Genomic DNA, 72,089 nt, shown 5'->3' with positions numbered 1-72,089 from the left:
CCTGCATGCTGAATGTGCCATTCTGCACCTTCTGTAACAGCTGCATAGGGGTTGCAGTCAAATTCTTGCAGTCAGAAGAGTTTCTTATTAGTTTTGATGCAACTTGCTCACTTTTTCACCCTGTTCCTGATTCTTGACTTGCACACAATGAAATAGGAGGGGCCTTAGGCACTTAAAATAAAAAAAAAAAAAAAAAAAAAAACAGCCCTCAATAAATCCCCTTAAGGGCCCATTTTAATTCTGCTTATGCTCTTGATGTGCAAGTTCTTACCCTGCTATTCCCCTAGAAGCAGTTTATTTCTGTCTGCCAGCCCTGCCAAAGTGACAAAATCCCCTTTCCCACCCACCATGTAATTGCTCTGTTGATGCCCTTCCCACACATGCCTGTAGAGAGAAAGCTCTCACTTTATTTGCACTGCTGAAGTGAATAACATCCCTTTCTTCCCTCCATGTGGCTTTCAAGCAGCCCCAGTGCCATTAGTTATTTCTATTCTGGAGCAGCACCCCATCTGAGAAGGGAGCATGTTCCAAGGGAAGGGAAGCCAAGGCCTGATCTGCCAGCTCTCATGTGCCCACAGCTCCTGGAGCTGAGGAATTTGGGGCTTGTCAGAAAGGCAGAAGCAAGCATTACAAATAGGGTATATTCAGAAAAAGGGAGCAAAAAGAGAAAATCAAAGGCTGCATTTTAAAATTGCTTTTTTTTTTCTTTTTCCTTACAGCAAAGGCTATGGGATGAAGTAGCTCCCTCTGTCCTGTGCTTGCACAGGGCCACATTGGTAATTTCAAACTATCCATTAGAATTGGGGTTTTTTAACTTTCTCAGTGCCTCTCACTCTCAGCCTTCTTCATGTAAACTTCTATTGTATGCAGAAAACAAAAGTAGTTCTAGAATCAGTCTAAAGTTATGTTTTTCTTTTAATTCCTTTTGGGTTTATTTATCCTTCTACTCTAAAGGGGCACCAGAGATTAATTTCCCCACCTCATTCCAGCTGCCTGGTGTATGATTACAGAAAACCACACCACCACTACTAACTAAATCATCAGAAATAATTTCTTCAGCTTGCCTAAGGAAACTGACCCCAAACTCTTGTTAAAACATCAAAATTTACTGAAGCATGGTTATGTGGATACAAGAAATAGACTCTCAGAGCCACTCACCTCTAAGGCAAACAATGTTCAATAAATTTATTTCTTAATAAAATTTTAAAATATAATAACATGGCCTGAGATAGAACAAATTTTTGCTTTAGACATGCCAAGTTTTTTCACCTAGTTTTGCTCCTCTGTGGTTTGGCAATCTAAGATTGGTAAATAACCATAGTTATATTGTTAAATAATAGCAGAGCATGGCTGTAACACATTGTGCAGTCAGCATCTCATTATGAGCAGCTTCACAATTTTGCAATGTGACAACTCTCTTTGCAGGGACAAAGTCCTCAACAATGGTCTAAATCACACATTTGCTCTTCCTCTGAGCACTGGTGGTTGTCAAAACCTGTTGCACTCTAGCAGGGGAGCCTTTTAGACCTGTTCCAGGGCTGGCTTCATGCAGACAAAACACATTAAAGGCCACTCAAGTGCCACATGTGAGGGATCACAGCAAGCTGCTCGTGCCCAGGCCATCCCAAGCAGCCGTGCTCAGCTCTCCTCCTCCTCTGCCAGGCTCAGCAAACAGCAGGGCCTGGCTGCAATCAGCCTCTATTCCTTCCTTGGAATGTGTTCAGGATATCAGAGAGGGCGTGAGCAACAATAATGCACACACCAAAGTTGGGGGAAAGTGGGAAGAGTCTCATTTTAGTAAGAGCATATTGGACTAACCTGTCCCTCTCTGGGTATCCAGGCTTTTCTCTGTGCTGCTTTACCACTTCCCTCTGCTCTAGTTACTTCCTCTAAGCAGACTAACATTTATTTGAACTTCTCTTTGTTTAGAATGAATGTTTAGAATGAATTTTTGAAGCAGCCAAAGTATCTGTGGAGGAGCTGTGTTGATTCCCATTCTCTCCCTGGGCTAACTCATGGAAATCTGTTCTGGGGGAGAACCTAATCATGCAACTCTTCTGATGGTGCTGTGCCCTTTTAGGCTTGGCCTTAGTCCTTCACTCTGCTTTTTTATCCCCAACAGGACCTTCTGTCTCCAGTTCAGGTATTATCATATCTTCATAGCTGCTCCTGATTACAACATTTTATAATCAGCTCTAAATTTTTCCACAGCAGCATGGATTCGTTAATGGCAGCTTGCAAATAACAGCTTTTGTCATAAAGCCCTGCATTAAAATTTTATCTTTATGGAAATATTTATATTTGGGTTTGGATAAACAGAAACCAGTTCTGCTGTGAGTACAAATCAGTGCTCCTGCTGTGCAAACTGAGGGGTTGAAAAACGTGAGTGAAGATGAGACTCTGCAGTATGCTCCCCAAAGATCTGCAGAATGCCCCCAACCCTCTGATTTATTCCTAGACAGTGATTCCAGAGCTGAAATAAAACCATGTTCCTCAGAGTGACTTTTGACTGGTTCCAAGGTGATATTTCCACCAGCAGTGATTTATTTTTCTCAGCAGTCCCACTGATCCAGCCCTTCTGAGCAACTCAAGAGAGGAAAATTGGGCTCACCCTCACTTTGCCAATTGGGTTTTGCAGTGTTACAGCACTTATGGAGACTCAGCACATCCAGACATGTCTTTTTTCACTGTAAGAGGACTCAGACCTGAGTGCCCTTCCCTCAGCACCAAGGCACAGCCCAGTGGTGGCACAGTGGTGGCATGGTGGCACAGCCCAGTGGTGGCACGGTGCCCCTACAGGTGTGGGAATGCTCTCCTGTGTGCCATAAGAGCTGTGAGTGAAGGTGGCAGCTCTTCTGAAAAGCCAAGGACTGAATTGAGCTGGGAGAAGAGGAGAAAGAGGGTGCATAAGCAAGAAACACATAATCCATGAGAGAGTATTTGGTCCTGGGGAATGAACTTTGGATTTTACACAGATAAAATGCAGAAAGAGCTGTATTTTATGCTGGAACTCAGCATCTTTTAAGCAAAATGCCACAAGCACACAACTGGCAATGGTCTCCCTCCCTCTCCCCCACTAAATAAATCTCTCCTGTGCCATGGTACAGCTACCCAAAGGGAGGTTGGAAAATGCAGCCCCATCCTGGCAGCACAGGCCCACACCTTGAGAGGAGAGGGGAGGAAACAGGTCCAGGGCTCCTCCTCTCTGGCCAAATGTCCTAACAGCATGCCCCTGACAGGACCAGAAAATCCCCAGTTTAGAAAAGAACTTAAAGGAAAGGCTTCCACCATATTTACCCCAATTGGTCAGCATTCCCAACGTTTTTAGAGGGATTTTTAGATCCCTCTAGGCTAAGCTAATGTATTGTTTGGAGATCTTGATCAGGCTTAGGCATAAAGAGAGGCAAAGGGCTGCTCAGCCATTTCAAGGCTGGGAGCTGATGGGTGTGCATTAAAATCCATCCTGAGGGTTTTGGGAAGCACAGAAGGGGAAAGCTACCCACAAAAGATTAAGAGTCTCAAGCTGGAGGTCCAAATAAACTCAGAAGTGCTCAGAAGGACTGCAGTTTAGGACATGACATTTAATGGAAATAAAGCTTTGGCATCCCAGTTCTTTTTCTGTCATCCCCTTTGGGGGCTGACACGCATCCCTGAGCGGAACCTCCTCCAGCTGACAAGGTCCCCGAGTTTTTATCCACACTGCCTTTGCTCCCCTCCTGTTTGAACCCACCCTAGGTGGGATGAAAGACGAGCACACATCTCTCAGACAGAGGCATTTCACTTTTGGCTGTGTGACACAGGAGGAGGGACGTCCCCAACCTCCCAACTCCTCGCCTGCACTGGCGCTTCCTTCGCGGCTGACATTTCTCCTTCTGCCAAGGCAAATCAAGCCCCTCTCTCCCCCACAGCCATCCTGAAAGCTGCCTCCACAACCAGTCCAAGGCTCCCCAGCCCGTGCCAGCTCTCTGCACGTGTCAGGGTGGTTGGTGGGGAGGAGAAGGGCCTGGTGGAACACACCTGCTTCGCTTTGCTTTGCTGGGCAAGAGCCTGCTCTCATTTACGAGCCAGGCACGAGGCTTGGGAAGGCACAGGAACGATTCTAACTCTATGTGCAGGAGCAAAATGCATCCCCCTCTGCTCGTGCAAAATGGAACCCCTTCCTTTTGCCTTTAGGGTATGCTGCCATTGGCTCCAAACTCGCTCTGTTGTGATTTACATCACAGTTCTGCAGGGTAAAATTTGGCTCGTGGTGCCCTGCACTAATTTAGGAGGAAAAGAGGGGCCTCACTCATGAAATATTTCAGGTATAATCAGGAAATTGTGGTTACAGATGCAATCCAGGAGCGTTTTGGGTTGGTAACCAAGGCAACACTTCTTGCTTCAAGACACACTTTTCTGTTGATAATCTATTGTAATGCCAGTAATTGCAGCTGACAAGGCTCTGTTTGTTGTGAGAGATAATTAGCACTTGAAATAAAGTAACAGATTTAAATAAATTGGGGGGAACTCAGTGGTGTGACCTGATCACTTCAGAAACAAACAAGAGCTTTGGGGGGCTCCACACTGTGTGATGCTGGTGGTGGCCTCCATGGAGACTGAACAATACCAACATTTATTAGCAGTTGTTTAATTGGGAATTACAGTTGCTTTCATGATGAAAACGATTTTTCTCTTTCTCATCCAGGTTGTATTTACATTATAAAACATGTTTGAAAAAAATGCACACAAACACCCCTACCTACCTAACCAAATGAAACTACTGATGTTTTCCTGCGCTTGCTGTTTTGCCTAGAATTTGATTTAGAGCCAATGTTTTAAAATAAATGGTTTCTTTGACAGTTTAAAGAGTTTAAAGACCCCATGGTGATTCTGCCCAAGGGTGTGGAGGGAGCATTGTTCATTCAGGTGTGTCCCTAGGGTCAGCTTCAGTTTGCTGCCACTTTGTTCATGGCTTGGATTGTTAACATGGCCCCTGTTGTCATTTTGGTGTTGCATCCAGAGCTGACCAAGGCTGTTGCCTGGTGTCAGTGGGATCCCCTGTCCTGCAGAGGGTGTGTTAGGCAGGGGGTGAAAGCTGCAGCAATCCCTTAGGCTGCACTAGGAAAGCCAGCCTAGATGTTATATTTTCCTTTCTGTAATTGTGAGACACAGCTCCTTGGCTCAGTGGATAGCAAGAAGAGGAATACAGTGCTAATAAACTTTCCTGCCACGGGGAATGGAAGTGTTTTACATAAACTTGTAGCTGCTGAAATGATGATGCCTCTGTGATGCAGTGACACAAATGTGCCTGCATGCAGCCAAAACTAACCTGGTTATGTGATCCCCTTTTCCACAGTGCCTGAGCATCATTTCCACAGATAAAGAGAAAATGAGATTTCCTAACAATATGAAATCAGCTTGTTTACAAGACAGGAATGAAGGCTCAGGCTGCACAGCCTTACCCAGGCTCCCAGGCAGACACCAGGCAGGTTTACTGCCAGGGTGGGGAGGCTCTGGCAGGGGTTGCCCAGAGAAGCTGTGGATGTCCCATCCCTGGAAGTGTTCAAGGCCAGGCTGGATGGGGCTTTTGAGCAGCCTGATCTATTGAGAGGTGTCCATGCCCATGGCAGGGGGGTTGGAACTGGATGACTTTAAGGTCCCTCCCAAACCAAACCAGTCTGTGATCAGTGAATGTCCCACAAGGTCAGCAGGAGCAGCTGAACCTGGAGGCCACATTTGTCTTCTGAAATCCAGGCTGGAATGATTCATCTCCTTCACGGGATCTCACCAAAACTGTGAAACCTTCTGGCCAGAACATGATATCATATCTAGTGTCAAAACAGAGGCTGTCATACAAATAAATTCATCTCGGGGCTGGTCAGAAGGCAAAATCAGTCCCCTCTTGAGATTTAGTCATGTAAGATAATAAATGCTTAACTCTGGCTTGTAATATCATTTCTTTTTCTACTACTTCATGACAAAGACAACATCTCTGTTATCCTCAAGACAACAGCTGCATTATTCCTTCAGCAAGCATTAATCAACATTTCACATCAGAATCACACATCTATTGTACATTACTATTCACAGCCCATGTCAGGCAGGATAGTGATATCCTCAGGGGTCCAAAACTGCATTATTGCTTTCTTTCTAAAAGTGAGGTCTGTGGTTAAAGATGCCTGAACTGAGCTTCCTGCTCTTTGCTAGCCTCTGCTGAAGTTACAAACGTGGCTAGCAGAGGAAACCACACTGAAGCCCGAGGGATTTTCTGCTTCCAAGGTGGTCAGGCTCACCCACAGGAGCTTCCCCACTCCCAATTTTCCATACAAGCTCTCCAGAAGCAATCAGAGAAAGGTGCTATGGTAAAACTACAAGCTCAGCCCATGAATTGCAGTCATCTTCTTTCTTTAGTAATCAGGAACTGAGTTCCTCCAGGCAATGATTCTGCTTTCTAAATGCTCTGAAACATGCAAAAACGTTGCACTTATAAGTTATTTAAAAACCCACAAGAAATAATGAACTGCAGGAGTTCCCCAGGAATTCAAAATTGCTTACAATCTGTGGTGTATGCAGGACCTTACCACAAATCCCATCCCAGCCCTGGGTCTAAGTAGCTCATAAAAACGGCCTGTTTATTTTCCAAAACGATCTGCATAAAAAAGATTAAGCTTATTTATTGTAAGAATTAACATCTTGCTGAAGCAGTAATGACTATATCATGGAGGAATGCTTTTCCCTGGATGCCTCCCTCGGCAGTGCTGTGCAAGGAGACCTGCATTTATGGTCTCCTGGAATGAAGTTAATGCTCATAAGGCTCCTCTCTTGTACACCCACAGCTAAATCCTGGGATTTAGCAGATGGTGTGTGTGTGCTTCCTAATGCAGTGCCTTGTATGTGTGTAGTTGTCATAATTAAATAATAACTCCCAACACCAGCTCGTGTAAGGGGAGAGCCAGGGCCACATTTCCCCTCAGAGGGAAGCCATCCAACCCAGCCTGTGGGCAGGTGGAGGAGGAAGGAAATAAGGAAATAACACCCACAGCACCCCATCCCCTCTGCTCAGGGGGAAAACAAGTCCTGCTGGATGTGGCCAGTCTGTTTTCAAAGGTAAATAAAAACCTCTCTGCCCCCAAACTGGCAGAAAATGGGGCCCCAAAACATCTGAGGTTAAGTAATTTATTATTTTGGGATAGGAGTCTGACCTTATATATTTGGGATTTTCCCTGCTTTTCATGGTCATCCTCTTGATGGAGGAATTGGGGACATCTGCAGGAGAAGTGCCTGTGACATGAGGCAATTTAGAGTTATCATCTTCTTAAGATAAATGCAACAGCTGCTTGTTATATTCCTTTATGGATGGGAGACAGAATGATAGGTCTCTGCAGATATTCATTCTTTCCTTGGCTTAGGGAGAGAATTAAGTTGTTGATTACGCCCAGCAAGAAACATCACTGTTCAAACTGAGGACAAATGTGGCTTATTTTAAGGGTAGCAGTTTAACAATTCCACTATTATCCTTCACTTTGCTGTAAAAAAATCCTTTTGCCAAGGGTACTATAAATGACTTGAACAGATGAAAGGCATTTAGCCTTTATTTCAGACTGAGAATTAGAATGTGAAATCCAGAAAAGCATCTTTCATATTTGAGTGTGCAAGTTAAACAGGAAGAAGCTGGAGCTATTTACCTCTTTTGTGTGCAGAAATACAAGGAGTCTTTGGCTCCTGGTTGCTGTGGGCAGGCAGGGCTCTGTCCCCAGATCTGCCTCCTGCTTCTCCTGCCCCAGCCAGCCACACTTCCCAAAAAACAGGCTATTTCTTGGGAGTGGAGGGGCCTTGGACAACATCTCCCTGCATCTTCCTCTTCTTTAAGATGGGACAGTAACACTTGGTTTTTCATTCTCTTCTCTTTCAGCTTCAGGTAGCTGAGAATTAAAAACAAAGCCTGTTTTAGACTTTGCAAAGGGCCTCCACCTCTTAAACAAATCACTCCTCCTCTAGCTTCAGGATGCTAATATCCTTTTTTTGGCTTGAAAAATGGAAGACATAATTTTCTGGAACACATGGGTGACTAACTCAGTATTTTATTTCATGCTATGATCATTTTGCTTTACGTTTGTGAGGAAAAAAGAAAAATTCCACCTTTAAATTTCACATCACATCCTCTAATTAAAAGGCAAGGTGAGCTATTGCCACAGGAAGCTCATAAAGACAACAAACTCACTTTTAATTTTTTTTTTTCCCAAAGTTTACATTATCATAAATATTCATGCCATACTCCCTTCACAGTGTAACTGCTAGAGAACACACTGTAATCTGTTTAAAAAGAACATGAATCAGACTGATAAAAATAATTGGTTGGATTTTTCTTTTAATTTTTTTAATGTTTTAAATAAAGCTGTCAAAGGTTCCTGTGGTAATGAAGAGCTTTGTTGTTATGACAACTACCTATTCCTTTTCCTTTGAAGAAGTCTGCAATTTGATAGGTAAAAGAATCAGGAATAATTAAAAAAAAAAAAAAAGTAAGTGATGAAAAACATCTGTTAGGACAAATCCCCACCCAAAATCTTAGCAATCATGTAATTAGTGAAGTGACAAGCTTCAGGTGGAGCGTGTTCACATCAGCAAGCACAGGGGTGCTCAGCAGCTGCTGGGGGTTCAGTAACCCCTGTCAGAGAGCTCCTCTCTTTGTCACGTGTTATTCATGGGACTCCCTTCCTCTCCAAAATCTATTGCTATCAAAAAAAAAGGGCCTTTTCAGAAGTTAGTTCTGCTTCTTCTGACAACTCATTCTGCTGATCTGTCTCAGAAGCAGCCCTGGTTTGACACAGGGCCCCCGAGCTTTCTCCTGCAGCACAGCCCCTCTCCCTGCAGCTGTGGCATGGAAAGGGACAGCAAGGAAGGAAGGAAGGAAGGAAGGGGGACCTTGGGAAGAGCCCTCTGGAGAGGGTGAGGCAGTGCCCAGAGCAGGGGCCATGGCCAGGGGGGGCTCCCCATGGTTCTGCTGATCCTGTGGGTCAGCAGCTGGGGCATGAGCAGGCAGCCACACTCACACAGGGGGGTGACAGCCACAGTGGGGGTGGTGACAGCCACAGTGGGGTGGTGACAGCCACACTCACACAGAGGGGTGACAGCCACAGTGGGGTGGTGACAGCCACAGTGGGGTGGTGACAGACACACTCACACAGAGGGGTGACAGCCACAGTGAGGGTGGTGACAGCCACACTCACACAGAGGGGTGACAGCCACAGTGAGGGTGGTGACAGCCACAGTGGGGTGGTGACAGGCACACTCACACAGAGGGGTGACAGCCACAGTGAAGATGGTGACAGCCACAGTGAGGGTGGTGACAGCCACACTCACACAGGGGGGTGGTAGCCACAGTGGGGTGGTGACACACAGGGGTGGTGGTGACATTCACACAGGGGTGGTGACACTCATACAGTGGTGGTGGTGGCCACAGACACACAGTGGTGGTGACAGCCACATATACACACAGTAGTGGTGGTGACACTGACACAGTGGTGTTGGTGACACATGGTGGTGGTGATGACAATCACACACTGGTGGTGGTGGTGACAGTCACACACAGTGATGGTCATGACAGCCACACACACACAATGGTGGTGGTGACACTCACACAGTGGCAGTGGTGACACACAGTGGTGGTGACACACAGTGGTGGTGGTGTCTACACACACAGTAGTGGTGACAGCCACACACAGACAGTGGTGGGTGACACACAGAGTGGTTGTCGTGACAGTCACATACACACACACACAGTGGTGGTGATGACAGTCACACACTGCTGGTGGTGGTGACAGTCACACACACACAGTGGTGTTGGGGACACACAGTGGTGTTGGTGACACACAGTGGTGTTGGTGACACACTGTGGTGATCGTGACAGTCACACACACACTGTGGTGGTGACACTCACACAGTGCTGGTGACACTCACACAGTGCTGGTGACATTCACACAGTGCTGGTGACACTCACACAGTGCTGGTGACACACAGTGGTGGTGGTGACACTCACACAGTGTTGGTGACACTCACACACACCACAGTCCTTGAGACACATCCATCAAAATTGTTTCTGCTGCCTGGGATTTCTCTGAGACACCAGGGGAAAACACACCACCAGAACTGCTGGAAACTTGGGACAGTTTTCCCCAAAGTGATTTTTTTCCCCTCCCTGTTGACATCCCCTGGGCTGTCCTTCCCAGGAGACATGTGACTGTCAGATTTTAGTCATTTCTTATGGATGATAATTAGTCTGCTCCACTTTGCAAACTGTGAGGCTTCACCCCGTGGATGTGATGTGACAGAAGGGAGATACAAACACACACTCCTGGCTCTGGAGTGCTAATAAACCAAGAGTTTGGCAATAAGTTAGAATGATACATGCTGCTTGGAGGCTGGAATGGGGAGTGCCAACATTCCTGCTGTGCTTCTGCCTTCATGAGAAATGGGACACTTTGCAGTAATTTCAGTCTCTTTGCATGCCAGCTCGGATTGCCAGGCACACCATGGTCTCGTTTTGCTGTTCTTTGCAGCACGCTCTGCTCTCCATTTCTCCATCCTCTTGGAAATAATCCAGGACTTTGAAGCAGCTAAATTTTAACCACTGTCTTGCCTTGCCTCTTTCATTGAAGAACCTGCATCTTTCATGTTGTCCCTTCTTAATACCTCTGTACTCCTCATTTATTCAGCCAAGATGCTCCTTCTGAAAGTGCAAATTTCAACATTCCTGTCAGGAAAGGTTCTTGATTGCTGCCCTTTTCTAAGCAGAGAGATTTCAGACATTTGAGAGAAGACAATCATGCTAAGTAATGGCAGGATTTGGAAATAAAAGCATTATTTCAGATAGTACAACTGTAGACTTTTCTGAAGGTGCTGTAGGAGTCTATGTTAGCTTAAAAAACACCAGAAAACCGTCCTGAATATTCTTCTTTAGGCCACAAACGGCTGGAATTCCCTCGTTAAGGACATCTGAATTGCCAGGCAGGACACTAGGTGGTGCTAGGACAGTGGTTTGTCAGGAAATCAAGTAGGAAAATTCTGGGTGGAAGAGCACAGTAGGTTGCAAATGGTTACTTGCCAAAGAAGCATTTGCTCTGGTACAGCTAATCCATTACAACGTGTCTGTTAGGCTAACCCACCTGACTGGACACCATTAGCTGGCAGCAGGAACACCTAATGCTGCCTTTTGCCAACCTTGTTTCCTGTGCATCTGCAAGCTGTCAGAGGCACAGCGCCCCTTTCACAAATCTGTCATTCTTCCCCTCCTTCTCCCATCTCCTCCTGGGAGGAACACAGCCTGGCTGCCTCTGGAATGATGAGAGAAAGAGGATCAGGAAGTTTTCCTGGGCTGGCCATGATGCTCAGCTGGGAGGGAGGCAAGTGAGCAGGGTTACTACATGGTCACCTCCTCACCTTGTGGCTCATCCCATGCAGCTGGATGTGTCTGGGAGCTAATTTTGTTTTAAATCAACAATTTCCCACCATGTTCCAGAGTTAGTTTTTTTTCAGCTGGGCTGGGTCCCCCACCCAATCCTGCACAGGGTGAACCCCACTTACTGCAAGTGGCCAGGAACGTGCAGCCAAAGCCACCTTGGCAATCTCTCCTGGTAAAGAAGGTTTTTGGGACCTTCTTTTTGGGCTGGAAGGGATCCTCAGAAGCCAAATAGTCCAGCCATGGGCAGGCACATCTTCAGCCAGATCAGGTTGCTCAGAGCCATGTCTGACCTGACCCTGAATGTTCCCAGGTTTGCTGGGGGTGGGCAGGACTCAGCTCTGCTCCCTGCTCTGCTGAGCAGCAGCCCCAGTGCAGGGCAGCAAGGCTCAGTGCCCCACAAGCTCCCCACTGCCCTGGGAGCCCTGATTCCTTCACAGAGCTGGCACACAGCCTCCTGCACCTGCAGGAGGGGGTTTGGTGCCCCAGAGCAGCTGCCACACCCCACAGACCCTGGCAGGGTGTGAAGGAACCCCACCAAGTCAGACTGAGGAGAGCTGGGCTCCCAGAGGTGTGAGTGGATCTGGTGACAAGAGGGATAAATAGCACTTAGAAACCAATTAGTGGGAAAGGCTTGCTTCCTCTGATGTGGTTTTGACACCCAGCCAGAGTGTTTCTCCTCACTTAAATGGGTGACAGACCCCTCATCACACGTCTGCTTACCCCTCTCCCCCAGCCTCCAGGCAAACTTCACCCCCTTGTTTACAGACACCAAATTAGATTAATTCCCTGGGGTCAGGCAGGTGCAAACTGGACTTAGCTTGGCTGTGTAATAAATATAGGCAGAGATGAAGAAGAGTTTGAAAGAATGAATCGTGTAGGCTTAATGGATTGGCTGAAAAATTCAGGCAGCAAATTGTTTTTCATGTTTGAAGTTACTTCCAAACGACAACAATTAGGTTGTCTCTGCTTCAGCCTAAATCCTTTTACCCAAAACATTGTGAAAGTAAATGGGCTCCTACATTTGGTGCCTTCTATTTTCAGAGTCTGTCTGGAAAATCAGGACCAGTTTAAGGCAAATTTTATAAAACAAACCCAAAACACCATCAAAAAAGTGAAGAAAGCCTTAAAGAATAAAATGCAATTTCAGAATAACAAAGAGCCCCCAGCAAGTAAACACTCTTGTGAGAAGGGGAGTAAACCTAGAGCTGATACCTGGCTTAGGGTACCAGTCCAAGGCCCATTCCCATTAACCAGAAATGCACTACAAAGAAAGGAGCTTGTTTTGTTTTTTGGGTTTTTTTAAATGACAAAGCACCACTTCATAGCAAGCAGAAAGGTTTGGGTAAGAATGCTCCCATTTCTGTATTTATCTGGAATGAAATATCAAGTTTGGAGCAAGTAAGCAAAGCCTTGAAAGCACATTTCTAGCTAAGTGTACGAGGGTTGTAAACATAAGATTGCTCTGGACACACACTGGAGTCCAAGATTTTCCTCAAAACCTTTCCTTCTTCTAAGTAGCCTACAGATAGGCTACCCAAAACATTTCCTAAGTAGTCTTGGGGCAGAGTGGAGAGGCCTGAAAGCTCAGAATTGCAGAATAACGCTGTCAGACAGGAAAGGCAAACCACAAATGTAGCATTTGGACCTTTTTTGTGCTTTGTGTTATTCACAGCATGACACCCATCCCATCCTCATCCATCAGGTACCTGTGGCAAGGCAAACATCCTGCAGCAGATGGGGCAGGTTCTTGGCATCAGGCTGAGTCCATCCTGTCCCAGTTAACCAGTAACTGAGTGTGGGGTGGGTGCTTGCAGTGGCTCTGGGAGCAGCTTTCTATGGATTCTCTGCCTTTCCCCATTCCACTCTTGCTCTGTATTCAGGGACCTTTCAAGACAAGAGTTTATACACATTAAAAGTGAATTAAAAAGGAAAAAAAACAACAAAAACCCAACAGTGACTTTGTGGCTATTTTATTATCCAAACGAGCAGTCCCTGATGGCCATCTTGTTAATGCACACTTATAAAACATATCACCCCTGCTTGGTGGGTGTAAAATTAACCCAGAGATTTGTGGGTTCTGGCAGTTGCTTCTTGCTCAGCAGTGCTCATGCATCTTGTCACAAATATAAAATGTAGATTTTTTTTTCCTTTTTTTAATAAATATATAAATATTTCCAGCTTGGCAAAGTGATTAAAGGCAGAGTATATCCATCTTCAACTATCCAAAGGTATAAAAATGAAAAAGGGAAAATATTAGCAATAATTCACCAGGTCAGAAGAGCCAGATATGATTATAGTTTTTAGCATTTGGGAAAAAAAAAGTGTCTAGCTTGGAAAGTACTGGTCATCTGTGACTTCAGGAACATGCACTGTCCTCTTGGACCAGGGTGCTCCAAGTGCCCTTATGAGGTGGAAAATGTGGGAAATGAATTTGTAGAGAATTCTCAAAGCCTGACAGAAGGCTCACACAGTGTGTGCATCTGTATGCAAACCTTGAGATGAGAAATGCTGACTTAGAAATGCCCTGGAATAGGACAGACACCGTTGAGAGAGAAAGGGGAACTAGAAACAAGTTTCAAAGGATGGTTTTGTAAATAAGACTGGATACTTTGGAGAAATAGAACTGTGAAAGATGCATTTAGTGGGACCCATGAGGGGTAATTTTAGATAATTGGCTTTAAGGCATTTACAGCATGGTGTGGCCAAGGCTGATAGGCCAAGAAACACTTACAGTGTATTGGAATTAGGAAATAATTGGCTTCTGATTGTGATGGTGTGAATTACAGCATCTGTACTGTCTCGCCCTTCTCATGAGACTGAAAATAGAATAAAAGTTTTTAAAACACCTCTCAGTTGCCCCATCTCTGGCTCAGAAAAGGGCTCAATCCAACAGACACGACCCATGGGGCAGCTGCCCCTTCCCTGCTGCCCAGCCCTGTCCCTTGGCTGGGAGGCTCCCAGTGCTCCTGAGGCCACTCTTGCACAGTCCCAGATTCCAGGGGCTTCCCAAAGTGCTGCAGAAGTCCTGATGGCTTCCTGCTGCTCTCCAGGAGAATGTGCTGCAGGACCTCCCAAACCTGATGGAGGAGAGCAGCCCTTGAGTACAACACACACCCAGGAGCAGGCTGGTGCTTCTGGCTGGGTGAAAGTGCTGCTGTGAGCACAGAATTGCTGTATAATCCCTCAAATTAATCCAAGAGAGAGAGAGAACAAAGAGAATGTCACAAAACATTAATGATGTTTGAAGTCCTTTTGGTCATAACCAGTGAAATCAATGCAATCATCAGCTGTGGCTGGTGAACATCAGCGTGGAGTTGCTGAGCAAAACTCCAGGGCACAAGGTGTGGGCCCTGAGGCTCCAAAAGAGTCACTGAAAATGAACTTACTGCTGATAACCAGCCTTCTGTGTGCATTTACTGCAACACATGTGCTTGCAGCAGGTGACCCTGGCCTCGGCAGGGAGGGAAAATTGCATCCCTGAACAACTCCTTGGAGAGCCTCTCTTAAATGCCTGCAATTCCTGCTTGTTCTCTGCCTCCCTCTCAGTGAAAGAGCACAACTGTGCTGTCATTCCAGGGGATATTTATCAGACAATGGACAGCAAATCACTTTCATTACAGCAACCAAAGGCAGAGCCTGGAATGATGCAAAGATCTTTCAAGTTTACCGGCAGCACTTCCAGGGGAAGAGAAAGCGAGTGTGAGCTCAGTTTTGTTCTTCTCATCCTGTCATCCCTCAACATCCAAGGGCTTCAAGCTTGCTGCAGTCGGACTGTTGAGGACCCCCACGGATTAACACGAAGCCAGAGATGATCAGACAGCAGCCACAGAAGCAGCTGCTTAAAGGATCTTTTCATTTCACCGTGAGGGTGACAGACCCAATGTGCTAATTGAAACAATGCCCGTGTCTGCTCCTGCCTTTTCAAACCACTAAAGCTTCATTTCCCACACAGGCACAACAGAAAATAAACACAATAAACCAAAAATAAAGTCCTCTTCAAAAGGCTAGCAGTGACCTCATTCAGACACACTGGTTTTCATGAAAGGTAAATATGGCAGGCAAAGTGGTGATGTGAGAGGTTTGTTCCTGGGAAGTGGGGAAGGGGGGAAGAAAAATCATCACAGGGTTTGTCTTTCCACCAGGCTGATTTCCTTTAGCAGCCTGAATAAGCAATAGGCCACTAGCTGGCTGTGGTGAATTTGTCCCATGTTTGCAAGATCAGTCAGTGAGCAAAGCTGTTTTCAGTTAATAAATATTTGATTTACAAGGTACAGTAAGTAATAAAAAGGGAAGGGAGTTTAGCTGCTGGGAGATTTGTTTAGCACTTTAGTGGGGATAACTAACAACCAGCTTTGGTTGTTTTTTTCTCCTTCACATGGCCAATAGGCAACCAACTTTATCAGTCTTGCTGCATTGCAACTGGTAGTGAGCAGAACTAACACACTGAGCAAAACAAGTGGACTGGGACATCCACCGTGCCTTGACAGAAAAACAGCTGAAGGGAACACTCCTAGATTCTCCTTTCTTCTTCTCTGCAAGTAACCTGTGATAAATATTGCATTTCTCAGTATCATTGGGAAAAATCAAAACTGTTTGATCCTTTCCATATGATATAGGTAGCTATATATGTGAGGGAGAAGGATATAAAGTAGCAGGTACAGAACAGCCAGCAGCGTTTTATCAAAGGAGAAAAGACCCCAGAAGACACCAATCAGCCAGCTACACAGTCCTGGGTATTTTGGATAGAGCTGGAAAACAAAGTGGGCACACACACAGAAAACAAGGAAAATAAAAACCATATTGTGAAAGGGCTGTGTTTAAAAAAGAACCCCAAACCAGCTACGACAGAAGAAGCAGCATTTATATATTTTATTTTTTCACATTTTAATTTCTTCCTAGAAAGAAAGAAGAGAGGTGGGGATGTGGTTAATGTGGGCAGGGCAGGGCAGGAGCACGGGGAGGCCTGGGGGGCAGTGCTGGGAGCAGGTGAGCTCTGCATGCTGCAGGAGCAGTTCTGTTCTCAGTGCCTGGTGCACAGAGCCCTGCTCCCTCCCGAGTGACAGTGGGCACATCACTGAGTCTGTCAGATCTCCAGCTCCCCCAGCTGCAAACACTGCCTCTCCTACCCACTGCTCAGGCACATCAGCCTGTTTTGTGCAGGCTCTGAAAGGGAATTTTCAGTTGAGCTGCAGTAACTGAAGAAGTGCAGAATATTGTTGTCAGGGTTGTGGCTGTTCATTGCAGATCAAGGGCTCCAGCAAGGAGTAACAGCCTCCTTCTAGAGGCTCAGAACAGCAGAAAGGGATCCACACAGCCTCACCAGAAATGCCATCAGCTGCTGATTTCTAGGATGCTGTCAGGAGTTTCTTCCCAGTGTTGTATTTGTGGGGTGCCCCGTGGCAGGAAGGAATGGTGAATCTGACTGCATGTTCTCAGAAGGCTAATTTATTATTTTAGGATACTATATTATTTTAAAGAATGCTATACTAAACTATACTAAAGAATACAGAAAGGATGCTTACAAAAGGCTAAAAAGATAATAATGAAAACTCGTGACTCTTTCCAGAGCCTTGACCCTGACTGGCCAATAAGTCAAAATAATTCACACAAAACCAATGAAACAATCACCTGTGGGTAAACAATGTCCAACCACATTCCAAAGCAGCAAAACAGAGGAGAAGCAAATCAGATAATTATTGTTTTCTTTTTTCTCTGAGGCTTCTCAGCTTCCCAGGAGAGAAATCCTGAGCAAAGGGATTTTTCCAGAAAATATGACTGTGACATTCCCAGTAACTACCAGCCAGGACAGAACAAAGCCAAAAATTTTCTCTGTCAAGCAAAAAATTCCTGGGAGTTCTAACTTCTCACTCTACCCAACTTTACACTGTTTTGTTCTGCTTTCCATTTGACCCCAGAGATATTCCAGGTGTTTGCCTAGCAAGAACAGAAAGCCCTGCCTGCAGGGGAGGGAGAGAGCACAGGTCTTTCAAAGCAGGAAAATCAGCCCTTTTGCCATTCCCTACCACACGGAGGGAGGACAGCAAAAAGCACCCCTGGACACCCCCAGGCTGCTGGGGAGGACACTGGAGCTCTGGCAGGGGCTGAATTCCCAGCTGAGTGACCCAGGGTCCCTCCCAGCCCTGGGGGAGAGAGAGTCCGTGTTCACTTTTCTGCCAGCACAGAAAATCTGCCTCTAAATTCTGTCCCACGCTTCAGGAAAACTTCATGCCAGGAGTTTCATCAAAGCATATGCTTCTGCAAAAGAGCTTTAATGAATCAATGTTTCCTGACAAAAACCTGCTTTTGCCAGAAATCCCGTCCAGCTCCCCTATTCAGTTATCTATCTCTAAAGACCACAGTCCTCCATCTGCAAAACAAGGATAAGGATTTTACTTTATTTTTATGAAGCACATTAGGATCTAGGGGTGAGCAGCTCACAAAATAAAGAGCTGTTAAAAAACTGGTGCTTTCACAAACGGATCTGAGAGCTGCCTCACTCCAGTAGTGGACAATGGTATTCAAATGGGCCAGGCAAAGCAGCAATTTTGGCATGAACAAACCCACGTTACATTATTTTAAGATATGCAGTCATTCCCCTACAATTGGAGTCCAAGGGTGATGCTTTGGGGGAAGGAGGGAGCAGGGGGATGCTGCATTTCTTTCACATGTGCTTTACTTTTTAATAGCTGTTGGGATACCTGTTCAACTGAACTGCAGTAGCTGTTTATTGCAATAACAGCAACCTTACAAAACTGATCAGCTCCATTTTCAGAAACAGGCTGTGCCTCTGTTTGTTTTCCTGTAGAGGAGGGACGTGTCCCAGAGGATCTCCCTTTGGGAACCCCTGTCTCAGCACGAAATGAGTAACAGGATTTATGTAGACACTGCCAGCTTCTCTCCCTCCTCAGACAGAAAATGGCTTTATCTAGTCAGGTAATGTCACAATAAAGTGGTACAGTAGAAATTTCATCACTGAATGGTCTAAAAGAGACAGATCACCCAATCTGTATTTCCACAGGCGAACAACATGCTGCTCTCAACTGGCAGCAAGCAGCAAAGAGAGAGGGGAAAAAACCCCACACAACCACAATACCAAACTCCTGATGCTAAAAACCAGATTTTAAGACAAATATTTTCATGAGGGCATTTTTATTATAGCATTATTAAAGTTGGATAAACGGGAATGAGGACAATGCAATGTGCTGATCAGATTTAGAGAATCTATTGGACTTGCTTTTGGTGAGATTTTCAAAACAATTCTTGATTTATCATCAGTTAAACCACGCAGGGTTTGAGTTCAGAGGACAGGGCTGGCCAGCCCCAGCTAACAGCATTCAGTAGGATGCCAGCACCTCTCCAGCACACCTGCACCCATCCCACCTTTCCTCTCCAGCTCAGACTGGGGCTTGTCCCACTGTATTTGCACATGCAGAGATTATTAATAGCTAATTTTTTTTTAATTAAAAAGGAAAATGTAGCCAAGTGAGGTTTTTTGCTATACTACTTGCTTTAATCATATTTTTCCTGAGGCAGAGCCTGGTGGTGGGTACCAAGCTCCCTGCCCAGGCAGTGTCCAGCAGTGTCACTCATGGTCACCACTTGCACCTAACCTGGAACATCTCTCTCATCTCTGAGTCTAAATAAAACACTGCCACTTTGATGTCTTCATGTTTTTGAATACCTGAGTACAAAACATTAAAAAAAACCCCAAAACCAACCTGCAGCCACATTAAGTACACAATGCTGTTGTCACATCAGTGTCCTGAAGCCCCACTCATGATTTCAGCTTAACAAGGTTTCTCAGCCTAAGGAAAGCCCCAGTGGATGTGGTTTTAGAGAAAAGAGCACCATGTAGGATGCAGCAGGTCTGAGCCACTTCTGCTCTGTCAAGAAAAGACCAATTAGTGTCCCAGAAAATAAGTTCCTTCCAAAAAATCCAGAATTTTCCTGCAGCTCATAGCAGTGACCCTGAACCACCCCAGCAGTGCCACAGAGGGATGGGGCTGCAGGAACTGGTGATGGGATTTAGGAAATGAAGGGAAAGGAGGGATGTCACCCCCTGCAGAGATTTTTACTTGTTCTCAGAGGTGTGAGTGTTTACAAGCTCCCTGCCCTCAAAGGTAAAAGCAGATATAAAACAAAACTGTGTAACTCACTACTGTCTCAACTGGTTTAGGCAGCTGTTATTGCTGATGATATTTTTGCATTTCAACATTCATGAATAAATTCCTTCATCTTAAACCTTATAAACATATAAGTTCATGAAAGAAACCCACATGACTCCTTTTATTTTTAGGAGACCAAATAAAATATTTATATCCCTCTGTGTCCCAAATATCAATTACTTCCTTCACCAAGAAAAACCAAAAGCATACATGCAATGTGATTAAAAATTTACCCTACCACAAAACAATATGCAATTAACTCCTACATTTCCAGCTTTCCTTGACAGACATGTGCTGCACACATGCACATCCATCCTGTTTAAACCCCACACACCATCAATTCAGCCTTTCAGAGCTGACAGGTGAGTAAAAAATACAGCTATTGTCAGACAATGCATCCACATGATCTCCTGACAGCTACAAGCTCACACAGCAGCTACCACTGGAAGAAGTCAGCATCCACTAGTGTGTGTTGGGTACCTGCCTGATTTTCCTAGGTCATGGGATTCCTAAAGTACTTTAGTTTCAGAATTAATTTTTAGAGGAATTCAGACGACCACAGATTCTGAAATGTCCATCTGTTTTCTTCTTTCTTGTGACAGCTTCCCTCTTCCAAAAAAGAATATCCAGCAAAACCCCTCAAAACTTTCTTCCAGTAAAACTTTCCATTTTTTTTCTCTTCTTTTGGAAGAAAGAACATGAAATTCAATGGCAACATTTGCTTTCATCATTGCAGTTTACATGTGAGAGATGAAGAAATTAAAATTTTACTTAGAAATGGTTTTTAAATGCCTCTGTAATAATCTTACAATAACAGCCATGAAAATCAGTGGTATTAAAAAAAAACTGCATTAAAAACCACCTAGTTAAAAAACCCAGTCTAACCAAAAAATCCAACCAGAAAATCAATGCTCACAAAGCAGAAGCAGCACTGAAAAATTGCTGTTGTTTGGGGTTTTTTTTTAATCCTACATCATCCTCAAAATGTTTCTTTTTAGAAAGTGACCTCAATCTCTCTAAAAATTAACTTCAGTGATATTTTAACATTCAGATCTTAGGAGTCAAGAAAGACAGAAATGAAAAATGAAATATGCACAGAAATGCCATTTAAGAAGACAGGATCCTGCAGCAAAATACAACAGCTAGCCAAAATTTGATTTCCAGCCCAGAAAGCTAAAGGGTTATTTCACTTATTTTTTAAAATTAAATAGCTCTGCTACAATCAACTGGTCACACTTAAATCAGAACAAACCAGTGTAGATCTTCTGGTGTGGAAAACGTTTTAGAGATTTTTCTTTGTACCAATAGGAAAGGGACCCTACTGCATTCATGTGAGACATATTATAAGAGCTACACATTTTTGTCTTCAGAAAGTGCTCCAAATTCCTAAAAGTAAAGATTTTGTTAGTTTTGGGTTTTTTTTTCAGATACTTAGTGGCATCCCTTCACTAAGCAGAGCCTCCAGGAAAGCCTCCATGCTGCTTCTGTCACTTCTGCTGCCCCCTAAGATGTAATTTTTGCAGTTAATGAGGGCTCAGACCAACATTAGAGGAACCATGGGGTTTCTCAAGCAGAGGAAAGCAAGAAAAACAAAGGGAAAAGGAGAAAAAAGTTTCTGAGAAAGGAACTCTCCACATCTATCTGTTGATCTGCATCCCTGCAGCCACCCACACCATCAGGGTGGATTTAGTTCCTTAGCTGTGGATCTGCTGTGCCATCATCTCCAAGATGAGAGGACCTGCCTGACCTGCTGGATTCTCCCCCTGCAATGGAGAAAAGAAGCCTTAAAAAGCAGATCAAGGCTCACAGCAGAACAGCACTATGGATAAAACTGAGCTACTGAAGGGAGGAGTAAGTAAAACTTCTCCACTTCTCATGGGAGGTTGATTATATTCCTCTTGTATTCAGCTTTGGAAGATGGCAAGGCTGTCTCCACTTCCCTATTTCTGGCTTCCTCCAGCCTCTGCTAATATAAAATAGAAGGACTTCCCATCTGGATGGGTCTTGTGACAAGCAATAACAACATATGACTCGATGATTTCCAGCAGGAGCATGGAAGAATGCACAGTGGAGAAATGTATCCTCGAATTCAGTATTTTGGAACTTTTTTCCATTCTCATTCTATGAAAAATTCATTTGTGCTATTAAAAACTGTCATGGCGGGGACCCAAAAACCCAAGCCAATTTCATAATGGAAGGCAATTAAGTTGATTGCTGAATGATAAACACCACCTCTTTCTTCAATGGGATACTGGGTTTGAGTAAGCAAACTGCTTTTCTGTTCATGATTTTAAGAGAATGCATCACAAATCTCTCTCTCTCAAAAGTTCAATGGGAAGCAAACATTGATTAGAGTGTTCTTTAAAATCTCAGCCAATTAAAGAGCTTCCACACCAATGCTGGAGGCAGAAAAAAGGCAAAGTTACTCTCATGCAAAAGTATTGGGATTAGAAAAAGTACCTCTATGAATCCTGACCTGTATTTTTGCTTTCCAAGTGTCTATTAATTTTAAAAATGTCTTCCTCTGGAATTTGTAGGTTAAGACTGGAATGGAGTTACTACAAAAAATATAATTATTATATAATTACAAAAGATATAATTATTATATATTTATGCTTAAATGGCAAAGTTTATTTCTTTAGCAGGAGCACAAATGTGCAAGAGAAGCTGTTTGATTTATTCCCTTGGTCCAGCCTATGTGAACTGTATACATTAAGATCCTTTATTCTGAAAACCAAACCAACCCCCATCAAGAACTGACTCTGCCACCCTAGGAGTTAATACAGAACACAGATAAATTCAGTGCTAGGCAAACCTGAAAAGGAGAATACCAGATTAAATCTGCAGTAGAGATCAGTTTTGAAAATAAAATCAGGTAAGAGTTGGGGGCAGTAATTATTATTTGCAGATTCCTAGACTTCAGGATTTTTTTTTTTTAATGTTGTAAAATCATCAATGACAAAATGCCAGAGCTTACTTTGGTTTGATCATAAAAATCTAAATTTAGGCCCTATCTTCTGTAAACCATACACATGATAGGTAAAATGTAGGAAATGGAAAAAACCCAAACCTGATAACAATGATAAACAAAATCTTATAGCAATTTTAGGATTTTATATGATTGAAAAATTCAATAGATCATGCCATACTATGGAAAAGACCTCTTAGACCATCAAGTTCAACCTTCAGGCACACCCTGATGCTCATAAATGACCAAGTCAAGCCAGGCAGCAGAATAAAACCAGGTTTTAAACCCCAAACAAGGGTCCAGTGCAGTCATTTTTCTCATGATCTAAACCAGACAGCATTCAGCACCAGCTGAGAGGAAACTCAGATCACATGGAATGATGTTATCAAATGGCATCAGCTGGAGAAGAGTTTTTATTGGTTGGGGTACGTGATATTTCCCTCTTGTTTCTCAGAATTCTGATTTTATTGTTTCATAAGGCACAGACAAGTTCCTGAGGTCAGACACTCTCCATCTGTTGCATTTGAGCAATACACAGAGAAGCCAACCCTGGAATCTTTGGGCACACTGAGGAAAGCAGCAGTGACACCAAAAAAAGGTAAATATTCTTAGCAAGCTGCTCCTCCCTTCAACTCTCTTCTGCACAGGTGAGGCGAAGTGTTGATTAAAAATAATACTTTTTTTTTTTTTAAAAAAAGCATTTTACAGTTCCATTGGGAAAATCCAATGGTTTTGATGCTTTGCAGTGTCAAGAGACAGGAGAAGCTCATTGAATTATGTATTTAAAAAGAGACTAAATAAGAAATATTTTGTGAAGCCATAAATGTGGCTGGGACATGGAAAACAGTAAACAGTGCAAGCTGCAGTAACCACTCTCAGAAAAGCCACAGTGTGCAGAAATACTGGATGATTAAACACAGCAGATTGAAGGGAAGGTATTCCAGGCCAGGAGTCCCAAAGCCTACATGAGGATAGGAACATTTTTAAAGCAATCTGAAAATGTTTTTATGGGGAATGCTGGCTTTTCATGTGCTCTCAGTCAGGGTCTGGGTGTTCAAGGTGATTCAGCAGAGCTTGATTTTCACGGGGTACTGGGGACTCCTTCAGATCTCACCTCCCAAAGGGCTGCCCAAAGGGGCATTTTGGGCAGCCCAAAAGGGGCATTTTGGGCACTCAAAAAGGGGCATTTTGGGCAGCACAAAAGGGCATTTTGGGCAGCCCAAAGGGCCATTTAGGGCACTCCAAAAGGGGCATTTTGGGCAGTCCAAAAGGGGCATTTTGGGCAGCCCAAAGGGGCATTTTGGGCAGCCCAAAGGGCCATTTAGGGCACTCCAAAAGGGGCATTTAGGGCAGTCCAAAAGGGGCATTTTGGGCACTCCAAAAGGGGCATTTAGGGCACTCCAAAAGGGGCATTTAGGGCAGCCCAAAGGGGCATTTTGGGCAGCACAAAGGGGCATTTTGACTGGAAGGTCCTGCCAGAGCCATGGGAGTGATCCTGGACCTTCCCCTCTCATTGAAGCTGTCGACTGGCTGTGGTGAATTTGAGGAAGATCAGTACCTTCAGCAGCTCAACTCAAACTTTGAGATCTCTCTTTCAAAAAACATGCTTCAATTGCATTCATTTCGACCAACTGCAATCCTCTGCAAGCTGCAGCTCATTAAGTTCCTACTTAAGCAAAGACTGGGCTTAAGTAGTTTGTGAAGATCTTAAAAGACATACAGTCTGATAATTAAAAAAAAAAAAAGTGTGGCAGCCTGACATGACTCAGCAGTCAAACATTTTCATTCAGAGCCATTTAGCATTAAAATTCAAACAGACTCAGGTGCCATTAGTTATTTATGAGGGAAAGAATCTCAATTAAGTATCCTTGATTTGTTCAGAATTCAAGTTACAACGAAGCTTTTATTTCCTTTTAATTGTAAGCAAACAGTGTTATTAGTGCTCAAGGCAGACAAAACAGCAGTATTATCCTTATTCATTCACCATTATTACTAAAAAGTAACAAGAAAAGGCAAAGAAGCCCCCCAACCTCAATCTCTTCCTCCACCCCTCAAGATATCCTTTCTAATCCTATAAAAGCATCTGTCTTTGATTTCAAGTGGAGTACCTGCTGTGCAGGATGCAATGCCAACCCAATTTGCCTGCAACAAAACCAAATGGGTTGAAATGAACTCTGCATTTTGAAGATGTTTTTGTTTAATCATCACCGCCACTCCTCTCTAATGAATACATTAATCAAGGAAAACTTGGAGCGCAAACGGAAAGGCTCATCTCCAGAAATGAAAAAACAAACATTAAAAAATAAATTAAAATCCTAATCTCCATCAGATCTGCCACCATTGTCAAATTCTGCCTCACTTCTCTTTGGCAGGGCTGGAAATGCATCTTCCTGAGGGTTGCTGGTCTTGGGTTTTGTGTTGCTGAAATGGTTCCCAAGGTATTAAGGAGCCTTTTATCCCAGCCCTGCGATCGAGGAAGAAGTCAGGATTCCTCAGCTCTGGCTTTTAAGGTCGTTTATTTTCTCTTATCTCTATCATTCTTTCTCTGATCCACTGAGATCTGTCCAGCAGGTCGGGTTGTGGCACACTGACCATCCTTGGGGCAGTGTTAATTTTTTACACTAAGAACTACGTGTACTTTATTAACAATAATTTCCCAATCCCTATCACCTGTGTTAGACAGTCTGTCTCTGTTCTAAACCAATCCAGAAGTGCCACCATCACAGCAGAAGATGGAGAACAAGAAGAAGAAGAAGGACAGGACACGCCCACATTCCTCCATCTTGCCTCTTGAACCCCCATTCTAAATCCCCAAAATTCTACTTTTTCACCCTGTGATAAATTCACTGTCATTCTACTCAAACCCTTGTGGCTTGTAAATCTTCACACAAAGTTGGGAATTGTTTCCATGGGTTGAAATCAAAGGCACAGGTGGTTTTGATTCCGTGCCAAGGTTTCTGAGCCCCCTGCCAGGGTCTTGAATTCTCCAGGGCAGCCAGAGGAATGTCCTGGGTGCTGGGAGATGTGGAGCAGGAGCAGGAGCAGCAGGAAGTGGAGGAGGAGGCAGGTGAGCAGCCAGCGCTCCGCTTGCAGCTGATTAATGGGCTGCTGCTCAGGATGTGCAGCCCTGAGCTTTCCTGACACCCCCCCAGATGTCCAGAATCCCACTTGGTTTTAAGGAAATGATAACAGCCCCCACTGCAGTGTCAGCAGCATGGAAAGGCCACGTGCATCATGTTTATTCTGAGCTGTGAAATGAATTTCTGTCAAAACTCGGAACAATTCGCCTTTTCCACCAGCCAGTGAGAGGCACAGGGCTTTGGCCTGAAGACAGAGTGGTTTTTAAAAATTAGGCTTTGTAAATGCTCATTTCTGACATAAATTCAGTCCCACCCATTATTTAGCTTATGATGTTCATCCGTGTTTTTGAAGTAGGTGTTGAAGATGAATTTGCATGGGAAAATACCAGCAGGGAAGAGGAGGAAAGGAGAGAACACCAGAGAACCAGAGAACACTGGCTTTTCTAGTCTGGTATTTACACCAGCTCCATCACCCAGGAAAAATTAAGGATTTGTTGAAATTTAACCATCGTGGTACACTGTAAAAAGCCAGTTATTTCACAAATAAAGTGGAGGTAATTCAATATAATTTGCTTGAATGTCAAATGCATTTTAGGTATTTTTTTTTTCCTTTCTGTGAGTTTGCCTTGTTGAAGTTGTCATACTCTTCCACAGAGGTAAAATTTAAAATCCATTACTTCTTTCTTGCTTCATTTGTGCTTCACATTTTTTTCCAAATGATTGAAGCATTTTGGCTGGTCACTGCCACCATGGCACCACATGCAAACCAGGGGAAAAGAATTGCTCTACCAAAGTTGCAGTGTTCCCTCAAAAGGCTTTGTTCCAGAGCTAGATCTTTTCCAGGAGGAATTATCACACTGCACTCCATTAAAAGATCATAAAACTTTTAAAGGCATTTTATGATTAGGCTAGTGACCTTTACTGGAGTTTCTCACATGGCTTCCACAAGTTTTATCTCAACATGGAAATGGTAAACAGCAGATAAACAATCATATTGTTTAAATGAATTTGTAATTTGACAACAAAATAAAGGCAGTCTTTCTTCTGTCAGATGGGCTAAGAGAAATGTAGTCATGTTACACAAAATTATAATAAATGAACTTTAAAATAAGTTAAGATTTTTATGTGCTCTCTCAATTCCTGGAGGGTTCATACCCTTTTTTAATATTTCTGAAAAAAATGAGGGAGCAGATTTGACCACACTGATGCAGAACAAAAAGACATTTTGCTGTTCTGATGCTGAGGTCAACTTGTGCCATTTTTGGAGTAACCAAGAGAGAAAAGGACAGTTTGATCTTCTGCATGGCTATACAACAAAATAAATATATGTATATACAATTATTTTAAATAGATTCCACTTAATTTAACAAATTAAATATATATATATATACACATTTAGTACAGATTTAGCAGGACAGGATAAGAAGCATCTCCCATCCTCTGATGGAAAGGTCTGGAAATCACAGTTATGCTATATTGTGACAACCACAGAACAGGTCTATTTTTATTTGTATATTTAAAAAAATCTATCTTGTTCAGAATCATTCCAGAAAAAAAAAAAAAACAGTCAGGAAAATGGGAGGCTCTGCTTCCACAACGAGCAGGGACTGAATCTGATCACTGCCAAGTTCAGAAAAGGGAAGGAGACAGCTCCTCTCAGCCTCATTACAGACGCCAGATGAACCAAGGTGCACATGCATTATGCATGAGGTAATTTGAAAAAGTTGTATAAAAAGTTCAAGTTGTGATTATTTGTCATCACTTAAAAAAAAAAAAAAATCCCTGTCACCACTAGCAATAACATTTATTTACCAGTTATTCCAGTGTTGTGCAGTCAAAAGAATAGCTCGTATTTTCTTTACTCTTTCTTCCAAATCCTCAATTTGAAAAGCAATTAAAAGATATCCCCAGATATTTGTCTGTGAGAGACTCAACTTCCCGATTTCTGTCGCTGATAGATACGGAGCAACATCACATAAGGGGAAGAAAAAGACGAGAGAAAACAAGTCATCCCAACCTTCTGTCAGACACTTTACAGCATAATGAGCTATGATGAAAAACAAGTCAAACGCTGGGAAAACAAGAAAGCTTGGAAATTTGATCTCCCTGACGGGATCGGGAGTAATTAATTGTAACCCGTGTGACCACTGGATGTCCCCACTGTTCCTGGAATGCTGCAATTCCCGGGCAGCTCCAAACCAGGGGAGCTGGCAGAGGGTGTGCAAGGACACACGGACACGGGGACAGGGGCACGATGATGATTCCTCCAGGTTCCAGCTGGATTCCTACAGAAATCCAATTCCCAAAGCACACGTGGGAGCAGGGCACACTCAGAAACACTCTTTGAATTCAGCTTCCACCAGGTTCACTCGGTGTCTGCTGGATGGTTAATAATGCAGCACTGAGTGGGGCTGGGTGACAGATCCTCAGAGGGAGCCTGGAAAGCAGAATTATTTCCGAGGAGATGTGAAGGAAGCCTGGATTAGAGCATGGGGCAGACAAAAAAGACCCTTGTGCCATAACAGGTGAGAGAAAAGGTGAGCAGGAGCAAGGATGCCAGCACAGGGCTGCTGAGAGCTGCCTGTCAAAAGCAGCCAAAAGAGCTGAAAAAACAAGGAGAACATCTGTAACACCCTGGGGTGCTCTTCATATCAAAGCTTTGAGGGCTTTGGTGGATGAAAGCTGGAGAAGGCAAAGGAAAACAAAAACAAACCCCAAAATACCCAGGAAGACTCCTTGTACACATCCTTCTTTGGAGGTCAGGCCATGAAAGGTTTAAGTTCATGTGAAGCTGTAGAAGCCAAGGTGTTAGCATCCACTCATTTTTATTTATTTCCAAATGTGACAAAAAGCTAGACCTGGCTCTTCCATCAGAGAAGACCCAAGTGCCTTGCTTACTGTGATGAAAAGGAAAGATCTTGTTGTGTTTTTAAAGGAAGGAACTTCCCACAAATAAATTCTAAAGTTAACTTCAAATCAACCACGTGTCTATTTTGTGGACTTTGAAAACTCCAGCTCCAGTAGCTTATGACTTATTTCATTGTTGTAATGAGAGGTTGCACCACAGAAAACACCAGATCTGTCCCCACCTCCTGTCATTAGCACAGCTCCCTGACTTTAGGTGTTGAACTACAAAGCTCTGGGAAGGGCAGCTGTGGCTCAGACAAAATAATATTTGAAAAGTGTGCACTCTGTGAAGGTGAAGTGCAGGATTATTCTCCCTCCTCCATCCAAAATCCCCTTCCTACTACTTGTAGAAACCTGATCAGGAAAGTGTCTGGTTTCACCTTGGGCTTCAAAAAGCAAGGCAGAAAAACCCCACCAGGAAAAGTACTGGCAGAAAGATATTAAAACCAAATGCAAACTGCAAACAAGCACCTGAATTGAACATTAAACTTGATCATACCAAACTGGTAATTAGGATTTTGTTTAGCTGTTGTTTGTATTCTGATTGGTTACAGGAGCTATTGGGACAGCAGAAACACAGAAGTAAAAGGATCTCTTTAACCTGGGTTCCTCAAAGGCTTTACTTAGAAGGCTTTTGTGTTTTGTCCTTTATTTCCCCCCTCCCAGTAAAAGGATGACTGGTCTGACACACTGGGGATATTCTTTTGTTCAGATTTCAGGTGTTCACAAAACAGAGCTGCTCTGAAAAGGCAGGGGTTTTTAGGGGAGAGCCCCGGGGGAGCAAAGTACATGAATATATTTGAATAATAAACTAATTTGAGGATTTAATGGTTTGCAATTAAATTAATTAGGCACTCAGGCTTACTGGACAGTGTCTTCAAGCTTGTTCCACTTGTTTTGAAGTGATGCATATGTACAAATGTGCCAGAAAACCTCCACAGCTTTTATTCCCTCCCCTTGATTTCATTTGTACTTTCATAGTGCAGACACTTCATACGGAGAATAAAATGGATAAAGTGATTTGCTGAGATTTCACAATAATGACAGTAAAAAATGTTGTTACCTGTTAGGCTGACTTCTGGTAGTCACCACTCTCTTTTGCAGCATGTTGTCTGACAGACAGAATTCATTGTGTACACTTCAGCCTCCCAAAAAGTGGAGTTACTATCAGGGCTCTTCATCCAAAGATCTGAGATTGCTTAAAAATGTCAGGGATGCTTTATGACAGCTGCTCAGATTCTGAGCAGTTTCTTTACAGCTTTTGGCTCTCAGAGAGGATAAGTAACATATCTAATCCTGAGACCTGATTACTTTTCCAGGTGTGAAAGGGAGACTGTGCACTCTCATTTTCAGACTCACTGTTGGAAAGCTGGCACCTCCTCACTCTCCAAACATCACAGCTCCACTTGACTCCAAGTTCAAGTCAAGTCAGAGGGCCCAGCACTCCTCAGTGCTCAGGTTTTTGCATCTTCATCAAGTGCTACAATTGCATAAGCCTTAACTATGGCTAACTTGTAAATTTAGGATAAAATAGTAGCAAAAGTTTAATTGCAACAAATAGTTAAAATCCCTTGAGCCAAATATTTTGGACACAGAAGTTCAGGATCCCATTTGGTCTCTTGGGCCTACAGCCCAGAGAAGGAAGAGTTAAATTACACTCAAGTAAGGAAAACAGGGATTATTGAGGCATTGCTGAGGATCCTCTCCAGTGCCTCCACAGCAAAGGTTTTGCCCATGCAAGCCAAAGACAATTGAATTAAAAGACAAAAGTATTAAAAGACACCCACAAAAGAAAAATAAAGACAAAATTTTGGCCAAGTTTAGTCATACCTTTATTCTGTGGCATTTTTTCCTTATCAGTCATTAATTTAGCAATGAAAAATTTGATGAGTTGCTGCATTGATCTCTGATGAATGTTTTAGCTAATCATCTGTGATTATATATAATTTGTGTCTCAAATGTTGTCCATCCTCAAACACACCCTGCCTTCCTAGAGCCCTGATAAACCAGAACAAGGCTGCCCAGTAAATCCTGTCTTGCACTAAGGAGTCTCACAAATTCAGTTTTGATTTTTGTAAACAGATTGCTCCTTGAGTTGTTATTATTAGTGTGAGCTGGACAGCTTGAATTAGAGAATAATTTATTCCCTGTGCATTTCTAATTACAGCAGAGAGGTTCACTCACTGACACACTTGTCCGTCTTGTTCTTTCCTGTCTTTCAGGCATGGCTGATTGCAGCTAAATAGACAGACCAGCACAAACTGCACGAGAAACACAACTCTGTCAAAAAAGGACTGAAGTGTTACCATTAATTATTCTGGACCATGTGCTCATTTACAACAGATCTAACACGAGAAATATTCTCAGAGGTGTCAAACAGCCTCAGTTTCATAGGTGCATGGGGGTGGCACTGACTCAATGTTTGACTGACTGGTAGCATGTGACCTGCCAGAGACCCTTGAAGCTTGGGGATTTCATGTGCAATTTGTGTTTCAGCATTCAATAGATAATTTAAATTGGGCCACTCTCTCTGAGAATTTCTGAAGGATCTACATGCCTGAGCCTGTGTCAGAACTGCACAAATAACTAAAAAAACCCAACAACCCCCCCCTGGAAAAGCAAACAAACAAACAAACCCTCCCCAAAACACTTATGAACATCTGTGCAAGTGATTGTTTGGAACTCACTGCATCTTAAAAAGGCTTGAAGAAAGTGAAAATGCCATTTACTAAAGAATGTTGAAAGGTAGGAGTAACAGTCACTGGGTGCATAGGAAGAGAGCTTGAAAACACTGAGGGAAAAGAACAAACCCCAAATCACCTTGCTTTAGTTAACCCTTGCTACAACAGAGGCTCTTGTTTTAAAGAATTGAACAGAGAATGGTTCATTGCAGCCATTAATCAGATGAACAAACTTGCAAAGGCAAGAATCAATTGCCTGCCAATTCACACTTGAACTGCCAGGAGCAGCAGCCCTGGATTTACTAAGTTATACCCTTCAGCTACTTAATCCAGAACTACAAAAGCAGCATTTTCTTGTAATTTTTTTGGAATAATAATAAACAAACAGATACTTTAGGTGTGCCCTTACTGCCACTGTATTTAGATTTTTTAACACCTGTGCAATCTAACAGACAAGACCTTCCTCCACTCTCACATATTCTCATAAACATGAATTTCCTCTCCCAAGGAGCAGCAATCAAAAGCTTCAGGGAATAAAGTAACACCATTTTCAAATGGCTAATAATCACCTCCTTCCCCTCTTCACACAGTTTGTTGTTCTCTATTCTTGAAGCTGTTTGCTTATTTTTGCAAGGCCTGCATAATTTCTGTACTTGTATTCTTGCAATGAAATTTCTTCCTTAAAGTCACAGACATTCCCTAGTTCTTTTCTACAGAATATGTAAGGCTGTATATTATTTTTGCTGTTAAGGTTTTACACAATATTCTCACCTTTAAAGTCTAGTTTACAAACAGCTTAAGTTTAAAGAGCATTTCCATTAAATGACAGCTCTTTAGAACCAGTGACACAGCTTCTTGAGGGGGTTATCATCTGTCAGCATGATGTTAAAATCTCTCAGGTTTTTCCCCTGAATACTTTAAAAGGGAACAATTTCAAGACAACAGCAAAACTCTGTGAACTAAGGTGAAGAAATTCAGAATTGCTTGTAATGCTGGATTTGCTTTCAAGCAACATCCTCTTGCAACCTTTGGTTTACTATTCAGCATTAGTTTTGAATTAACAGTTTTGCTTGTTATCAAAGATTGCTCCCTCCTGCCAGCTAAACAGGCATCACAGCCAGTGACCATGCAAAAAATGAAACTGAGAGAACTCACTGTGCCTTTTTAGTGAGTGCTACTGTGACTACCACCCCCAACCTCATGGCAAGCTTGCTTCTGAAGTTCACACAACATGACAATAAAAGCATTTGGGATCTGCTTTCAAAAGATGCTTTTTGCCAGGCTACAAAGCAGGTAGGACAAACATCCACTGCTTTAAGGTTTGTTTTCCTGTTGATGTCCCCACTGATTCCTCCTAGGTGATTGGGTTTTTCGGATTGTTTGCTAAGAGTTTCAGCTTTCAAAACATTTCTTCTGATCCCAAAGGAAAGAGAGTATATATTTTTAAATAAAAAAAGGAGAATCTGGAAAATATGCATCAGCTGCATTCAGCTCCAACTGGTCAGCACACTCTGCTGGGTATTCAAAAGGAAAATTCAGTTTCAAAACCTCTGCTCAAAGCTAAGCTGGGACAGTACAACCACTTCAACAGGAGTTTCCCACATTAACAGGAAAGGGGGTCAACCCACAAAAATGCAAAGCTAATATCTGCAATATTTCCTAGACTTAAGCATTTTCTCAGAAGCAAGACAGGAATGAGAGCACTTTGGCTCTTCATAACGTGGTGATGGTAAGGTTGTGGACTACCCCCACGTCAGTTGTATATATACATACTCCTATTCCTTTATTTCAGCTAAGGACAACAAACAAACAAAAAATTCAGCCTCAAAATAAAATAAATAAACAAAATCAAAGTAGGAAAAGGTGTTGGTCATATAGTATTTTTAAAAAAGCTTCTGCCAATTTTATTTTTGAAATAAAAAACAAATCTGTAGACTGTATTTACAACTTGGTAGTTTTAGGGTGCAATATCCAGTACTGTAGAGATGAAATATCTCTAAAACACTGAAAAATCCCCATCAGAGCAGTTTCTTTCACTCTTATTACTACTGAGTATTAGAATTGATTAACTTTAAAGAGCCTTCACCAATACTAGCAGTTTTCATAAGGTTTGGATGTCAACCTTCTCTGATTCATGAAATCTATATTTAAAGTTACAGACAGAGATGGAAATTAGAATAATTTAAAGTACTACATCACCAGAATACAACTTCTGTGGTGACACTTCCTAGAGACCAGGTAGATAGAAAGGAAAAGGTAATTTTTATTCTATTCAGAACAGAGAAGTCATGAGGGGACTTGTGAATTTCCTTTTCTTTTTCATATGAAAATTTAAAAAAAAAGCAGACTTTCAAAACATCCTCTGGAAGGCAGCTGCATTTGCCCTTGCCAAGACAAATCTAATACATGTTACAGCAAACAGACTCCAAGCTTAAGTTAAAAGCTTCAGTTCTGCTCTGCAGTTCTACTCTGTAATGCCACAAGGAAGGGATTCTCCTACCTGACCTTTCCAACTCACAGCTCCCACAGGAACTGAACAAGGCTGGTTTTCATGTCTAGTGGATCATGCACCTCTTTCCTCCATCCCTGGCAGAAAACAAGGGATTCAAGGAAATTTACAAGAATTTTCAAGATGCTTCAAGCATTTTCAAGTAGCTTCCACTAAAAGAGGGGAAAAGAAGTCTAGCATAGAACAAGACATCTCAGTTTAGTGCTGTAAAATTTCCTCCAGGGTACTTTGATCAGACATTCTCAGAGCTCTTTACAAAAAAAAAAAAATTAAAAATTATAAATGTTGTTCTTTCTTTCCTACTCCAGGGAAACTGATTGAAACAAATGAAGTAACTTGCACAAGGATATTCAAAGCCTGTGTAATTGTCTGATCTGGGTTCTACCTTCTGACTACCACTGCTGAGCCTTAACAGCTCCCTCTTTCCTCCACAGAGCTGCAGGCTTCAGCAAACAAAGCATTCCTTAGAGCTAATTGGTATTACACAGAAACTCAACTGCTCTTATTTACAAAACTGCAGATTTATGTCAAGCAAAGCCAATTATGCTTAATGTTTAAACTATTGCAGGTGCTCAGTGACATTGTGCTAGGCAGTAGAAGGGAAATTGCTCTTTTAATGCATCTTGTTCCAACTGGGAGCATGTGTTTTATAATCAGTGCAAACTTAACAGATGGAGATCTTAATCCTCTCCATCAAGTTTTCTTCAGCACCCCCACCCTCCCCCCAAAAAAACCAAAAATGGTGTCCCATGCATTTAGACTGAACTGAGGTGCTCTATGAATTGTCTGGGACAGAACTTGCATTTTTTTTTTTTGTGTGTGTCCATGAATACAGTACAAAACACACATTTAAGCATTAAAAAACACCCCCAAAATGTACCAGCAGAAATCAGAAATCCTTCTGGCTATGCAAGGCCAGTGATGACCTCTGATGAGCCCTCAGTTAAAACCAGAGCTGCACAAAAGCAACTTCTTCCCAAGTCAAGTTTCAATCTGGAGTCCTTCCTACTAATTACAAGGGGAAATTACAGTTAGAAAATTAATTACAGTTGGAAAATTAAGGCAGCCATCAAACAGAAGACTGAACTGGGATGTTTCTGGCCACTCCTCATCTCATCTAGGAGGCAATTTTCCCCACAATATATTTCAGAACTATAATCCTCCCTTTATGGTGAGGATTAAGACACGAGGATCCTAAATTTACTTTGTGCAAAGCAATCCAGAATGGCAACAGGTGACCTCAAACCCAAGCAGTCAGATCTGAGTGCTTGGTGAAAACTGCCACAGATCAGCAAAAGGCTGGACAAAAGCAGGCTCTCCTAACATTTTCCAGCTGTTTATTGCATCATTTTGTATGCACACACACATCCTTATTTTTTTCTGTCCTCCAATTTTTTTTTTTTTCCATGTAAAAGCCACTAAATTTTTCAGAAGTGGAAAGCAGCTTCCTTCAAAGACCAAACCTTGAGAGTCTTTTATATTGATTTCACTGTGTGCTGGCACAAGATTTATATAATTTAGGCAGTGCACAAAGGATTCCATCAGCTTTGAATGGAGTCCTGGATGCTGCAGCTCAAGAAAAATTCCTGCCTGTTGGTTTTGAGTGCTAAATTGCTCTGTCATAACAGAGAGACTGATTGATTGATTGATAGATTTTTGCATGTAGATTCCTCTGCTCCACCAACTGAACTAAGGCCAAATTCAGCATCCAGTGCCCCCTTTTCTTCTGCCATCCATCTGAAAGGCCAAACTCTTTATTAAATCCAATAGAAAAAGCATTTCTCCTGTCTGTGTGAGTATAGCCAATATTCAACTCTTCATCCCAAAGCCCATTCTAAGGAATTCCTGTCCAGGGAGTTAACTAATCCTCTTTTTCTTGCAGAATTACCTTCATCAGACAATTCACCTCAAATGGCTGCATTCTCTTGTCTGCTGTCATCTATTCTCATGTTTCAATTTCTGAGGAGAAAAAAAGATAGTGGTCTTGGGAAGTTTGAGGCCATTCAGCCTGAGAATGCAGCAGACAAAACATTTTACCTTAAAATAGGGTTAAGTTTCTTGTTCTTGGTGTAAATGTTCCAAACTGCTGTTACTTTTGCAGTTAAAAAAAAAAAAATAACATTAGTAATTAAAACTTCTACAGTCCAATCATATTAATCTGGCCAAAATTTAAATTTTACCCTTCAACCACAGAGTTCTATTGTGTAGAACTCTTAAATACACTGAGAGTAATCACATCCCTCCTGTCAGCAGACTCCAAGCATTTTTGAAGCTTTTCTATGCAAGGACAAAGGTCAAGCATTCAAGAATTTCTCAGGGAAGAAACTGATATTTTTCATGGCTTAAACCTGGGTCTGTTGCAGTACAAACATGATTTAGAAAATAGTACCTTATAAGCAAATAACTGTCAGGTGTCATGGATAAATTTACCCAAATGTGTGGAAATTAGCCTGTCTCACTTTCCAGTGCCCTCAGAGAAGAGATCCCTCAGCCTTTGGCTGCCTCTCCTCTCACAGCCCCAGCTCATGCAGCCACTTTTGGAGAAATAATCTGTCCCTTGCTGGGAAGGAGTGCAATCACTTCATTTTTCTCCCAATGCCCACCTTAAAGTTACAGCATCAAGTGTGGTTCATGGTGCAGAAGAGAGTTCAGATTTTCTTTTACCAACTCTTGCACAATTTCAGCTCACAAACTGTCACTTCAGTCAATTCCACCCTTTCCAAGTAGCTTCTGCTGTGGGAGAGGATTCCTCATACCTGGGAAGCATTCTGACTTCACTGGCCCTTCTGTTTTGAACATCTTGATATCAAAGGGCTCCTTCAGGTTTTTTTGGGGTTGATTTTTCTTTATCACATAAGGACCTCACTTCTCTCATCACTCTTTTAAGTTCTATGCCTTTAAATAGAAATGTTAAGGGTTGGATTAAGTCTCACAATAACAAAATCAGCCAATTTTGGAAGTGTTTAACTTTGCAGATCTTCAAACTGGAAAGCATTTTACTAAAAATTATTTCCCCACATCTCCAGCTGCATCTACCCTTTCCCAATCTTCTTTTCCTAATTCCCTTCACCCCCTTCAGCTGGGCTGCAATTAGTCATTTTGGTGCTAATATATTCCAGTCTGCCATTCTCTTATTTGCAGCTTTCTCCATATCATCCTTGAGGAATGACAAATCTCACAGTGCTGCTGCCAAGTGAGACTGGATGCCCCAGCATCAATGTTTCATGGCACACCTCATGGACTCATGGCTGGGATCTGGTTTCTAGCTTTATTTTCTGTAGAGCTCAAAGCAATTTGCAAAGAATGTTTGTGTCCATTTCCCTGCCAGGGAAACTAAAGCAGCAAGAGCCAAGAGCAGTGCACAGGACTCCCACCATTGCAAACATCAACCAGCCAATAGCAGATTTCAAAATCACTTATAAATTATACTGCCACAAAGTAATTTGCTAAACAAACAAATTAGCATGTTTATTAATTTTTGACCACTCCTAAATACAAATAGATGTGGATACCTATTTCCATTTAAAGATTAAAAGCCTCTCTCCATCAGCTGTGGCAAGCAGTGACCTCTCCTTGGCCTCCATGTGAATGATGAGAGTGCAGCCTCCTTCAAGGCCAAATCCTATGAAGAATGCTATGTTGTTAACTTCTAAATACCATTATTATTCACCAGATAATTCATAAATACCAGAACATAGTTCCACTTAAGTGCTGGGTAATTTATCCTTAGAGGCTGGTGCATAAAACCCCTCCCAAAATTTAGGGTTGAAATTTTATCAGGGTGAAATTCTATCAGGTTTTTTCCAAAGGAGACAAAATGGGAGAACTTTCCAGGACAGAATTATAATGCTTGGTGGCTTTTTCATGCTTCAGAAGTCTTTCTCCAGGAAGGCTCCCTCTGAACCCATTGGTGCAATCCTCATGCAGATTGTTATATCTGGGGAGATGATACAGAAAGAAAATAACAAAATCATCCTCCAAGGTATTAGCTACACCCATTGTTTATATATAATACATAAATACTTTTAATATAATATATAAATACTCTTTATGTAATATATAAATACTTTTTATATAATATATAAATACTTGTATAATACTTTTTAAGTTATAGTGACTTCCAAGTCCTGGACTTCAAGGCAACCAAAAAACAGGAAAATGCAAATATGCATTTTCCTAGAGCCTTTCAGAACTTCAGGATGAGAAGTATCAAACTGGGTGCAGATGTTAATAATACCTGTACTATGTCCTTTAAAAAGAAATTAATAATTAACATGGTTTGTTCCCTCAGAGAAATTTTAGTTATTTTTTCTTATTCCAAGTATTAAAGTCTGTTTTCCCCCCCTGCCTAGACCAGTCTGTATCTGAATAGTCTTCACTTTTTTCCTCCCTGCTCAGAGAATTCTGATTCTTCAAAAAAAAAAAAAAGAAATAATTACAATTGATTTCAAACCCCATATTTCTAGTAAGTCAAAACTTGTATTATTGAAAACTGAGATACCTTGATTCTGAAGTGAAATGCTGATTTGAAATAAGCTTTTTTAAATGTTGGGTTTTTTTTTTTAGAAAGCTTGGAGGTCAAAAAATTTCTTCATAAAAATGTTAAGCTGTGGCAGAATTTTTTTTTATTTTAAACCAATTTTACATTAACATTTTGACAACTAAACCTCTTAGTTTTAAGCAGTCAATGCCACACATGAAAATTTCAATTTACAGGAGAATAAAATCCCATATGAGGAATACAAAGTACACTCAGGAGAAATGTTTTTAGTTATGGCCCAGTTCATATTTAAAAGAAAAGAATCACACTGGAATAATCAAGAAGATGAAACTTTGGTTGGTTGGCAAACCAACTGCAAAGCTGGTGCTATAAGTAGTAGAAAAAAACAACAATTTTTGGCAAAAGTTCTAGAAGTGCACTGCCCTTGGAGGTTTTCCATTGCTGTCATCCTCACATCCCTGCTTCACCAAGGCTCCTGCAGAATTCCCACAGAGCTGCCTCCCAGAGCCCAAGAGCCACTTTCACATGGCCCTGCCCCTCTTGGTGGCACTTTCACATGGCCCTGCCCCCCTTGGTGGCACTGGCTGCTGCCCTCCCTCTTCTTTATAATGCTGACAACAGAAAATTAACTAATTTATAGTGCTGACAACAGAAAATCACCTGGGATTAAATCCCCAGAATTGTGAGTTCCTTGTGTTTTACAGGCAAAATCCAGGGATTAAACCCAGCCTCTACAGGTGGCATAAAGTTTTCTTGTCTCCAGGAGCTAGTTGCTTTCCTCCCATGCACAGTAAAGCACCAGAAAATATCTGGGGGTTGTTCTGTTGCAGCTGCTGCACACAAGCAGCACTGCAGCTTTTTCAGCACCCCTGTGTCCCACACTAAAGGTGTGAGCTCCCTGGGAGAGCAGCAGGGCTCTCTAGAATTGGGTACAAACCAAGGCCAGTGGAGGTCAGTTCCATGGCCAGTACAGCTTTTGTTCCCATCTCAACTCCCTGCCCAAAACAATTAACACCCTTGCAGAAAGAATGTGATGAAAGAAAGAATAGGATGCTCTTCTTTCTTTAGGGCTTTTTGTGTTAATCAGACCATTTAACTATTTCAGGTTAATTACATCAGTGTGGTTTAGGTTTTTTTTTTTTACTTCTCCACGTGTGAACTCTCACTACCAATTCTTTATTACACACAAGTTCACAGATTCTTTTAGAATTTCTACCTGCACCTACAAACAAAACACCAAATTTTCATTTTCTCACACGTACCTGTGTGCAATGGCCCAGAACCCCAGGGTGTTCACCACCATTAAGGAAGCCAAGAAGAAGAAGAACCTCTCCAATTTCCCTTCATGCAGCAAGTGGGGGAACCAGCTGCCTGGTGAAGGAGACATTTGCAGCAGGATTAGTTTGCCTTGCAGCAGATGTGGCTCGTGGGGAGGACATGAGGATAAATCAGGGTGAGACACAACCCCCACAGGTGCTCTGACCCCTCTGTAGCTGTTTTCACTCTCACAGCATCCACAGGGGTTTTTGGGTACTCCTGCTTTGCAGACAGGCAATAGAGCTCTAAAGGGACTAAAAAACTTCCCTAATAAATCTGAATTGTAGTGGAGAACCTAATCCTGCACAGCCACTGCTGTCATGACTGGGCCATCTTCCACCTGCAGCATCCTGTGCACACAGCTAAACCCAAGGCAGCTGTGAAAATCTTAGGAAGAATTAAGGTGGGCTGTAGAAATCCTTACTTGTACCTCTCATGCTTATAATAGTCTCTTTTTAATACAAAGAGTCAAAAAATATTTTTAAAATTCAAAGTATTAAAAGCATTCACTTGGATGGTGCTCCATGACCAAGATGCCACCTGTCCTTTTACCTTGCCTTTCTTTACAGCTGCCTTTGCCCTGAGCCTGTAAGGTGTCCTTTTCTTTCATTCAGTGTTTATTTACATAAACCAGACCCTTTTCAGCCAAGGCTTTTGGAGCAGTGTCTGGGCCATTTTGGCTCTCCTTTCAGCAGAGGACAGTACCACCTACATGCACACAGAGATTTCCCTGCCTGTGCATTCCTGTGCACTCCAGTTTGGGGCTGTGTTGCTTTCAGTGTTCACTGCAACCAGTCTGCAAACAAGCTGGCAAATAACTGAGTAACTCTAGAAATCAAAATGGTTGAAAACAAAACCAGCCCCAGTCAGTCTGCAACTGAAGGCAATCAGTACCAGAATCAACTACAGCAAAACCATCAGACCAAGGTGAAACAAAAAGTTCCAGTGGAAACTGAAGTTACAGAATATCTGAGACCAATACAGTGCTGTAATGACCATGGACATCATTTGGGAATACAGGATATTTATTGCCTTTTGAGGAAGGCACACAGACTGTCCTCATCAGCAGTTACTGGAGAAATGCAGAGTGTGAAAGTGCTGGTGCTGAGAATGTGATGCCCACACTCTCTACAGCTCAGGGGGGTTCACATCAGAACAGTTCCCATTAACAGCTGGAACATATCAGACATGAGCTTATTTTTTTTGTTGCTTAGTTCCCTTAAAAAAAACAAAAACAGTTGCTCCAAGATCATTCTGAGATGCAAATCAGATTATTGGGACATTTAGATGAAAAGCATATCCTGATCTGAACTACACCTGCACCAGTGTGCCCAAAGTCACCTTTCCCCTGCATCAAAGTCTGGTATCAAATCCTGCCCATCTCAGGAATGTGACTATTCACCCCTTGAATGAGCTAATGGGGGAAGAGGGAAAACCAGACTTCTTACCACAGCTATTGTTAAATCCTGATGGCCTTAACAGAACTTTTGGCCACTTATGCCACTTTTACACATTGATTGCCATCGTTAGATTGTAAATATTTTTCTAATTAGAGACAAAGAGCAGTTCCAAAGCATGGGAGAGACACCAGCCAAAAGATTACACCCTCTCAAACACACATTCATATATTTACATTTTTCTCTTCCCTTCATATCTTAGAGTTATAAACACATTTCTTTTCAGAGCTGTTGCCTTTAGCTCTCCTGGGACTGAGAGAGAACAAGTGCCATCAGTTCTCCTGGGCTCCTGCACAGTTGTCTCCATGCCATGTTACATTTTTGCTCATCACAGAGCAGCACCACCACACCTCTGCCTGCTCCCTTCCTTTGGCAGCATCATCCCAGAGCCACTTTTGAAAACCTATCATCCAACACTGCAAGCTGACTGAGCTCCTAGGTGCTGTAACTTCATTTTAGTAGCTGATAAACTTTTACTGTCATAATTCACAATCAGGTGGTTTTTCATTTGGCATCCCCCAGGGGCAATGGAAGGCAGAGCCAGAGCACGTGGATGTGCTGAAAGAGAAATCATGAGTGGGGGTCTGAGCTGCAGCTTGCCAAAGCAGAGCTCACACTGCCTGCTGGGTTATCCACCTTGGCTAAGCTCACTGCAGGAGCTTCCTCATGGAATGGCATTTCCAGTGGAACCTGAACAGAAAATATACTTAAAAAGTTGATAAAAACAGTTTTGCAGTTTCTGAGTTTCAGAGGTCCATTTGCACCATTCTCTGTGTTGTAAAGGCACCAGAGAAAAGCACTGAACTGGGGCTGCTGGGTTCTGTGAGGGCAGGATGGCAGCCTGGCCAGCAGGTCTGCATTCCACTCCCACTTCTCCATGGCCTGGGTCAAAGATCCTTGCTCTGTCTCCTCCCTGATTCTTTTAGGAGTTTCCAGTGTTTAAACAGTGAGGCCAGGACAATGACAGAGAGCCTTGGGAAAATCCAAATTATCAACAGCACAGGCAGGGAGAAAAATCAGGCAGGATGTGGTGAGGCTCCAGCTGCCATAGAGCAATTATTCTCTAGCTTCCAGAACACAACTTCTCTCTAGCTTCCTGCTCTGTCCAAAGAGGTGGGATCAAGGCTTTCTTTTCCTATCAGGCAACAGGGCTTTTTGTCCCTTCTTCTACAGAGGAACAAGGCAGCAGTCCTAAAGATATCTAGACTAAAATACTTCCAGTACACATTTTCATTACCAGATGCAGAAAAAAATTAATAAAGCCCTTTCCTACTTACAGCCAAATGTAATTACTTCTCACTCTTTCTTTCATTACTTTTCCTTTTTTTTTCTCCTCATGAAAGAGGGGACAAACCTGGACTGCATTTACATCTGCTTATACTCACTTTAAAGAGAATCCTCTTCTCTGCTTGCAGGAAGTCTTGAGAGAAAAGTCATCAGTGCTAGAACTTCACCCACGAGTTTCAGGCACCAAAACTCCCTTCAGATGCTCTCACCCCTGACCCCACAAACAGCTCCCACAAGCTCTCTGCACCCTCCCCTGACTGCCTTTGGGGTTCATACTCTCAGGGTTTCACTCAGCCATCAACATCAGCGACTCCCTGGGCCAGTTTTTGGTTTTGCTGGAATTAGGCACCCTGGGCACCGCTGTGATTGAAGAGTCCAGCACTTCCCCATCCTTGCCTCAGCATGCAACATGCTAACAATTCACTTTTCCCCAAAAGATACTGCCTTTGGGCTCTGTGCATCTTCTTCTTTTCTGTGGAGATTGCCAACAGAAGTGGCAATTACAAGGTTGGTTTGTCACACAGATAATTGCTCACTGGGAATTAACTTTCTGCAACAAGCTCCTGATTTCCATTTTTATTCCAACAATAGAAATACTTAGTGGCATGAATCACCACAAAGAAACAAGTTTCCTTTAGGTGCACTATTTTAAATAGATTTTCTCTACTGGTTAGAAGTGAATTGCTTATGTGTTTTATGGCAAATTTAGAACAAGTCAGAAAATGAAGCCTAGGCAGAGTCTGTTCCTCAAGTCTGCTCTGCAATCATGGAAATAAAGCACCTGATAAACTTTCACTGACAATTGGGAGTCCTATCAATTTTGCATCAAAAATCACTCAGTCCAAGAAGAAGGAATAATTTACAATACCAAGAGGAAACAACTGATCCTACCAAAGCTGGCAGAGGTGGAGGTGAAGCAGTGATTAGGAGGTGGACAAAAAATTTCCTGGGCTGTTTCTGGTGGGTGACTGACAGCAAGGAGCTGCTGGCAATACCAGCCATTGAACAAAACCTCAAAAAGACCAGTCTTTGACAAATATCAGTGCACACAACATTGCTGCTCTGGTGGCACCCTCAGAGAGCTCAAGGGAAAGGTGCACAGGGAGGCATCCAGGATTTGATTATGGGGAAAACCTTGAAGAAAAAACAAATGCCCGAAGTTACTCTATCCTGCACCATTGCTGCATTTTTGGAGCTATCCTGTAACCTATGCTATGATTATAAAAATAATTAATTCATATTTTAACAAGGTTTATATTGCCTTCCTTCATTTCATCAACTTAGTGGGCATATATTTAGTGTTTGATCATATCCAAATTAAAGTCTCACTCTGCCTCTAATCCCTATTAGCTAAGTAGGCACCAGTGGCCACCACCATCTGGACTGCAAGAAATATCCTTTAGCTTTATCATCTTTGGTATTTAGAATCCCACAAGACTAAAATGATAAAAAGAACCAAAAAACTCAAACTCAAACCACAAGCCCCCCTCCATGATTCTCTAAATACAAGCAGGAAAACTGTCTGGGACAGCTTCCTTCCTCTGACCTTTTTTTATTTTTATTTCTTTCTTACATATTTATATTAATATTTTTAGAGAAATATATTCTGAAATGATTGGCATAAGAGGACAGGTTTTGTCTTGCATCTTCTTCCGTTAAAATGTTAGGAGAGGTAAGAGATCCAAAAGAAAGCAGTTTCCCAGCTTGTACTGAAAATATCACTGTCACCCATCATCTGTTTGCACTCGTCAGATTTTTTAAAAAAACTCCTATTTTATCATATTCACACCATCCTCCACAGATGCGTTAAAAATGATTAATGCAGCTTTGACTGTGACTGATATCTGATCAACTCTGCCAATAAAAACCCAAATAAAATTCTAAACTAGCGGCATAAAATAGGATATAAAAATGTTTAAATTTTTGTCAACACCCTCTGTGCTTCAACACTTCAAAATACACAGTGGAGGATCGACTTCTCTGCAGGAACATGGAAAAACATGGTCTGAGTGCTAGAGATGGGAGAACCAGAAATAGTCTTGGCTCAGGTTTCAGTGAAACAAGAATCATGGGACAAGACAAATGCATCCATAGCCCAGGAGTCACTCACTAAGCCCTGTTCAATCTCACAGAACCATTTCAGCAACACTAACCTCTCTTGCTGCAAAAGAGAAAGAATTTGCTCTTCCAATACAAATAAATTGGTAAATTAGCTGAGCCTTTTTTTAGGAAGAAAAAAAAAAAAAGAATTCTGGTTTGTTTGCTTTACTCCCAGTTTCATAAATTGTCCAGATAATGAATATTTACAAGCTCTTTAAACAGATCTGAAAAAAAAAAGGTAAAAATTTTAATTTGTGTTATTGGAATTTAATTTGACTTAAGAGGGGCCAAAAATTTGATACCTACAGCCGTTATCTTTAGTGGGTTCATTAGGCAACCACTAGGTTTTCCTAAATTTAAAAAAAAAAATTATTTTGCTGATTGTAATGAGCACCAAAGTCCACTGTAGAAGCTGTCCAGGGTAAAAATTGTGTGTATAACATTCCCTACCAGACTAGGGGAAAACCAAAACTGAGCCTAAAATGCATTTTTAGTTTTGCTGTAGTCTATCCCCACCTCCAAAAGTCTGATCCTAAACCTAGTGTGATCCAGGAGTCAGCAGGACAACAGCCTGGGATGAGCAGGAGTGTTAGGACACAAATGAACTCACAGGAAACATCACCAGCATTTGCAAGCTGTGAATTGTGTGGCAATTTGGAATTATTCATCTTATTCAAGCAAGGAACACCGAGAAAGAGATACCCAGTGAGATCCTAATTATTTTTAAAAATAAAAAGTGAGAGCCCAGTAATATGTTGTTTACATATTAATAGGGCAAGTAATCTCTAACACTCTCCTAGCTAGAGCAACAGAGCAATCACCAAGCATTTTGCACTTGATTTACCCTTTTTTTTTTCCCCTCTGCAAAGCTTTAAGTTTTGCAGAGGACTTTTCCTGCTTAGCAGTAGTCATTCCCATCACAGCATCTTCATCTGAACACAGAGTGTCACTGATTCCCTGGGAAATTCCAGAGTGACTTTTGCTCAGGATAATGGTGCAGTCAATTCCACCTACAGGAACAGCAGGTCTGACAAAGTTACACAAAGACAGCTTTGAAAAATAAAAAAAGAAAAAAAAAAAAAAAAAAAGAAAAGCTAAGCTGAGAAGTTTGCCACCCAACTTTCTAAGAGTAAGGAATATTTTAGCCAGGAAACTTTTCAGTTTGCTCAAGAATCCTGAGCAAAAGAGGTTAGAATGTGGCAAGTGCAGCCTGTGGGTTTAGAGTTCAACCTTGGTCTCAGCCAGGATAAAAATTCACCATCTCTGTTAAAACAGTATTTTTGGCAAGAAAAGAACTTTTTTTAACCAATTAAATTATTTCACAAAAAAAGGGATAACCACCTTGATAGAAAACCAGACAAAAACCTACTGAATTGCAAATCAAATGCAAAAATTGGTTTCCTCTATCACAGAGTACAGAAATACTCAGTAAAGAAATGAATTACATAATAGTAACACAACATAGGCAAAATATTTTGGTGCTGACATTTTTGATTATTTTGCAATTATTTATTTCCAAAGTCAAATTGCAGTAAAATGTCAGCTTTACTAAATATTTCAAATCTCATAAAAATTAATAGCTTCCATATCTTGGAGGGAGGGGAGAGAAAAAAAATAATCAGCAATACAGTCTGTCCTAAGCTGTTTGTTTAATTTACCCCATATTACACTGAACTCACAATGATGAAAAACAACCTTTTCCACCAGGGGATATTCAAGGAGCTCAGTTCTCCACACTGGATTGCTTGGGGCTTAATAGTTCTTTGCCTGATTCATTTGTGTAGACATTCCTGGTTTTTACCCATCTCCAGGTGATGTTTTATACCTTGTAATAAATTTTTAATTGGATTTTTAACTTAAAAACAGGACTGCGTGTCAAAGCATCATTTGTTTGTTCAGATCTTGCAAGTGGGAATAAAAATTTCTTGTCACACTTTCAAAACACCCATTTCTGCTTGGTTTTAAATTACATGATTCTCTACGTAGGAAAGAGAAGAACCCAAAACTTTAACCCTGAACAGTTACAAAATCCTGCACCAATTTGCTGTGGTGTCATGGATTAGGGCCAGCAGTTGTGGTCTCATGAAAAATTCTCTGTAACTGTTCCACCAGAGCTTGTCAATGGCATCTTCACAAACACTCCTTCAGCAAGTGGGACTATTTCAAATTTGGGAAGAAATTTGGGATGCCTCTCCCTCAGTTCAAGCACTCAAGTGCTTTCCTTGTGGAATAAATCTTTTCTGTATTGAACAAAGATTCAGCAGCAAAGGAAAAATGACTTTAAGACATTGCTGGCTTATTCTGAAAGTCAGTAACCCAGGAACAACTGCAGTTCAGAGCTTCCACTAAATGCACCTCAGCAGGCTGAACCTGCAGGAACTCCTTCTGAAACAGGGGGATTTGTGGGAATTGCAGCATTCATCTGCAAAAGGACAAGCCCACAGTGAGACAGCATTGTCACAGAATGTGGCTGTCCCAAAAGCTGGGCAAAGGCAGAGGAACCAGGAGAGTGAGATCCCCAGACAGCTTTGAAACCCTCAGCCCTGAAACCCTCAGTCCTGTCCCACCCTGGGGCAGACAGGAAGGAAAATTCTCCATTCCTTAAAGCTCAGATCTTGCTCTCGAGGCCAGAGGCTTCCATGTAAGAGTAAACAACATGAATGTACTTCATGAACACAAAAAGGGGCTTCCTGGCCAATTTATTTTCAGTCTTCCAGAGCAGAAGTGCAGAGATTGGACAGGAGGACTTCCTGCAAGATGCCGTCCTCTAATTACTCCGACTATCAAAACGAAGATGACTCATTAAAATTGGATGAATACAGCTGGAAGGCTATTTCCTATCTTAATTCCATCTTAATTGTGAGAGCAAATCAATAAAACTTTGGCATCCCTTTTAATTCTGCTGCCTGGTTCTCCAAATCAATAATATTAGAAAACTGCTCAGGAGCACCCATCAGGAGCATACTCTTACCTTGAGTGCCTGCGTGGGCTGTCTGAACAATGAGAGCTCCCATGAAGCAGCCAGCTCCATTAAACAGAGCTAAAAAATGCATGGAAATCCCTCTCATTCCTTCAGGCACAAGCCAGAATGAAAGTAAGGAACCTTAGGAAGGAAGCAGATACAGTTACAAGTTAAAAAAGAAAACAAAAGAAAAAAAAGAAAAAACCACAAGGAGTTAAATGATGGTAGAACACAGATAATACAAAAACCTCAAAGCATCTCTATTAGTGAATTTTCATATTTTATGCAGAGAATTACTTGCTGCAGAGCTGCAATCAGATGTACCCTATAACATGTCAATGTGTACCCTGTAACAAAGCATTATCTAAACTGCTTAAATTAATATCTGAAATGAACTACCCACACACAGCTATCCATGTTCCACAAGTACAGAAAGATCTTTCACCCAGACATTCACCTTTCAAAACCTCAGCCATCAGCAAGGGCAGAGAAACACCACCACAGCCAGTAAGCATGAGGACAAAGGATGTGATATTTAACTGCAGAACAGCAGGACCTCCTGTCTCAGAGCCAGGGCAGCACAGCCACTTGTAAACACTTCCAAAATCTACAGCTCTGCCTTCATTTGGACAGTTAGCTTGCTTTACCTTAAGGCTGGACAGTGCTCCTGCTCCCTGGAGTGCAATCCCCAAGCTCACTGGCTCTTTTTTAAGACCTCATTCCTCACTTTCTTGCCAGAAGGCTAAACACCAGAAGCAGCAACAGCTTTGGTGGAGAGGGGAAGCTGCAGCATGCTGCTGTAGCATGGATGCCTATAAATAATCCCACCAGCTGTAATTTGGCTGTAACAGCAAGACTTTATGATAGCTGTTCTTTTTGTGCAATTCTCACTATCACCAAAACTTTTCTTTCCTAATTTCACTCCTTGAGTTCTCCTCCACACTTTTTCTCCCAACCCCAGAGTGTCCCCACCTGATTTATTTGTTGAATTAGAATGACCTCCAGCTTGAAAAACTTGCCAGCAGAGTATCCTATTTGGATGCTGAGTTGCCTGAAGCACCTCTGAATACAAATGAAACCTTGCAATCACCATCTTTCACCATTCTTAATTTGGATGTCCAAATGAGAGCTTTGAAAACGTATGAAAGAAAGAAATACCACGGACAGTGTTTTCTTCCTCACTCTCAATAGGAACCAGAAGCCTGAGGGCAAGAGAAAGCAGTGAGCTTGGGTCACCATCTGTTGATGCAACAGCCTGAAGCTGTTGTACAGCTAACCTGAGGCCCTAAAAGACTTAAAAGTTTCTGGTTGTCCCTCCCTTGTAAAAGCAGGAGTGCAAAACATGCATCTTGGTCAAATTCAGCCTGGGTAATTGCATCCTCCTTACCTAAATTACCCCTGCTGTTTCAATAGCCTGCTCCACTCCTCCCTGTCCCCACAGTGCTGCTGGGAGCTGTTCAACAGCTGCTGCATTTCCCCCTGGAGACTATTGCAATTTATTGGTGGGCAAAGCCATCCCCAATATATCCTCTAACTAACAGAGCTGTAGCTTCCTGCTTTAAACCAAGCTGGGGTTACAAATTCAGCCTGTCAGAGGCTAGTGAGAACTTTGTGCCACTGTGGAGGAGAGCAATACCATTGTTTGATTTCATTTTTCAGACTTCCTTAGTGGCAGATATTATTTTAAGAGATACTCATGCCACCTGAAGCAGATTATTCAAAACTCCTTTCAACAAAATATTGAATAAACACCATTCAAAGTATCAGGGACCAAATTATAGAATAGCTTGGGTTGGGAGGGACTTTTCAAGGTCCTCCAGTTCCAAACCCACTGCTATGGGGTGGAACCCCACTACTGAGAGCCCAGCATGGCCTTGAGCACTGCCAGGGATGGGAGAGTCACAGCTTCTCTGGGTAACCTGTGCCAGAGCCTCAGCACCCTCACAGCAAAGAATTTCCTGCTGATATCTCATCTAAGCCTACTCTCAGTCTGAAGCTGCTCCCCTTTGTCCTGTCACTACATGCCCTTGGAAATAACCTCCATCTCTCTTGTAGGCTCTTGTCAAGCACTGAAATGACCAATTAAGTCACCTTGAAGCCTTTTCTTTTCCAGGCTGTGCAACCTCAATAAGGGAGGGATTAATGAAAATAAAGAGTTCAGTGTGCCAAACCTAACATCTCTAACCAAGCTCTTCAGAAATGAGCTATCTCCTTTCTTCCCCCTGCTTAAGGGGGTGAACATCCCCCTCCTCAGCCTGGATCATGCACTTTCAGGTCCAGTAAATTATTATCATAGCTGAATTTGATCTTCTGCATAAGAAAAATGTCAGGAAAGGTGGGGCAGCTCTGGATGTCACTGACATCCACGGAGATTCACGGAATGGCTCCTGAACAGCAATCCAGTTCAAACTGAAGTGGAAAGCCAGAGCTCAGTTCAGAAGCCTGAATGCAGGGGCTGGAGATGATAGAGTGCACCTCAGCCAGTGCAAGAGCTGGGGAAAGCCAGGCTCCTCTCCAGCAGCAGCTGGAAGTGCCAGACTGCAGAGAGCTGGCTTGCCCTGCCTGCACAGCCAAGACACTCCAACAGGGCCAGGCACCAATTTTTACCATGAATGCAGACCTTCTTCCCCACCAGCACAGCAATATCTTATTTTAGGCACCTCCCTTTAGCTTTTTATCTGCAGGCCTTTAGACTTTCTCCCATTGAGCTGGGTTCTTAAGTCACACCTCTCACTGCAGCTCTAAGCACGATGCTTAATCCCTATCTGAATGAGGAAGGACAGCTTTTCTTCCTAAGAAATTATAACCACAATCCTTTAAAAAGGTCTTAAAAAAAAAGACAACCCCTGAGATGAGTTTTATTTCTTTTTTAAAGGCTAATGTAACCTTCCAGTCACTGGACTCCAGTTGTGTCCCAATGTGCTAGATTGAAAGGCCTTATTCTACCAGCAATATTCTTCTCCTGCTTTTGCATGAGAAGACTGTAAGCAAGTCACCTCCTAACCTTTTTTTTGTTAAGCTAAACAGAGAAGGTCACAGTTTTCAGTTACACTTAGCCTGTAACCTAGAAACCAAATTACCTGCCTAGAAACCTGTCTCAGTTAAGTACTTGAGAGCTATCAGATGAAGAGGCATTATGAAAGTGCTAAGTATTTAAAACTAGGGAAAATTACCTTTTTAATGACAGACTGTGACCCACAGCTCTGGTAGTCTCAGAGTGTAAGAATGAAGCTGAGACACTGAAGTTATTTCCTGCTCTTAAATACAAACCTGAACATTTTTGGGGTTGTACTGGAACAAGAGACACTCAACCCAGAGAATTAAATGCCTGCAGGGATCAGCCAGTCAATTTCTTTACCTGTGTCTCTAAGTGAATGTTGCTGAGATTATTTTTATAATACTAACTTTTTCTTTTTTTATTTTAAAAGCTCTGCAAGGTAAAACACTGGTAAGCACTCTGCATGCTCCTCAGAAGAAAACAAGGCTCAAAAATGTCAGCGTAGACACAGAAAAGTAAATTATGGAAAGCAGAAAAGGTTCAGACTCACAATCAAGGGTATGACTACATAATGAGTGGATGGCAGGCACAAGCTGAGCTCTGAAAAACAGGAGTGTTTGTCTCTGGCTCCATGTCACAAGCTAAGACACGAGGATCTGGGGAGGCATGTTCTCATGGCTCCTGATTGGAGCACTAACAAAAGCCTTGCAGCTGCCTACACCCTGCCCCAGGTTAACCTGCCCCTTTTACCTGCCCACATGTGCTCTGTGCCAGTGAAAAACAGTAATAATTCCATTAGCTGGGCCCAAAAATCAAAATTGCTTCACCTTGCTCTGACTGTGGCCTTTAAGGAGGTCCCAGAGTACAACCACAACTCAGCTCTCAGGTGTGTTTTTATTCCATCTCAACAAAATCATCACAGGACACTCCAGCTCAGAAGGGGCTTCAGGAGCTCAGTCCAGCCCCTGCCTGAAGCAGGTTCAGCTCCAGGACCAAAGAGGGGATTGTGCTCCCCAGGGACCCGACTGGGCTGTGCTCCCTTCCCCTGGATCTGGAACATCACTGCTCATCCTGAGCTACAGCCAGCAAAACAAATTCTCTGAAGCAGGTAAAGCACAGATCTGCTCATTAAGCCCATGGAATAGAGCCAGGGATAAAATATCAGATGACAGTAATTATTTTTAGGCAGCTGATACAGTTCTCTGAGAATCAGGACACCTTTCCTTTAGCCAATTTGAATTTACTTACAGGAGGGAGTCACCAAGGCTTCAGCCACTCCAAGCAGGATGTACTGAGGAGCCAGGTGGAAGCAAGGCATGGAGGAGACCAGGAGAAACTCCTCAGACAGAGTCTGCTCCACCTGGGGGAAGTGCTTGCGGTGGATCTCGGAGAAGCCAGCAGCCACCACGGAAAGAGCAGCAGATAAGTGACCTACAACTGGGTGAAGAGCACAGAGCATTCACCAAGCCACACTTGCAGGACCATCCTGGCTTTACAGTGCAGCAAACTCCTAAGAAATGCAGAAGAAGCCTCCTACCCCCACCCCAAATCATTTTTTCTGGACACCCCAACAGGAATAAAGAGTTCTTGCTGTATATATGTGGCAAAAGGACCCCAGCTCAGCAAACACACAATTTCAGAGCTCAGAATAAATGAGAGCAAAAACTTCTCTGAAGACTAAAGCCACAAAGAATAACTTTTGCCTTTTTTTTTTTTTAATATTGAGGGAGAAAAAGAAGAAGCAAATGTCCTTCCACATAATACAAGAGAAAGGGTAGGAACAAAACCAAGAAGCAGCAGGAAATTTTTCCAAAACTCAGATGTATTATAACTACCCCACACTTCACCCATTGCATAGAGGATACTATTAAAATATATTATTTTGTATTTCTTGATCTTGGCAGCATGAAATGGTTGTATCTTCTCAGAAAAGAAAAATACAAAGAAAGCAAGGTTTCCAAGTCTCTGAATTTGAATTATCTAAACTTTTCATGGTTTGAGCTCCCATTTTGACTAAAAATCTGATTTGCCAGCATTTCTAAGCTATAATGTGAGGAAAATTTGGTGGCTTTTGGCTGTTTTGGCTCAAAAGCTTAGACTGTGTTTCTCTTACCAAGCCTTCATGAGTGGCAATTGCTGGACTTATTAGACTGGACATCAACAGCTTTTGTTTCATATGATATTTATAACACATATACACTTTGTTATTTTTAGTGTGTTTTTTAGAAGAGAATAAAAAACTCAAATAGCTAAGAGGCCTTATCCTTGCTGTGTTTTTTTGCAGGCCTCTGTGTTTCTTTCCTCAGCACCAAACTCTCACACCCTTCCTTCTTCCAGCACACTTTTCCTGTATGTTCACAGCTTTAAATATCCTACCCCCCCTGCCTAACCTGAGCCTTGGAAGCTGTTTAGGCTCCTCTAGTGCTTGATGAGAATATCAACAAATTATTGCTTGGAAATTGATGACAGGAGGGAATTCAACAGCATTTTCTGGCCAATGCACCTTATCAAAGCCAGGTATGAAGCCCTCAAGGAGCTTCTTGTAGTCATCCAAAGCAAGAGTTCTCCTAGTGAAAAATTATGTTGGTACTGAAGAAATCTCCAGCAGTTCAGTATTCCTAACAGTGCAACAAACTTGAAGAATTTTCCTTTACTAAAAGCCAATACATTTCAGAAAAAAGAACCTCTGGGTGCCCAAAAATTTCAGTTTTTTTTTTTCCCCCTAGACTTTAAGAGGCAGAGGAAGAAACCAGGAGCCTTGGAGGTACAGTTTTCATCTTTACTCTTCTCCCTTCAGTCCTCTTTAAAATGAGAGGGTTGGAATGACTTGTCTGAGGCTCTGGTTTTACAGGAGAAAAAGTTGTTTCAGTGATATTTAGGGGTGATTCTGGGACAAGGTTCTTTATATTATCTGGGAACTGCATTGGACCTTTATGAATAAACCAACAACTACAGAGTAACAGATTACAGTTTTTATGTAGACCCTTAATACAGAGCAACCAGGTATTTCAGCTGCCTATGTGGTTCATCCTTGAAAACTGCTATTCTTAACCTGCTGAAAATTTCCAGAAAACTATTTCAATTTCTTCTTCTTCTTACAAGAGTCGAATTAAAATATAGTTATAGGCTGGCTTAACACCAACTGCCTATTTATACTTCCAATTTTGTTGCTGAAAATAATTGAGAACCTAATTAACTGTTGGCAAAAATATTGGCACTTAGAGGTCTACCATACTTGCAGGTGCAGTCATACACTTGGATATCTAAAGCCATTGCCTGTACTCCCAGGTATTTTTATGCCTCAGGTAGTTTATCACCCCTAACAGGAGGCTATTTTGATAAATGAACCTATTAAGAACAAACCACTGCATACATTCTACTGCTGTTCAACAAAACAGGATAGAGCATTAATACTAACTTGAAATTTCCATGGTTTAAAGGAAAATGATTATCTGAATGTGCTTTTTGTGCTTTAATGCAGATGTTATTTTAAAAACTAGGCTAATTGCAACCTGCTGTGTTATATGCTTCTGGTTTGTATAAAACTTAATAACACTCTTAATTAGGCTAATTTAGTCAGATTAATACCTCTGTGTGTGTCAGTACTCACTGTGCTGCCTGCCATGGGGCACTGAATTAATAGCAGCACACTGAGAAAATAGTGGTTTATAAATATTTTCATCTGAGGTTTGCAATGCAGACTGGAAGCTAAAAAATGCAGGAAGTTTAATGAGAGTATCTAGGAAAGGGAATAGCTTTAAGTGAATACAGAATGGAAGATGCTTTGCTGCAAGTACTACATGGAGCTGACATCTGAAGAGTGTTGCAGAGGATCCCTCCAGATCCTAGAACATAAGAGGTTTGGGGGTAACTGAAAAACAAATAAATAAAAGGAACTACATCAGTGTCAAGAAAAGGTAGCCCAACTCTTACTAAAGTTGTCATTGCTTCTGGGCTATGAATTTCTCTGGACTAAGTGTCAATCTACAACAGGGAAGACTCCCTTTTACCACTTCTGTAAAAAGAGGTAACACTTCACCTTTGGAGATCTCTTCTTGCTGTGACTGGGGGTACAAAAGGATTTTAACAAGGAAGATACTAAACACTTGAACATTTACCTCACATTAGACATTCTAATGAAAGCTAATTCTAATGAAAATAGGGCTGGGGAGGAAGGCTGTACCTTTCCAAGTAGCCTTCCACCTGGGAACTATTCAGCCTGTTCAATGGGAGCAGCAGGCAGTGATGCACACCCATTTGTTTTGCATAGCATTCTGCACATTTTCTTTTGCTCATCCATTCTGCACATACAGAATTAGACTAGATATTTTATTTCATTTATGATGCAGAGTCTGGAAGAAACTGTTCTAATGGTAATACAATTTCCCTCTCATGAGCTGCAGTCCTAACAATAATGCACTAACAGCATAAAAACCACAGAAAAACAAAGCCTTGATTCCTAACTGAGTTCTCTGAATCCAAGCTCATCATTTTGGGCAACACATTTCTCCAGCAGCAGAGAGCAACTAACTGAAGGGATTTTGAATTTCTGAAAAAGACTTGGATTGTAAATTAGCTTTCCAAATGATAATGGATAAAAAAACCCAGAGGAGAAAACCAAGTTAAAGTAATTCTAGGCATAAGTAGTTAATAGTTCTTCTCTCCAACACTAATTCCATAGGATGACTAATTCCATTGGATGACCCCTAGTTATTAGTGAGTGTGCCTCAAAATTTTTATTTTTTAGAGGAACCTGTCCTACACAAAACCTATACTTTTTTCTTACTGTCTAGTAAGTGTTTCAGGACTATTTTTTTTCCCAAGAATTCCTTTGAAACATTCTTCTGAGTTCATTTTAACATTTATAGTCGGATATAATTGTCGGGGATCATCCATCACACTGAAATTTCTCTTTCAAAACCAGAAAACACATTAAAGCTGTATAAACGTGTATTTTTTACATACCAATGTAAATTGTTGGGGAATGTCCAGTGTCCTTGGAGCTAAAGAGCCAGGAGTTAATGCACTCCAAAATAGGAACAAGAATCAGTAGGGGCACGATGCTTATCACGTTCATTGCTGCAACTGGCAAGACAAATCCACCAAAGTGCAGGTTGGAATTCATGGTTTGGAGATAATATCCTGAAGGAATCTGTATTGAAGGATAAAACCACAATCCATGGATAAGATTTTCAGTATATTTGGAAACGTCTCCAAATTTCTCCTTCTGAAGAAGTCACATTAAAACAAATACCTGCTGGCAAAAAAGGAATGAGCATTCATGAAGAAACCTTTCAGATAATGACAAGATCATTCTCTGCCAGAACATAACATTTCCCTTTTATGAGATTTTCTCCTACATTTAACAAATTAAGCAACAGTATAAAAGTTTGTTTGATCACCCCCTATTTAGAGCCATCAGCCTCTAAACTAAATAATTCCACCCAAAACTTCAGTCACTTCACCCAGACAGTGTTTAGCAGATCAGAATCTTAAAATAACAAAATGCAGAGTGATTTGATTTTAGAATTGCAAGGCCCAGGGTGATTTTGGACCTATGATTGTGTGCTAAAAGTAGGAGCACTTGAAAAGCTACAGGGAATGAAGATTTGGGTACAGCCTTAGAACCAGCTTAGTGCAACTCACAGTCAGGGCACCCACAGAGGATTTCCTTTTACCTGGGGGGACTGAAAACCAAAGAGAAAAAGAGGATGAGGAACCCAGTGGCAGTCAGCTGGGCACACAATTAAGTAGATTTGTAAGACTCTCTCACTACAAAAGCAAATAATTCCTCCTGATTGTGTGAGGCTATACAGGAGAGCTGTTGAGTTTATCAAAAAGTGTAAAATCAGAATCCTGATGGCTTCTACCAGCAGATTTACACATTTTTCAGGGTTTTTTGTTTGTTTGGGATTTTTTGGAGGAAGCTTGATTAACTAATTTCATGTGCAGCAGGGAGCCATAATCCACTGTATTTTACACAGACTGGGAAATTCCAACTTGAGCAATTCACAGGGTACAGTCATGACACAACTCATGACTGGTTTCTTTACTCTGTCTCTGTTTTTACTGAGCTCTGGATTCCTGCAGCATCCTGCACACTCTCAATATCATCACTGATTTCAAACCCAGGGAGAACATTGCTGCTTTATAGCTGTCTGAAAATCAATGTATAGTTGTTAACTGAGCTCATGTAGGGTTTCTCATCAATTGTTAGAGTCAACCCAATCCACTTTGAGTCTGTTCAGTGCTCAAGAATTACTCAAATGCTTGAGTAATTCTAGCCCTTAAAAATATTTTTCACCTACATTCCACCTCCAAAAGGAAATATAAATTGTAAAAGGGAGAATAAACAGTAACAGAACAACGTATGTTTAGAACTGAGTCAAATTTCATTGGTTCCTTCTTTCCAATGCCTATTGCAAATAAGAATTAACTTCTGAATAGGAATTAAAATATCATCAACATGAATTACAGGCCCTGAAAGCTGTTAACTTATTATGAAGAAAATACTATTAATCTTTACAAAAAAGAGACTGATCTATCTCTGAGTTTGAGAAAGAGCCGTAAACTTCTTGGAAATTCTGCCAAAGGATTAACTTCTTTGATAAATGATTCATTGATAAATGATAATATCTCTTTAATTTTCATGTGGTCACTAGTGCATAATCTTGGTCATCTATGTATGTTTGTTGGTTTTGAAATTTTTTTTGGTTTGCTTGGGATTTTTTTGTGCTTTTGTATTGGGACACACAAGACAGATGATGGACTTTGGACCTGGTTAGCATAAGAGGTTTGATAACAGGAAGTCTTGACAAGAGCAAACAGCTTTGAACATTGTAAGAGGATTAAACCAGACTGACTTAACAGAAAGAGAAAATTACATCAACATCTGCAAGCAAGAGATGTTGTAATATGTATGCTTGTTCATGTGATGACTAACCCTGTCATTGTAGTAAAACATTACTAGCCTTCCTAAAATACTATATAAGCATTTGGACTCCACAATAAATTTGGATTCTCTGACCATCTCAAGATCTTCTCCATCTCAAAATCTTCCCCATCTCTCCAATTCTAAAACTTTTTTGGGGGGGAAGGGAAGAATTGGGGAATGAAGAGGAGAAAGAATGAGGCAGATATGGAACATGGAGTGATGGCATGAGGAAGTGTCAGTGAAGCAGTATATGGCACACATTTGTAAGAATTTCCTTGAGCAGCATTTTAACACTAAGGAGTAAAAATGAATTTACGAGCCAGCTCAAACTCATCATTTCAGTTGCCTCCAACTCCAGGATCATCCAGACAGAAAGGAATCTGAAGGAATTGTGTCAGCTTAAGGAGTTTCTTGACACATTTACATTTGCATCACACACACCTGACAGAGGGGCTGTGAAAGGACTGGAAACCCACCCACTTCCACTGCAGGTACAGCAGCCACACAAGCCTGTCAAAACTGGAGCAGAAATATGCAACCAAAACAGCAAATAAAGATTTGCTACCTCCCCCCAAAAGTGAGGGAACACATTGGAAAATTTCATTTCTCAAGAATACTGAGCCTGAGTCTCAGTGTTGGTCACTGTGTCACAGCATCACGGGGAGAGCAGGACTCACACACAAGGTGGTTCAGCCAGAAAAAAGGTTCCAAGAAAGAAGCAGCAAACACTCACACAAACTTCTTAATGAGTCTTGACCGAGTCAATTCTCATTATTTGAGGGAACCAGAGGCTACAGCAAGGTGTATTCTTAGGCAATTAGAGCTACTTTGCAAGGCTGCTCAGCTGGCAAAGCAACAGCCAGAAAAAAAAGCACCTAGAGAGACGGTGCTAAACTCTACACCAGAGCCTGTTCCAAGATTTTTGTTTAAGAGCTGTGTACCCACCTGCATAATGCACGTTCTGTAGAGAATCTGGAAAGTGAACAAGGGGAAGAGTCTGGCCAGTGACTTTGTGCCCTCCACCTGGGTCTCACTGTAGTGGCCACCGTGGTTTTCCTTGGCGTGGTCCAGCCAGGTGGGCACGGCTGGGCAGAGGTAGCGGTGGCGCGCACAGCCCGTCCTCAGGGCACTAAAAATCACCCCAAAAGTTGTCAGCAGGGAACTGTCTGCAAGCAAGCAGAGAAGTTAGACATGTCTAAACATTGATGTTAATTTTGACAGCAGATAAAAACACATCAGCCAAGACAAAAGCACAAGCTGGTGTATTCACCTTTAGGTCTTTCTAGGGAGGGGAAAGGTAATAGCTCTGGATTTGTTTAAAGAAATTCTCTTTTGAACACAGTTGGTTCACAACCCAATTGTTACAGAAGAAATCCTGTCCAACAGGCATGAAGAGTTCCTTCTATTACCACACCACAATGTGTTTCTCTGGTTGAGCAGGTAAAAACCAAAGGAAATTCATACTTACTTTCCATTTACTGAATGCCTGCTGAAGTCCAGTAGCAAGGGAAGGGCAGTAGTGAAGTGAGAAGGAAAAGAATTTTAAAAAACAGTTGAAGAATTAAGAGAATTTTCATGGATGAATTCCAAGGCCAGAATTATCATCTCAGGTCTTCCAAGTAGCATGCAGGACAAAAGAAGAGTTTCCAGTCTAGTACTTGGCATATTAAAACTTATTGACTGGTTACAGGGTTCAGGAATTGCCAACTTGTTTCTCAGATGAAATAAAGTAGAATGAGCACAAACTGTTATCTCCAGGCTTGGAAATGCAGGTTCATTTACCTTTGGCAAATTGCCATCCATACAAATGGGGGTTGTGGCACTTCTGTGTTTTTCTGAGTGCTAAAGCAGTACAATAATTTGAGTATCTATAAATTAATACTTTCCAAAACCCAAAATGAACTAAGATTGCAGAATGAAAATGTCTCCCTACTATCTCTGATCTGGAAATGGTTTTCTAGAAATATCCATTGGCACCTACTGGAAGTTCTTGCTTTAAAGTACTAAGTAATGGCATTTTATAAGATACACTAATATTTAAAACTCCCTGGCTGTGTGGAATTATTGTCACTATAAAATAAAATCTAAAATAGCATATCCAAACCTGAAAATAGAGAGTTGGTAGAATATTTATTGTTCTGTAGGACTGTACTTGGTAACTATTCTCACCACTCATTGTAAGTGATGGTTAAGTTTCAGACCTAGATTTTAGGAGCAAATCTGAAGACTAAAAGAAAAAAAAGTACAGAATTCCAGAGTGAATTGACTAAGAAACTAACCTCAAAATAAGTGGGACTCTCAAAGCAGAGTTAGTGAGAAAAGTAAATAAAAGATAACAGGAAATTTGGTACTAGCTCAATTCATTGGCAGAGCTTGTAATGAGATGTTTTAAGTCAGAGAAATGTGATTTTGCTTTGCACTGGAGATTGGAAATACACAAAAAGGGAACATGCAGCAGTAATGGGCTGCTACTGCTCTGCAAGGGTTTGAACCCAGTCAGGCTGGAAATCAGAAGATGCACTGAGTGCCCCATGAGGAGCCCAGCAGAGTCAGTAAAGCAGCAGCTCAGCTGTGTCCTGGCTCATCTGACCTGGTCTCCAAGATGGTCATGGCCTTCTCCTTTCCTTTGGAATGTGAGGGGTTGGGCAGACAAAAGGCTGAATGAAACATGACAAGATAAATTCCACCAGCAGCTGGCATGCTACACCTCCTCCTGCATAGAAACACTGTGACACATGCCCTGACATGGCAGAAAACAACCATGAGTTTACCAGAGACTGCTTCCCACCTTTACAGCCTACCCCAACTCTCCAGAGGATGGACAGAATTTCTCACAGCCAGATTTTGGAGGGCTAAACCCCAAGGATCTACCACCAAACAAGGCAGAGTTGTAGAAGAAATAGTTTAGGCAAGCAAATCTATTTCTTCTGTGAAAGTAGTCTCTGAAGATGTTTCCTTAGAGCTGCCCCTTACCTGCTTTGGGTTTGTAGATCATTTCACCCCGAACCATATGAATTGTGATCATTGCCATAAGCCCAGACACAAAAGGGATAAGAAAGCCAAGGTTCTTGGCCACAGACTGCTGGATGTAAGAAATGCTGACAAAAACCACTGCTGAATTCAAGTTAACCAGCCAGTGAAACCTGGAACACACAGACAAGAGAGAGAAAAGTGGAGAGGCTGAATAATATAAATGCTTTTGCAGAAGATTAAAACATCCAATTAAAGGCATGGTTAAGTGTAGTAATCATGGACAGCATCAGTACCATGCACACATTAGCACAGCAATTAAAACAGATTTTCACTCAAATGTCTCAGCTCCAAGAGGTATATGATTAAAGTAAGTGTACTAAGGCAGCAGAGCTGAACAAATTATCAGTCTGGTACTGGAAATATTCTTGTGGGTGACATTAATTAAATACATCAACATTTACCATTTACACATTTAATATCTGGTAACAAGCTTTGCGTGTGAAATATCATCCAATCATGTGCTTCAAGATTAAGAGAGAAATGTCTTAATGCCACCACCCTTTGGTTAAGAAATATTAACTGTTAAAAAATGCAAGAATTATTAAAATTTGATTTATCAGTTATTAGTTGCAAGGCTCAGCTTGAATTTTTGTTGGCTTCTGGAATATCTTGATAAGGACTTTCCCCACCATAATTTTCTGAGTCTGTAATTTGTAGTAGAGGTGCTTCCCAGGCAAGTACTGAGCCCCTCCTAATCACAGAAGGTGTCCAAAGGATAAATCACACACTGCTGGAAGCAGATGGCATACCACAAGTGGCAGGCCTACTGCAGTTTGGAACCCCTGAAAAGAGCACAATTATTGGGCAGGGCTGTCCCAGTGTGTCAAAGATTACAGTCTGGAAGGAACTGCAAGAAGAGATTCCTCTGCCTTTGCTGGAGCCATAGCAGGTTTCATTTGAAGGTGAAATACACAATTATAAAGCTTAATACATATTACTGGAAGAAGAAAAGCTCATTTTCTTGTTCAGTGCCACTTCTGCATCATGCATGCTGTTTGAACTTGAGCATTTGGGCTAATGAATCTAGAATTATCTTCTCAGTGACAAAAGATTTGGAATTATGTTACTCGATGATGATACAGTTGGAGGGATTTTTGTACATAAAAATATTGACCCATCCAACTAAAGCTTTTTAAAAAATGTAATTACATGACTCACTTGGCTAGAACTTGTGTAAAAGTTTTGAATCAATTCTTAACTGACAATTATTAAGTCAGAAGCTTCAGTGGCTGTTTTCCAAACTTTTTAAAGAGTTGTGCCTGAGCTACCCAAGGTCCTGACATTTTTCATGACTCTATGAATGTTTGGCTGGAAATAGGAGCATCCAAAGAAAACCCTGAGCAGGAAAAACAGGAGAGCACTTTCATTTTTCACTGCTGCATAGCAACATACTTTATGACAGAAATGTAAACTTCCTGTCCTTTTACAAAACAGAGAATAAAAAAAACCCCAATCAATGTGTTCAGCAATCCCTATAGCCAAAACAAGAAAGATGAACCTCAACACCCATTCCAGAATTCTGGGCTGTGCTCATATTTTACTGACAGCAGCAGATCAGTTTTTGGGCCTTTATTACATCAAGAGTCTCAGAGCCCATCACAGGGCATGGAAGATTAGTTAGATACATCAAGCTGAATATTCTGTCTAGTTTTGCAGGGAAGAGCTCCTTCCTGAAAGGCCTCTTCACAATGAGAGCCAAAAGCCAACTTGGGGAGTTCATTTCAAGACTGCATCCCAGACACAAACTTGAATTCTACAAGCCCACATAAACCTCATACTCTTCTTAAAACATTTTACAGAAATGCATTTGTGGTGAAAACTTTAAAGTAACATCCAGGTGGTTCTTATTGAAAAGTATTGTTTGTGTTTATACAGCTTGGTAGGAGGGGGTCTGTTTTCTCAGAATCACTGTGGAGTTCTCTGCAAAAACAAAGTGGGGAAAAAATCCTAAACAGGTAAAAAAAAATTTTTAAAAAGTCAAAATAAAGTGTATTGAGGAAACGGCAGAAATTGATCTGCAATATGTGGGAAACAACCAGAGAGTGAGGGTGGAAAACACCATTGGTCTCACATTCTCTGCAGTTTTTTACAAGTCTGTAAGACAAGGTAGAGCTCTGCCCATTCTCACTGTACCCTTGGCTCTCATCCTCTGTCCCCACAGACAGAACACAGTTATCTTCCTGCAAAACAGAACTTGGAAGCCTGGAAACCCTGGAAATGCAGGAGGACCTAGAAAAATTTAATCCAACAGAATCTAAGTCACTTCTTCACTCAGAATTGGATATTCTATTTATTTATAAGGTCAGAGCCACAGTACATACTGCAGCTTAGAACCAAGCATAAGATGTGCCAGGCAATCTTCTTGAAGGATTGAATTAGAAAACAGGTAACTACCAGGACTTTTAACCCAATCTTTAATTCAATAATTCTGATTTTTTAAACAGAACTTGGATAAGACCAGACTCAAACTCATCAAGAGTATGACATCCCACTTTATATAATTGTAAAATTCAGTCCCATGACAAACATGCAACAAGAGAGAACAGGCTACCAAGAAAAAGTGAATATATTCTGAAGGGTTTATTGAGATTAAAAATGCTTAGAATGAACCCCTCATTTTTCTAAATTCTGAGATTGTATTCCAAAGCCCCTCCTTGGCTGCCAGTACAAAAATTAAGTTTTTTTGATGTACCTTTCTTGATATTTCCAAAGTTCCAAGAACTGACCCATTTGGATTCCCCAAGGAACTTTTTATTCGTATTATATCTCCTTTGTAATCAACACTGAGAAATGTCACTTTGATTAAACACAATTCTGAATGGCTAAGACCACAGTACAATAAACTCTCCAGAGCTATCCTTCAGAACAACTGATTGCTCTCCAGTCTTAATCCCCCAGAGTCTTATTTAATCAAAATGATGTTGCTAATTAAGGATTAAAACTCAGAATAGACTAAAAAGGAAGGATTTTTTTTTCCCCTCTTCTCTGCTATGGGCAGGTCAAGGAGGCAGAATCAGCTCTAAGGAACTAAACAGTCTCATCCACCTTTGGTAAAGCTGCTTTATTCACTGAAGTTTGGATTAAATTCAAAACTCCTTGATATTAACATAATTGGTGGAAAATAGCCAGGAAAGCCATCCCCAAAGGAGGAGAGATTGGATTCACCAAGATCTTCATTGATTCTTCAGCATTGCATTGTAAATATGCAAATGTGCTCAGTTTTTATTTTAATAACCATGCATGTAAAGGAGAAAAAAAGAGGGCAGTTCAGGGCTTTCTTTCACACTGGCTTCAAGCAGAAATATGGGGAGTCCCACTGCATGGCTTAACCAGAAAATACAGCACACTCTATAGGGCTACAGAAGGGGAAAATAAGGGCAAACAAACCATCAAAAATTACCTTCCTGATGCATGGAGAAAGAGATAATTAATAAAAAAAAATTAAAATCCAAACCCTGATTTTTAAGAACTATTTTAAGAGCAATTTTTCCTAAAGAATTAAAAAAAAAACCAAAATACAAATTCCAGGCTGTTTATCAGATGCCAGAACTTCTCAGCAACAAAGCTGAAATAAACAAATAAGCAGCAGATCCCTACCACTGAGTTTAGTTTGAGACAACTCACAACCCTGACTTCCAGCAAACCAGTAGTCTACTGCTAAAAATTTACCCTGATGTACATCTCAATATATCATTGAATGTTGCCACTGTTAGAGGGCAGCAATAAAATATCCTAAAGGCAGAAAACCAAATGGAGCATGATGTTCCAACAGCAAAAAGGTTAGCAAGTCTTTTGAGTATTTGGGCAAGTTGTTTAATCCTGAAAACTGAGCACTTCTGTAGGTGGCCAAAATAGATTATCATCTATGAGCAAAAGGAAGAAGTCAGAAAGTGTTTTAAATCTTGGAAACTGTTCCAAAAATCTCAAAAGTTTTGCCATTAAAAACAAGCCATGAAACCCACCATGCACACTTTGAATTTCAAGGCAATTGTCTATCACTCCTGACAGATATTTAGCAACATTAAATTACCAACCAGTTGAAAAATGAAAGCAGCTCCTTTGGCCCACAGTCCTCGAGGCTGTAGGCACTCAGAGGGCACACAATGGCTCTTATGCCTCCAATTCCCAGGCTGGCTGTGAGGAGTGCAAAGTAGAAGACAATTTTCTGCTCCCTTTTGGGCAGGGTGAGGAGGACGTGCCGTCTGTCAATGTGAACGTCTTCGAAGGGGAATGAGACCACAGGCAGCAGGGCTGTGCCTGGAATGGAAAGGAAATGGTCATTGGAAAGGAACTGGAACCAGAGCAATAAGACTTGTGTTTTTTAGAGTAGGTATGTTCTATGCAGGTATGAAAAGACAAATGGAAAATCAAGGACAAGCAACAGAAAAGTGCAGGATTCTGTAGAGAGGCAGAACATTTTTGGATGTTGCTATGTAAAGCAATACCACTCAAGATCACATCACAAGACCACTAAAAGCTGATCAAAGATGCTCCCACCAACAACTGGAAGCATTCCACATCTGTCTTGTGCAAATGTAAATGCAGGCACAAGTTACAAACCAAACCTCCTCTGAAGTGCTTGCAAGGATTCAGGTTCTTCTATTAACTGAACAACCAATTCATCAAAAAACCCCACAAAACATCCAACAGTGGATTGCAGATTTTTTTTTCTTCAAAAATCCCAGAATTGTAATAGGAATGATAATTTAAGAAATAAATTCTCATAACTTTTGTGGGGAAAATTCTTTTTTGTCTGCGGCAGCTTCATAGAAAATATGATTTTCAGAGAATTTAGCTATAGAAGCACTGCCATGAATTGCATTTGCCTCTTCTAGTCTGCAAAGCAAGTCTTTCAGATTTAGTCAGATTTTTCAAGTTTTAATGGACTTAAAGCTTAAAATATATTGCTGTTTCAACAGCACCAGTATTGGCCACTACCATGACTGCACATTAAACTTGAACATATCAGAAATGTTTAATAATTTATCTCCAAAGGAAGAAATGTTCTGGTTACAGCAATACCCAAATGCATCAAATTGTGTTTGTGTCTCCAATCTTATACTTTAAGAAAAGCACTGAAAGGACAAGTGGCAGAAAGAGATTTAAACCAGAACACCAAAGGAGAAACAGTGGAACACAACAGCAAGCATTGTTCCAGACTGCTTGAATAATGGCTTTGCAATCAGCTCAAGAACATTTCAGGAATATTCTGATATTGTTTTACTTGCTTTGTTGCATGTCTAAATAACAATAACTGTCTGGCTGCTGTAGAAATCAGACTTGCTCAACAACTGGTCCAAGCAAGAAGCTTTTCTATCAACCTGGTTTAATTTGACAGAGTAACCAGCAGGTTGTGCAGGGAGATGCCCTACAGCAGGAGGCCAAAATAGCACATGGGAGATGCCCTACCTGCTACAGAACAGGTGGATTTTGGTTGAGCAGTGCTTTTTCTGTAAAAAGTGCTCAAAATAATACCCAGGGAAAGTTCAGAATGTGCCAACAGCAGGCAGGCCCTCAGTGCAGGTATTAGGATGCTTAAGGGAAAGGTTGTGGATACTGGTGTGTTCTTAAATACTTTTCCTCTTGTCCAAATACAAAAGTCCTTTGCACCTTTACATATTATCTTACTCCTAACAGGGGGAAGCAGTTCTTAAATGCTCTCTGACTGAAGCCTGGAATTTGTGACAAACACTGATAACCTTAGGGACCAACTTTAAGAGTCAAGCATCCATGCTGTCAGCAGCTGACCCACTTCAGAGGGGCCAAGCTACACAAGATGCACACACAAACCCTGCTTTGTCTCACTGAAAGCTGCAAAGGTGCCAACACTGCAGTGCATTTTGCAGAGGAGGAGCTGAGTAATCAGCTGTTAGTGGAGATGCCAAACACCCTGCTCAAGAGCACATCTCTACCAGAGAGCCAGTGAAGCACGGCGCTGTCACCCACCTAGGAAGTGCAGGAACATGCAGATGCACACCAGCTTGGTCCTCCCCACCAGGTACTCTGCCAGCCAGCCCACCAGCACTGGGGTGAGCGTGGAGGTGCCCACGAAGCACATGTTGACCATGGCTGCCTGGTGGCTGGGGTAGCCCAGCCTGGCAGTGCAGAAGAGGATCATGTTGCACACGATGCCGAAGAAGGTGAACCTCTCGCACAGCTCCACCAGCAGCACGCACACGGCCTCGTGCAGCTTCTTCTCACCTTCAGGCAGCTTCCCAGCAGGGCTGCTTCTCCCAGGCTGTTGCTCCTTGTCAGCCATGTGGTTCAAAAATCCCTTCTCCTGCGTGTCTGCATCAGGCATGCCTGTCTTTCTTTTTTTAATTTTTAATTTTTTTTTTTTAGTAGATCAGCTTGAGTTACAAGTACAGCCCTGTGCTCCTCCACTGTCATTAGCAGACTGGTAAGAGTCTCACTTTGAATTCCACACACTGCTACTACAATTTCTTAGGGCACCTGTCACTTTTGAGATATTACATATAGGATCAGAGAATATTTAAAAAAAACCCAAAAAACAACAACAAAAAATCAAAGAACTACACAAACATTCAGTTTCTGAACATAGCAACACTAGGAAGTTAAGTAGTTTATTTAATTAGTTCACTTGGGGGTGAAAGAGATTTTTTTCCCCAGAATTATATTACCTATTAAATTATGTGAATCCAATACTGTATGCTAAACTCAATCTGTATGTTAAAGATAAAGGTTTAAACACACATGAAAGCTAACATTTTCAGCAGAATTCAAATAACAGATTGAGAAAATAATTTGGTTAAAACCATCCAATACTTTAATTAGGCAACAAGTGAAAAAACAACAAGGAGATAAAGACAGGGATTTTTTTTTTAAGGTTAACATTATCAAATGATTGTGCTATTTCTTTCTATTTCTGGTTGAAATTCAGATAAAGGTAATTATAAAAATAAGCAATGCTACTAGGTTTAAGTTAGAAAAACAAGTTTTAAAATAAAGTAAGTTGAATTTATAATCAAAAGAAAAAAGAGAACCTAAAAGCAGCCTAGTCCTTAAGGCAGATTGTACCCTGTAGGAACCATGCACCAGAAGGGGCAGGGGCACAGGCAATATTTTATGTTTTCTCTCATTTCACACAAAAGCTATTACAGCCTTGAAAGGGAATTAGGAAGAGCCAAACTCACAGTGCTTTACAATGCTCCTGCTACTTTATCCACAGCAAAGTCTGCTGATTTCCCAGCTCAGCTTCTCCCTTTTGTGGAGCTCATTAAGATCACTAATACCTGATCAAAAATGCTCCCACCAACAACTGGAAGCATCCCACATCTGTCTCGTGCAAATGTAAATCATGCACAAGTTACAAGGAAGTGGAACACCAGGTCAGCTTCTCTAAACAGAGCTCTCAGTGTTTCTGATGGCATTTTCTGAGATATGGGTTCTGCAATTTGCTTCCATCTGTCCTTATAGCTACTCAAATTTGGCCTCTTCAATGTAGAATGTGAGAACTACTACATCACAAAGCAGAAGCACAATAGTATATAACCAGCATGAATAAAGATTCCAAGATTACCTAAAAAAATAAAAAAACCAACCATGATTCAGACACAAAACTCTGAAGTTTAAATCTAAGTAGTAATAGGCTGTTTCCTAAAATTAAATATACTTTTAATCTATTGTAAGCCTAAAATAAGAACTCAGAGAACAAAAACTTCATTGTTTTCAGAGACATTCAACTGGGGATGAAAACTGCTGTGACTTTTAACATGCCAAGAACTACTTCTGCTTTCTGATCCATGATAGCTAAAATGATCCTCCTTTGAGCAAACCAACCAGAGAGGTCAAAAGTGTAACTCAGCTTAGTTTCTTCATCAAAGCCTAAAGAAGCCAATCTCAAACTAACACAGGACAGATAAAAGTGATTTAACTCAGAGGTGCACATATCTTCTGTTGCATGAACAGAACATCTTCAAGTTTTAGCTAATAAATAAAATAATTTTTCCTTTTTCTTTAAGCAAATACAACTATATTTTAACATCAGAGAGAAAGCATAAGGACAAATAAACCCTTCCTCCAATAGACATTTGAATGTAAAATACTCTGTTTTCCTTCAGAGTGCCGAGTTTACCTGTTCTCATGGGTCCTGGCAGCTCACAGTGAATCACATCCTGGGAAGCAGCACAGAGAGCAGGGCTCCTAGCTGGGATGGCTCTTAGTCCTCATGTGCTTGCATTTACCCAAATTTGGGGGTACAAGCTGGGGAAAGGGCATCATTGGCCAAGCTTTATAACTGCCCTGGAAAGCAGGAATTGGGTGATTTTCATGATTACTTTTGAATTGCCTTTGCATGTGATCAATAAGGGTGTGGTGCTGACAGTCCCAGATCAATCAGTACATGATTGCCATGGGCAGTGCTAACAGAATGCACAGCTTCATGGAACAATAGGATCTTTATTGATTCACTCCTTTAATCACTGCTGCAGCAGTTATAGGTGGTCAGCCTATTTGCTTGACATGTTTTCTAGTGAATTCTACTTAAATCATCTGGCATTCAATTGGCTTATTCTTACCCAAGGTAATAAAGCAGCAAAAAGCCAGATGAAAAACCTCTATTATTTGCATTAGTATATGTAGAGATTTATATATACTGCAGCTCCTAGAAACTGGACACATAAAATAACTGCTATTTCAAAATCCAGCCCTTCTGGTGGTACTGCTCTCTGTCAACAAGGACTTGGTGTGTTTTTTAAACAAATCTTCTTTAAAGATCTGAAAATGTGGCAGTCACATCTTGGAAAGAGGTTTATAAAAATCCTTATTTCTCACATGGAGGTGTCAGCCCATGAGAGAATGTTGATAAAAGAGCTGCTATTTGGTGCCCTCCCACCCCAGGTTAAAGGTTGCTTCTTCCCATACTAGAACCTACACATTAACATTAGGTAAGTGAATTAAGCTGCTCAGGTTGGAACTGAAAATTTCTACCAATTTTCTCTGAGAAGGGATAATTGTCAGTGTTTTTATTGTAGAGGTGTTATTTACTGAAATTGAAGAGGCAGAACTTCAGTGTCCAGCACAACAGTTTTAGCTAAAAGGTAATAGTGGCTTTAGACCTCTGTTTGTGTTCTAGAAAGGTCAGTCTCTCTAATTTTTTAATAAATTTAATTCAGCTTTATTCTTTTTTAAAGAACATGGGAGAGGTGTTACCCATCATCATAGCAATGGCTGTGGTTCCTGCTAAATATCTGGGGTGGAAACAGAATTGCTGTGGACAAGGCTGACAATGCAACACCAGAATTTTGACACTTGTAAATAAAACATTACATGGGTCAAATCTTTCCAGTTAGCACCAGGATTCCCATTAACTTTGCATGGTTTGAGAAGCTGGCTCAATGACCACTGACTTGAGGATTAAAATTTAGAAGACAGAAGAAATGCAGAGCAAGAGGTTTGTAGTTAAAAAAGAAATGATAACAACTTAGCTTCTAGGGTGAACTTTGGCTTTTTCTATTAATTTTTTTGTTCTTCTGTTGGACAATGTGTGCCCTACATCTCCAATTTCACAGGTGAATAATGAAACTTCTTTTGTTGGAATTGTTACCTCAGGCAACTATTTCAGTGATTTCTGCACTGGAGTCTCAGAGTACTCTGGCCTGAGAGAGAACAGTGACAGATTATGGCAGTGCTTCTTTTGGAGTTCCCAGAATTTCAACCCCATTTCTCATGCTTCTGAGAAACTTCATCAGCACCAGTAAAAATGCTGCATAGTATTTGTCTGACTACACACCAGAAGAATGAATACTGCAAACCCCAAGTGCTTGTGGAGGTCAATTAAGAAACTGAAATGTAGTCATGAGTTTGAGAAAAACAATTTACAAAATCTGTTACATTAGCAAATCTGCTAAAAATAAAATTGTTTTATAAAGATCTCTCTCTTTTTTTTTCTTTTTTTAAGGATGCTTTAAAGCCTGAAAAATGGCATCTGTGAAATTACCAGTTCTTAAAATTACTGATTATATGAGAAATTTTCTGAGAAGTCTGGAACTATGGTACCACATCAACCTTGAATAATTTTATTTTCTCTTTGGTAATTATTTTGGTGAAAATTTCAACACTTTAGCCAGATGTTAACTGGAAACCTCACCCAGTTCTGCCTTGCTGCAGGAGGGATGTTATGTCTTTTTCCATGGCCACTTTTGTCTGTGAAAGTGCAAGATCAAGTTAAGACTTTAAATTTATAGAAAAGCTGTATTTTAAGAAGTATATTTGCTTTTTCCTGATATAATAATAATAAAAAACAGTGTGGGAAAGCCATTGTCTTTATTCTGCTGAAATGCAGCAGGCCAAGAAAAAGAATTAAACCCTTCTCCCAAGAGGTCCTGGTGGAGAGTGTAGACAGGACATCTTCTGCTATAACCTTTATTTCCTCTGCTTGTCCTGCAAAAGCCCTGAATCCCACTTTCCCCCCCGGTGTAATTTTTGTCCCTCTCTCTCTCTTATTTCAGCAGGGAGTATGGCAAAAGCACAGACAGAACATGAAGCAGGACTTCCATGGCTTTTTCCATGGCACTTGAAGCAGGACAAGGATGTAGAGGATGTGAACACCCTGGAGTGAGTGCAGTGAAAGGCCATGAAGGTGCTGAGGGCACTGAAGCATCCCTGGCATGACCAGAGGCTGGCAGAGCTGGCTCTGCTGAGCCTGGAGCAGAGAAGGCTTAGGGGGTTCCTATTAATGTCTAAAAACACTTGAAGGGAAGGTGCAAAGAGGGCAGAGAACAGGCTGCCAAGAGGCAGTGGGCACAAAGTGAAACACAGGGAACTCAGTTTAGGAATAATTCAAAACTTGTGAGGTTATCAAATACTGAGAGAGGTTGCCCAGTGAGGATGAAGTAGAATCTGCATTTAAGATATTAAAAACCTGACTGGAGACAGTGCTGAGCCAGCTGCTGCAGTGACTCTGCTCTGAGCAGGTGGGGTAGAGCAGAAAATTGCCAGAGGTTCCTTCAAACCAACCAGAGGTTCCTTCCTCAACCATTCTGTGATGCTGAGCAGCAACACTAAATACTTTGGCAAAGTAGACTCTAAGCAAGATGAGAAAAGGAAAAAGTTTCTTGCCCAGTTGCAGGGCATGACCTCTCTGAGTGAGGAATTCACTTTACACTCTATGAGGGCTAATTTATTTTGATTTTTTTTTTTCCAGGGAGATGGTTTTAAAATTGCTGATCCTCAAACATTTACTATAAATGAGAATTATTTTGGCATGATTACCCAGTTCCTTCAAACTGCACATGTTTTATTTTGGGGATTTTGTTCAAACATATCTAATTGTCTATGCTAAGCAGTTTATCATATGTTCTAAAGCTTTTGTCTTTATTGCACCTAGCTGACGGTTTTATAATTCAGGAGTAATTGAATTGCAATTATTTTTCATGATGCATGGTGTGGTTTTATATCATGTTGTTGGCAGATATTCTTTATGGTGTCGTTTGGTCTAATGGGAAAATTAGAAGTAGCTCTATCATACAGAAAGATGGCTTTTTTGTGTCATGTTATAGTTTGTAGATGGCACCCAGGATATTTTCTTTTGACATATAGATTTTTAGGTGGAGGCTGAAATGAGATTCTAAAGCAGAGTTCACAGTTGAGACAATATTATCTGTACATCCAAGATGATTTCAACTATTCTCCCTTAGTGACAGTTCATTTATATTCAAGTCCATTTAGTAGACTGTGGTTAGTATTCTAAAATACATATATAAGTGCTACGTGGTGGTGGAGTTTCTGCTCTA

General features: G+C 41.5%; 1 protein-coding gene across 1 annotated transcript; it reads right to left on the bottom strand.

Moving 5' to 3' along the window:
• Positions 1 to 37,188: 37,188 nt before the first annotated feature.
• On the bottom strand, positions 37,189 to 66,992 carry SLC15A5 (solute carrier family 15 member 5). Its single transcript, XM_059847851.1, has 9 exons — positions 66,283 to 66,992; positions 64,371 to 64,593; positions 60,277 to 60,446; positions 58,249 to 58,469; positions 55,335 to 55,521; positions 51,618 to 51,806; positions 47,381 to 47,512; positions 39,511 to 39,619; positions 37,189 to 37,684 (listed from the first exon to the last, which is right to left on the bottom strand). The coding sequence occupies exons 1-9, from the start codon at positions 66,635 to 66,637 to the stop codon at positions 37,540 to 37,542; spliced, it is 1,731 nt and encodes a 576-aa protein (XP_059703834.1). The 5' UTR covers positions 66,638 to 66,992; the 3' UTR covers positions 37,189 to 37,539.
• Positions 66,993 to 72,089: the final 5,097 nt, after the last annotated feature.

This window comes from Haemorhous mexicanus, chromosome 5 (genome assembly GCF_027477595.1).
Source record: "Haemorhous mexicanus isolate bHaeMex1 chromosome 5, bHaeMex1.pri, whole genome shotgun sequence".
NCBI classification, from domain to species: domain Eukaryota; kingdom Metazoa; phylum Chordata; class Aves; order Passeriformes; family Fringillidae; genus Haemorhous; species Haemorhous mexicanus.
This window is presented reverse-complemented; position numbering and strand designations above follow the sequence as displayed.

Excerpts from the sequence above, each read along its gene's own strand:
- SLC15A5 (XM_059847851.1), bottom strand. The coding sequence starts at position 66,637 with ATGCCTGATGCAGACACGCAGGAGAAGGGATTTTTGAACCACATGGCT. Across the intron at positions 47,513-51,617 it reads AGCCTTGGTGACTCCCTCCT|GTTCCTTACTTTCATTCTGG; the intron begins GTAAGTAAATTC and ends TTCCTTCCTAAG. Across the intron at positions 39,620-47,380 it reads AGCCCACGCAGGCACTCAAG|GCAGCTGGTTCCCCCACTTG; the intron begins GTAAGAGTATGC and ends CTCCTTCACCAG.